The sequence below is a fragment of the Podarcis muralis genome, chromosome 1 (genome assembly GCF_964188315.1).
Source record: "Podarcis muralis chromosome 1, rPodMur119.hap1.1, whole genome shotgun sequence".
Taxonomy (NCBI): domain Eukaryota; kingdom Metazoa; phylum Chordata; class Lepidosauria; order Squamata; family Lacertidae; genus Podarcis; species Podarcis muralis.
In genome coordinates this window covers 133,117,232-133,188,442 of record NC_135655.1, presented here as the reverse complement: position 1 = coordinate 133,188,442, position 71,211 = coordinate 133,117,232, and the positions used below count along the sequence as shown (strand labels likewise).

General features: G+C 44.1%; 2 protein-coding genes across 7 annotated transcripts; both read right to left on the bottom strand.

Moving 5' to 3' along the window:
- Positions 1–19,956: 19,956 nt before the first annotated feature.
- Positions 19,957–36,818, bottom strand: ASB1 (ankyrin repeat and SOCS box containing 1). Of its 2 annotated transcripts, XM_028704216.2 has the most exons (5): positions 36,644–36,818; positions 33,720–33,861; positions 32,420–32,722; positions 22,807–23,192; positions 19,957–20,237 (listed from the first exon to the last, which is right to left on the bottom strand). In XM_028704216.2, the coding sequence occupies exons 1-5, from the start codon at positions 36,801–36,803 to the stop codon at positions 20,104–20,106; spliced, it is 1,125 nt and encodes a 374-aa protein (XP_028560049.2). In that variant the 5' UTR covers positions 36,804–36,818; the 3' UTR covers positions 19,957–20,103. The 2 variants fall into 2 exon arrangements, with proteins under 2 accessions (XP_028560049.2, XP_077775277.1); XM_077919151.1 differs by lacking the exon at positions 32,420–32,722.
- Positions 36,819–40,641: 3,823 nt separating this feature from the next.
- Positions 40,642–60,127, bottom strand: TRAF3IP1 (TRAF3 interacting protein 1). 5 transcript variants are annotated; one of them, XM_028704175.2, is made up of 17 exons: positions 59,834–60,126; positions 58,247–58,315; positions 57,945–58,106; positions 56,711–56,827; positions 56,119–56,601; positions 55,103–55,180; positions 53,563–53,638; positions 52,081–52,182; positions 51,293–51,367; positions 50,644–50,664; positions 50,163–50,256; positions 48,193–48,276; positions 47,165–47,282; positions 46,487–46,523; positions 45,924–45,997; positions 44,826–45,049; positions 40,642–43,092 (listed from the first exon to the last, which is right to left on the bottom strand). In XM_028704175.2, the coding sequence occupies exons 1-17, from the start codon at positions 59,954–59,956 to the stop codon at positions 42,933–42,935; spliced, it is 2,097 nt and encodes a 698-aa protein (XP_028560008.2). In that variant the 5' UTR covers positions 59,957–60,126; the 3' UTR covers positions 40,642–42,932. The 5 variants fall into 5 exon arrangements, with proteins under 5 accessions (XP_028560008.2, XP_077775255.1, XP_028560025.2 ...); XM_077919129.1 differs by lacking the exon at positions 59,834–60,126 and adding an exon at positions 59,683–59,701; XM_028704192.2 differs by lacking the exon at positions 50,644–50,664 and having other exon boundaries at positions 59,834–60,127.
- Between the last annotated feature and the right edge of the window lie 11,084 nt (positions 60,128–71,211).

Below are 71,211 nucleotides of genomic sequence, written 5' to 3'. Positions count from 1 at the left end.
CAAAACAAAGCCCAGGATTCAAACGTCAATGAAAACTGCTGCTCCCACCTCGGGAACTCTTGTGCCAAGTTTGACAATGATATATTGAGAGTTGGCTAAATCTATGCCAAAAAATGGGCAAAGTCACACCAGAGTCATGGTTTGGTCTGCCATCTTGAATCAAAATGGTTCCCCACCCCAGGAATCATCATGTTGAGTTTTGCAACATACTGAGAAGTGGTTGAATCCATGCCAAACGAGCAAGTGAAGTCATGCTGCCAATGTCAGGTTTTGGTCCATTGTCTTGATTCAAAGTGACACCCGGCACCCAAATGTCAACACACACCCTCAACCCCAACTTGGGAACCCTCATACTGAGTTTGGCAATGATATCTCAAGAGGCAGACAATCCTTTGCCCAAAATCAACATAATTCCACCAAAGTGATGTTTCAGTCAGCCCTCTTGTTTCAAACATCAACAAAGACCGCCTCTCTCAAAATGGGAACCCAAGTTTTGTGATGGTGATATCTCAAGAGGTGACTAAACCTATAGAAAACAAACAGACAAACCATTTCCCCAAATATGCAGTAGACGCTAATTAAGCCATTCATCACGGTAATGGTAAAAACCATAAGCCAATGAAACAATGGGATGGTTGGCAGGTGGAAAGAGAGAGCTGGGACAGGCTGGGGAGCTAGACTGAGGGATATGGCAGGGCAGAGGTCCCCTGCTGCTTCCTCAAGCAGTGCCTGAGCAGTTGGGGTTAAAATGTATCCAAGTATATTCTGTGACTGATCTCCTTCCCAGATGGAACTGTCTTTCAGGACCAACATAAATAAATCTCATGATTAACTCAATAATTCTGTTGACATAAATGCTGGCAGCTTTTCCTAACAGTCAAATAAACTTAAGTAAGTTCTTCAAATAAACCAGTACAACCAGTACATATTTATGAAGGGGACCCTCTCATAATTTGGTTTCCCCCCCTTACATAGATATCATACCACTGTTGAAATGAAAGTGAAGACCAATTACTATTCAGGTTAAAAGGAAGGACATTTCCCCGCTCAGTGCAGCTCAAAGATGGAGATGTTCAGGGCTGCCAAAGGGCTTTTCTGGACAGTCTACAATCCACACTGTATGTGGATTGTGCACCCCACCTACTCCACTCGCAAGAGAGGGCACATATTTGCATAGAATTTGCATAAGCATTGTACCAGTGCTTTTTTTTCTAAACAAATGTTTAGGGGCGCTCTCATTTTCCTATTCATATTGAAATACTGCCCCTCAACGAGGCCAAACTTAGATTCACAAAATGTTTAAGGGTATGTGTATCCCTGCGTCCCCCCAGGAAAAAAGCACTGCATTATACTATATACTGTACACATTTCTGCCCTCTATTGTGGGAGGCTAAAATAAATTCAGTGGCCACACATAAGTAATAAGTAATAATAAATAATAATAAATTTTTATTTATACCCCACCCTCCCCAGCCAGGGCTGGGCTCAGGGCAGCTAACACCAAATATAAATTACAATAAAACGTAAGGGGGGGGACACAGTTAATTAAAACACAGCTTAAAATGCAGCCTCATTTTAGTAGTAGACCATAATGGGAGGAAACATCAGATATTCACCCAAGCCAGCTATCCATGCTGGTCCTACATGGGCCAGCAAAAAAGCCAAGGGAAAATTTATATACCAAATCCCATATAAGGGGTCAGAGTGAGTCCAAGCTGAAGGCCAGGTGGAACAGCTCCATCTTGCAGGCCCTGCAGAAAGATGTCAAATCCCGCTCACCCTCTTTTGGGGCGGCAGATGCTCCCCCAAGGCCCCAGGGAGGGAATGGCAGCATCGTCTTCCTATCTTGATATGGGGCATAAGCCCCCCCTGCCAACAGGAGCAGGATCCTAGCCTGCACCCAGGATCGACAAATGGGGTGCAGGCTCAGCCATGGATGGGCGAGGAAGCCGAGTCAACAGAATGAGGAGGCTTCCATTGGGTCTTCTCCCTGGCCCTTTCAACAGCCCACACCTGGGGGCCCACCTGCTTCTCCTTTGTGGGGTTCCCCACCCCCACCCTTGGTTCAAGCTGCTGGTCGTGCCTTGGCTGGATGGGAGGAAGCGTTGGGGTATCCTGTTAATGGGAGTCGCCATGTCCTCACACCCAGCCAGGGGCCAGGGCCAATGACTCCCCCTCAGACGGCGGTCCCTGTGGGGGTCACCCTATTTGATGTAAGTCTTAGGACCCCCTGCCTGGATTTACCTATGCATCACTTCCGGCAGTTGGGCTGGAAGTGTTTAATTGCCCCCTGCCCAAGCCAAACCTCGTTCATATGTATTCAATAAAGTTGTGACCTGCTTTGATCCAAACCAATCTCAGTGGTCTTTTAATGCTCTGGGGTTGGGGACTGGGGAGCACGATGCCTGGACCTGCAAGTCTGAATGACAGAAAGCTTTCCCCATTAATGTATTTACATATTAGAAAAGGCTTAACCTGTTGAATTTATGGCTCCTGCACAGCTGTAAAAGGCACGATGCCAACCCTAAACCATGCAAAAACCTCAAGTTTCATGAGTTGTAAACCAGTTAGGGTACTGTAGGCATTTTATCTATTGATCTTAGACTAGTAATACTACATTCAGTGCAAGATCAAGTGTGCTGTCAGATTAAAATAAAAATTCAAGATTTACAGCAGCCTTGCTCAGATGCTCATGTCAAAAAGCATGCAGTGTGTTTATTTATTGTGGATATTTATTAATTTTTCATCACAGGTCAAACCATCACCTTTTTTTGACATGAGAGAAGAAAATCCTTCTCTGGCACAAGGAATAAATTTGTATACGCACTTTGATCCCTTTCTGCATTCTTTTTTAAAAGTTTGTTTTAGCCACATCCTTTTCACTGAACCACTTGGCTAAAGATGCTTTAAATTATGGAGTGCTTGGTCTGCCCTGCCTCCCTCCCTTCCGCTCCCCTCTCACCTGCCTGCAAGGCCTCAAGCTAGTCAGATAGCTTTATTTTGAAAACAGAAGAATGGCACAAATGAAAAGATTTTTAATTTGATTTATTCAGATATACTGTAAAGCTTCTAACATGTCTTACAAAAAACAGCAAGATAAGCAAATGGATGTTATACAACATTTTAGAAGCAATACTCAGCATGTCTCACTGGTCAAATTTTCAAACAATGGGCCAATTTTCCAAAAATTGATAAAAAGTAACCATTTCTGCACTAGGAGCTAAAAAAATTATGCTCCCCAAATTTATTTTGCAAATAAAAAATTGTAGTATTTGGAGCAAAGCTTCACTTTACACAAACATGGGACTTAATAGTGTTGCTTTCTGACATGCTGAAATCTTGTTGTAATCCTTAAAAGCAGCCCTAAAAGGTAGACCTGTATTCCTCTGTTGGGTAATCCCTAGGAGAAGGAGAATTCTAATATGTTCATAATAAAACCCCCAGAACAAAACAAGTACAGTGGTGCCTCGGTTTACGAACTTAATCCATTCCTGAAGTCCGTTCTTAAATCAAATCCGTTCTTAAACCAAGGGGCGCTTTCCCTAATGAGGCCTCGCGCTGCCGGTGCCCTTCCACCGTTTGGCTTCCATTCATAGAGAGGTAAAGTTCGCAAACCAGAACACTACGTGTGTGTGTGTGTGTGTGTGTGTGTGTGTGGAGTTTGTAAACCGAATAGTTCGTTAACAGGGTCCGAGGTACCACTGTAATACATATTCTGTCCAATAGTGGATAGTGGTTGTCATAGTAGATATTGTATCTTGTTAAACCTTGTAGATCTTAATGCAATCAATATCTGGTACTGTTTACTTTCCTCTCTTTGACATGATAAAATGAGACTCTGAATAGCTATTATCTTTTCTGAACAGGAGATTCCAAAGGGCCACCATGGATTGCTGCCTGCCACTTGTGGCACAGTTTGTGACTGAGAGATTGGGGAGATGGGACAAAGAGGCCCTTGCTCAAGTTTGGGGCCCGTCCCCCCTGTGCCCCAGCAGGTACCATCTAGGTCATACTTTGAGAACTCTGGTTCCATGGAATCCAACTTGCAGCCCTGTTCTGTTTCTACATGCTTTCTAAAGTCATCATTTATGCAAAGAAGCAAAGATAGAATACAGCCCAGTGCCACGCAGCAGGACACAATGTTGTTGTTGTTTTTTAGCAGACTAGGCAGCCGTTTCCAGCTTCCTTCTCTGGATTGCTTAGACCTCCTTCTGGCTTCCAGATGTACAATACCAGCCCCCCCCTTCTTTCTACTATTTTCAACACAGGCTTTGATCTTCCTCATCTGTGACAGTAGCTGTGGGGGGTGAGGCAACAAAATGACTCCTAGGTGCTGTGAAGTAAAGTGGCTGGTTTTCAGCCACGCATAACCAGAGCCCAACTTCATCTGCAATGAATCCAGAAGCCCCGGCTTACAAAGGTTGTTGTTTTTTCCCACCTTTTCAATATTTGCAGCAGTTGCTAAGGACCTTCCAGACAATCACATCATAGTCATCGTCATCATTTGCATCATGATCCTATAATTGCACAGATTTGTTACATGGAAATCAGATGTCTGCTTGTTAAACTATTCTTCCAATGTGAATTCATTGCATTTTGCCAGCATTCAACTTGCACTCCTTTTGGCTCCCGGAAATATGCACTGTTGTTTTTTTCAGCTTGTGGTTTGGTTCAACATAGACAGCATCTTAAAAAGCAGAGACATCACCTTACCAACAAAGGTCCGTATAGTTAAAGCTATGGTTTTCCCAGTAGTGATGTATGGAAGTGAGAACTGGACCGTAAAGAAGGCTGATCGCCAAAGAATTGATGCTTTTGAATTATGGTGCTGGAGGAGACTCTTGAGAGTCCCATGGACGGCAAAAAGATAAAACCTCTCCATTCTGAAGGAAATCAGCCCTGAGTGCTCATTGGAAGGACAGATTGTGAAGCTGAGGCTCCAATACTTTGGCCACCTCATGAGAAGAAAAGATTCCCTGGAAAAGACCCTGGTGTTGGGAAAGATGGAGGGCACAAGGAGAAGGGGACGACAGAGGACGAGATGGTTGGACAGTGTTCTCAAAGCTACAAACATGAGTATGACCAAACTGCGGGAGGCAGTGGAAGACAGGAATGCCTGGCGTGCTCTGGTCCATGGGGTCACAAAGAGTTGGACACGACTAAACGATGAAACAACAACAACATAGTTAAATGGCCTATGGTTTGCTAGGAATGACCCAGTGCACAGCACTGCTCACATTGCACTTGCCCCCTCCTCCCTGCACCAGGAGGAAACAAACCAGATGCTGGCTTAGCCTGAAGTGAGATTTCTCTTCAAACAAACCAGGAGGACAAGCCAAGCATAAAACAGGGTGTTTGTAGTATTTTGTTTCTGAGCAGAAAACTCACCCAGCCCTCTAACTATCCTCATCTCTACTGCCTGCTCTCTGTTGGGCACTTTCCTGGGCACAGGCACCAGCTCTATGGGGCCCTAGTCCCTTCGCCCCCTAATAAAATATTTAGGGAGACTGGGACTCCACAATATTTTCTGCAAGTTGTTACTGCCCTTCCTCCCTTGGGCAGCCAACACACGCCCCCCCCCATGCAGGGTGGGGTGGGGGATGGAAGGGGAGACCTGCGCCCAGTGGTGGGTAGTGGAGGAAGGCGCATTCTGCAGAAGTGCGGGAAGGAGAGAGAATTGGTATTCAATATGACCTTAACAGAACTGGGCCCAAACTAACAAAATGTATTTCTATAGGGACAAGTGTAAGGTTCTGCGCTTAGGCAGGAAGAACCAGCTGCACCAATATAGGATAGGGGATACCGGGCTTGTGAAAAGGATCTAGGGCAGGGGTCAGCAAAAATAACATGAGACAACAGTGTGGTGCAGCAGCAAAAAAAGCTAATGCTATTTTCACCTGCATTGACAGAAGTATAGAGTCCCAATTAAGAGAAGTAATAGCACCGCTCTATTCTGCCTTGGTCAGACCACACCTGAAATACTGTGTCCAATTCTGGGCACTACGATTTAAGAAGGATGTTGACAAGCTGGAACGTGTGCAGAGGAGGGCAACCTAGATGATCAAGGGTTTGGGAAATGGTTGAAGTATCTGGGTATGTTTGGCCTGGAAAAGAGGAGACTGAGGGGAGATACAATAGCCATCTCCAAATATCTAAAGGGTAAGATGATGCAAGCTTATGTTCTCCTGCACAGGGGAGTAGGAACTGAACCAATGGATTCAAGTTAAAAGAAAGGAGAGTCCAACTAAACTTCAGGAATAACGTGCTGACAGCAAGTGTTGTTTGACAGTGGAAAAGACTCCCTTGGGAAGTTGTGGACTCTGCTTCATTGGAAGTTTTTAAGCAAGGGCTGGATGGCCCTCTGTCTTGGACGCATCAGCTGAGATTCCTGCACTGCGGGGGGTTGGACTTGAGGACTCTTGGAGTCCCTCCCAACTCTACAATTCTGTGATTCTATGATTCATACTACAGTCCAGCAGTTTATGCATATTCTTTTAGTTATGAAGTGCACTTTGGTTGATCATGAAGATGGCTGTTGTCTTCGGATACCTTGATATTGTCGTGGTTCAGGCTTCATGAGAGGGAGCTGCTGTGTCGCGTAGAAACTGGCCTGAGAATGAATGCATGAATATTAATAAAATTAATATGGGAAAGAAACACCGTGAGGACAAACTTGCAATAAAAACAAACTAACCCTGAGCCAATGTTTGCATTGTTCCACCTTCTCCCCTTGGGGGCAGGGAGGCTGTCCCCCCATGTGCTGCCAAGAAACAGAGCAGCCGTAAAATTGCTGATATTCTTTTCAGTTCCCCTCTCAAATAGGCGGCTTTCGCCCCTGCTTCCCTCTCACAAAGCAGGAAATGTTTCAGGTTAAATTAGCGTGGAAGCCTGGAATAGGGATCATTCTCTTTGCTGGGCTGTGAAGGGAGAGAGGAGGGGGAAGCCTTCAGGCAGGATTTGGGAAGGACATCCCTTGCCAGCCCTTTCCACAAAGACAGGCACATTTTCCCATCCCATATTCTGCTTTAGTGCTTATGAGATTTATCCACAGCCTTGTTATGCCAATTCAGGAGAAGCAAACTAACTGGTTTAGTTGTATGTGAGTACAACATGACGTTTTTCAGATGTCTGCTTTGCAGAATATCACACTTGATTGTTGTCATTATTTAACTGTAATTTCACAATGCATTGTTTAGAGAACCTGTAGGGAAGTTTTTTGAGGTGTTTATTTTACCCAGGCTGGTGGGGGCCTCCTACTGCCACTTCATTCTACTTAATCCCTTAGCAGCTTTCTTCTTATGCTTTCCTAGCTGAACTTTTCAATTGAGGGAGAAGTTAGCAGTCAGCAGTAGTTAGACTTAGCTGAATGCAGCTTCTGGGAGCTCTGGACCAAGAGCTTGCAAAAAGGACTTGCAAACTGGGGAGTTTAGCAGGGGAATTTAGCAGCACAAAGGGCTGCCTCAATGGTGTGCATAGGACCGTGGGAGTTTCTTAAGGGTGAAATACTGAAGGCCCAAAGCATACAATTCCAACAAGAAAGAAAAATGGGGGCATCTAAGGAAACCGATGTGGCTGCAGATAAGCTGAGATTTAAGAAGGGCATGTATATGAAATGGAAGAAAGGGGAAATCACAAAGGAGAAGTACACACAGGTAACCAATAATTGCAGGGGGGAAGTCAAGCTGGCTAAAGCCCAGAATGAGTTTTGTCTTGCAAGAGAGATTAAGAATAACAATAAAGGTTTCTTTGGCTATGTTTGAAGCAAGAGAAAGGTCAAGCAATTGCTACTGGGTGACAAAGAGAAGGCGAAATTGCTCAACACCTACTTTGCCTGTCTTCACCTAAAAGGAAAACAATGCCCAAATGGATGATAACATAATAAATGATATAAGGAGGGAGCTGCAGCCCAATATATGAAAAGGGGTGGTAAGGGAACACCTAGTTACTTTAAATGAATTCCTATCTCCAAGGCAGTGGCGTAGCGTGGGTTGTCAGCACCCGGGGCAAGGCAAGTAATTTGCGCCCCCTAACCCGTGGATTTGCGCCCCCTAACCCGTGGATTTGCGCCCCCTAACCTGTGGATTTGCCCTAACCCCAGATGTTGCGCCCGGTGCGGCCGGCCCCCCCTGCACCCCCCACGCTACGCCACTGCTCCAGGGCCTGATAAGCTACACCAAAGGGTACAAAAGGATCTTGTGGATGTAATCTCAGAGCCTCTGTCTATAATCTTTGAGAATTATCGGAGAACAGGGAAGGTCCCTGCAGACTGACGGTGGGCAAATGTTGTCCCCATCTTTAAAAAAAAGGGGGACCCAGGTAACTACTGACCGGTGAGCTTGACCTCAATATCAGGAAAGGTCCCAGAACAGATAATTCATCGGTCAGTCAGTGAGCACTTAGGAAAGGATGCTGTGATTACCAAGATCCAGCCTGGGTTTCTCAAAAACAGGCCATGTCAGAAGAATCTCATTTCTTTTTCTGATGGAGCTACAAGTTTGGTAAATCAGGGAAATGCTGCGGACATAGTGTGTCTTGACTTCAGTAAGGTATTTGACAAAGTCCCCCATGATACTCCTGTGAGGAAGCTGGTAAAATATGGGTTTATCAAGGCTGACTGACTGAAACCAAATAGTACTCACTAATGACAAGTGAGGCGCTGCAATGATCTTTCCTGAGCCCGTTGTTCTTCAACATTTTCATAAACGACTTAGATGAAGGAATTGAGGGGATGCTCATCAGGTTTGCAGATGACACCAAATTGGGAGGGGGAGCCAATGCTGCAGAAGACAGAATTGGAATTCAAAATGACTATAACAGATTGTAGAATTGGGTGCAAGCTAACAAAATGAATTTCAATAGGGACAAATGTGCGGTTCTGCACTTAGGCAGGAAGAACCAGATGCACAAATATAGGACTGGGGACGGCTGTCTTACTAGCAGTACATGTGAAAAGGATCTAGGGAGTCTTAGTGGACCACAAGCTTAACATGAGTCAACAGTGTGATGCAGCAACAAAATAAGCTAAGGTAATACTATTCTAGGGACACTGGTGGTGTTGTGGGTTAAACCACTGTGCCGCTTGGGCTTGCCGATCTGAAGGTCGGCGGTTTGAATCCCCGCGACGGGGTGAGCTCCCGTTGTTCGGTCCCAGCTCCTGCCAACCTAGCAGTTCGAAAGCACACAGTGCAAATAGGAAGGTACACAATGTTTCTGTACGCTGCTCTGGTTTCGCCAGAAGCGGCTTAGTCATGCTGGCCACATGACCCTGAAAAACTGTCTGCGGAAGCGGACAAACGCCGGCTCCCTCAGCGTGTAAAGCGAGATGAGCGCCGCAATCCAGAGACGGACTTAATTGTCAGGGGTCCCTTTACCTTTTAATACTATTCTAGGCTGCATGAACAGAAGTATAGTGTTCAGATCAAGGGAAGTAATAGTCCCATTCTATTCTGCCTTGGTCAGACCACATCTGGAATACTGTACCCAATTCTGGGCACCGCATTTATGAAGAATGTTGACAAGCTGAAACGTGTGCAGAGGAAGGTTACCAAGGTGATCAAGGGTCTGGAAACCAAGCTTTATGAGGAATGGTTTTCTTTACACAGAGGAGTTGCCATATTGGGAAAAAATTCATTTTGCTTAAAGGGGTAGAGCAAAGGGGGATGTGTGTGGTTTGAGGGAAGGGCCAGGAGATCAACTGATGGTCTTTGCACAAGGACCCCCAGAAAGCTGGAGGAAGACCTATGTGGGATAATAGCAGCCGGGATAGTGGTGGTTAAGACTGGGGAAGTGGTGTGGAGATGAAAGAGTTAAACCACCCTTTTCTCAGCATTGCTCCCCTGCTCTAATTTAGAGGTCCCACAGCTGCTTTTATGTTAAATCTAAAACAACAGGAGGTTTGCTGAGTGGCCTCCTGCGTCTTCTTGCTTCCTTTGGCCATCAGAGCCATATAGTATTTAGAAAACAAATCTAAAGTCTCTTCCACCCTGTCAACATTTTGTCCACATGCTGCATTTAAATGTTCCATTCAGCAACCAAGCCGAGCACCAAACCTGTTTAGTTTTTTTGTTCTTTTAGCTGGAGAAAAAGGCTGGTGGGTGAGTAAAGGACACACTCTCTTAAGCAAAGGGCAGCTGGGGAACAGTTACAGCAACCTGGGATAAGCAAATGCATTATAAAACACCCAATTCTCTAGTTAGTATAAAGGCCTATAAAACTCCAGCCCTGCTGCTGCACATGATGTGGAGAGAGACCAGTGCTATTAAAAAACGAAAACACCTCTCCTCTTAGGCGGTTCAATTTGGCCCCCTTATCAGCACCATTTGAACTTTCCAAGACCTAACACCTCTATAAAAGAACAATTGCAGTTGCATTACAGAGATTAATTATCTGAAAAGGAAAGGACAGAGCTTTCCAAATTTTGTGTGTTGGTGACACACTTTTTAGATGTGCATCATTTCATGACACAGTAATTCAGTTTTACTAGCAAACTGGCAGAGGACGAGATGGTTGGACAGTGTTCTCGAAGCTACAAACATGAGTTTGACCAAACTGCAGGAGGCAGTGGAAGACAGGAGTGCCTGGCGTGCTCTGGTCCAGGGGGTCACGAAGAGTCGGACACAACTAAACAACTAAAAAGGTAAAGGTAAATGTACCCCTGCCCGTACGGGCCAGTCTTGCCAGACTCTAGGGTTGTGCGCTCATCTCACTCTAGAGGCTCGCGTGGCCAGCGTGACAAGCTGCATCTGGCGAGCCAGCGCAGCACATGGAATGCCGTTTACCTTCCCGCTGGTAAGTGGTCCCTATTTATCTACTTGCACTTAGGGGTGCTTTCGAACTGCTAGGTTGGCAGGCGCTGGGACCGAACAACGGGAGCGCACCCCGTCGCGGGGATTCGAACCGCCGACCATGCGATCGGCAAGTCCTAGGCGCTGAGGTTTTACCCACAGCGCCACCCGCGTCCCTACAACTAAACAACAACAAAGCAAACCGGAGGTTAAACTAACTCCTTTTGAGCCCTGGGAGGAGCATTTCTGTGACACACCTGCACACTGCAGCCGACAGAACATACAAAGCTCTGGGAAATAACAGAATCCAAAAGATCTGCACCCAAGAGAAGGGAAAGCTGTGGTGGCTTGGCATGGGCCAGGGAAGGCAAGAGGAGAGAGAGGGCACCAGGGCAGAAGCAGCTAGAGACATATAAGTTCTGGTAAGATATTAATTTTAACAATTACCTTTTTATAGGGAGTTTTTTTAAATAGCAAATTTCCCAACTGCCCAAATTCTCCATCAGACACTCCACACTAAGAAGCAAACCAAATGAACACAAAGCATGCTTTGCTCCATGCTATTGTCCTGTATCAGTGGCCGTTTTCTCCACAGGGGCCAGTTGTTCTCATCTATTATACAAAAACTGTCAGGACACTCCCATGGCCCTCGCACCAGTGTAAATGTCAATTCAGTAACACTTGCACCAGTGTGAGCGCCCCAATGCATCCTGGAAGTTTTTTCCCTCTTCCTGCTGCCTCATCCAACTTATGCTGCCTAACCTGGTGCCTCTCAAAGCAGGAGGCTTCCACAGTTTTCGCCAAGATGAGATGGGCTTCCAAGCACAGCTCCGCTAGCCTTTCACTGCACGCCACAATCCGCAGGGCCTGCAGTCCAGACTTCCAATGCTGACTGGTGTTAGCCGACAGAGGAAGCAGAACAACTCAGGACACCGTGTGGTACTTTTATTTAGGTGTTTGTGGGCTCAGGGGTGAGGGGCATACATATGGCAAAAAACCCCCGAAAGAAAGCAGGATAACCCCTCCCCAACCCCTGTTCCTGACTCAAAGCATCCTTGCACAGTGTCAGACACAGACCTTCTAACCAGCAAGGAACTCAAAAAAACTGTATCTAGCAGCTAAAACAGTTCTCATCTGCCCTTGTCTTCCTTGCTCAGCCCGTCAGCAGAATTTAGCCTTGGTTGGCTCAGCTAAGTAGTTCACTGCTAGGTAAAGGTAAAGGTACCCCTGATGGTTAGGTCCAGTCGCGGATGACTCTGGGGTTGCAGCGCTCATCTCGCTCTATAGGCCCAGGGAGCTGGCGTTTGTCCACAACAGCTTCCAGGTCATGTGGCCAGCATGACTAAGCCACTTCTGGCGAACCAGAGCAGCACATGGAAACGCCGTTTACCTTCCCGCCGGAGCGGTACCTATTTATCTACTTGCACTTTGACGTGCTTTCGAACTGCCAGGTTGGCAGGAGCAGGGACCAAACAACGGGAGCTCACCCCATCGCGGGGATTCGAACTGCTGACCTTCCAATTGGCAAGCCCTAGGCTCTGTGGTTTGCACCACAGAGCCACCTGCATCCCAATTCACTGCTAGCAAGACTGAATTATCTCTCTTGTGTAAAATTTATTTAAACAAATAAACTGGGTGTATTTCTATTTTCCTCAGGGTGGGGAGCTTCACTGCAAGGTGGAAGCCAGGCCCCTTTTCGCCTTGCCTTCAGGAGCTGCCTAAAAGGCCAGGTCCTATGGCAGGAAGACCAACCCAGACACAGAGGACTAAGTGGGGCAAGGAGTCTCTTCCAATAGCAGAGGGAGATCCTAGGTTCTTCCAAACTGTTCAGAAGCCTTTCTTGTCCCATGTTATCCAAATCTGCATTGTGGCTGCTCTACACAGGTGGTGACAAAAAGGGCCTTGGCAAGGGTGGCCCCATGTCAGCACGGAGTCCCATCAGCACATCTACTTCCAACATGCATGGTAATTTTTCAGTGGTTGGGGTCTCTGACAGGAGGCACTTCAGCATTATAGATCTCTCTTAGCTGTTGATGGTGAAAACTGTTTTCATAAAGGTGGATTCAGGGGAGGAGATGATGTGGAAACGGCCAAAAGTGATGAAGAAAAAATAGAAAACAGAGTTTTAGTAATGCATAATGAGGAGTGTAGTATTGAAGCAAATTGACAGAATAGAGAGCAAGCCCTGCTTCAAATGAGATTTGAAATGAAAGAATCTTGCATATTATGCATATACAAATAACGAGGCAAAATTCACTTCCAGAAATTAAAACATTTTTTAAAATCATTGCACGTAATTGCTGGAAACAAGTGAAATCAAAAGCATTAACAGTGCAACTAAATTTACTCTCTCACTGAAAAATCAGTGAGAAATTAAAAGATGTGAAACTTTCAGGAGATAAATTGAACTAACAGAAGTAAAACCTCAAGAAGTAAAAACTGTGAAACCTATGAAGACTTTGTCGCCTCGTCTTCCTCACTATGTCCAGCCATGTGCATGAAACATCACATGAACGATGGACGGACCGAAAGAGAGGCTTCATGAAGCTATCTGGATTTCCAGGTAGAATGAGACTGAGTTCTCCAAACATCAGCGGAAGTTGCTAGAAGGGTTGAGAACCCCAAGCGCTTCTCATGCTCCTCTTATATCTCGGTCTTCTGAGATATCCCCACTACCAGAAGCCTGTGCTGTGACTCAAGCTAAAATGAGGAGAGGTCAGCTGGATCCCTCAGACCACTAGTACTGGAGGCAGAGGGAGAAGCCTCATGGATTGGACCATGCCTGACCCACAGATTGAGCCCATCAGATCAGGATCTCTTGAGACAGAAACTCCTGATTTGGGACTTCCGGCATTTGTACTCTCAAAGCCTCGTTATCCTGCTGAATAACTACCTCCCTCCATGCCAGGCTGGGCTTTTTTTCAGCTGGAACTCACCAGAACTCAGTTTCAGCACCTCTCAGGTGGGCACCCTTGCCATTCTAAGAGAACGTGAGCTCCTGCACCCCAGGCACCCCATCCCAACTGGCCCATCAAGTTCTTGCTTCCAAGGAAGAGGTTGTGTCACAGCTAAAAACATCTTGTATACTAATAAGTATTGGCACCTGGGCCAATTTGTGTTTGGCAGTCTAGTAAGATAATGTTTGCGGTGGCATTTATGCTTGTGGTATATTCATACAGTGGAACAGACTCCCTTGGGATTATTATTATTATTTATTTTATTTATACCCCTGGTTTTCCCAGCCACTCTCGACACCTCCCAACAGAATATTAAAAACACAATACAGCATTAAACATTAAAAACTTCCCTAAACAGGACTGCCTTTAGATGTTTTCTAAAAGTCAGATAGTTGTTTATTTCCTTGACATTTGATGGGAGGGCATTCCACAGGGCGGGCGCCACTACCGAGAAGGCCCTCTGTCTTCTTCCCTGTAACCTCAATTCTTGCAGGGAGGGAACTGCCAGAAGGCCCTCGGAGCTGGACCTCAATGTCTGGGCTGAACGATGGGGGTGGAGACACTCCTTCAGGTATACTGGGCCTTTGAGGCCGTTTAGGGCTTCAGAGGTCAGCACCAACACTTTCAAGTGTGCTTGGAAACTTACTAGGAGGTGGTGGACTCTCCTTCTATGGAGGTATTTAAGCAGAGGTTGGGTGGCCATCTGTCATGGCTGCTTGCGTTCAGGTTCCTGCATTGCAGGGGGTGGACTAGATGACCCTTGGGTCCCTTCCATCTCTACAGTTCTATGATTCCATGTTGTAAGCCGCCTTAAGCATGGTTTGAACTGTGGAAAGGCGGCATACAAATCAAATGATGCATGTAAAAAGAGACTTGAGATGTGGGTGGAGCATAGGTTGCGACGACACGCCCACTCTGGCAACTTTTGCTCAGGGTTCAGATTAACTTTTTCATGCACACAAATGTGAGTCAGTAACTGTATAGTACAACGTAAAATAATTGTTTCTTTTTGGAATACTTGCAATTAGATATAGATTACTCATTCAATTTACTTGAGTTTTATTTTTATGTGGTGGTAATCTGGCAACAAGGGGACGCGGGTGGCGCTGTGGGTAAAAGCCTCAGCGCCTAGGACTTGCCGATCGAAAGGTCGGCGGTTCGAATCCCCGCGGCGGGGTGCGCTCCCGTCGTTCGGTCCCAGCACCTGCCAACCTAGCAGTTCGAAAGCACGTCAAAGTGCAAGTAGATAGAGACCGCTCACTAGCGGGAAGGTAAACGGCGTTTCCGTGTGCGGCTCTGGCTCGCCAGATGCAGCTTCGTCACGCTGGCCACGTGACCCGGAAGTGTCTGCGGACAGCGCTGGCTCCCGGCCTCTTGAGTGAGATGGGCGCACAACCCTAGAGTCTGTCAAGACTGGCCCGTACGGGCAGGGGTACCTTTACCTTTACCTTTAATCTGGCAACAAGTAACACAAAAGAAGATTGCCCGTTCTTTTCCCGTGAACTGGAAAAATGGCAACTTAGCTGACATTATCCAACTCATACAAGTAGGCTGTTGGTATGAGAAGGGTTCCCTCCGCGTCATTTATTTGAGCCCATTGACCATCAGTGTTTTGTCAGAACTGATCCTCAGTGAGAAAATAATTTAGGCGTGCATTGAAGTTGTACTGAAATGGTTAGCTAGTTGTGGGAATGTGGCCACTGTTGCTTCAGGAAAATCTTTATTTGATGCGCATGAAATTGAGCATCAGTGCTAGGAGAGGCTTTCAGAAGGCTTCCAATTTACTCCATCTGATGAGGAAGAGCTGTCAGTAACGTCTCAGGGCAGCACTCACAAGACTTCCACTAATTGCCTTTGAAATGTAGCCTTACCTTTCACCTGGAATTCTAATTTATGGTCTGTATGGCATTAACAAAGAAAATAAAAGATTTCCACCCTGGAAAAGGTGACAATTGACTGTCTGTTTCTGGGGGCTTTTCTCCGCTAAAATAATTCCTCATTCTGTTGTAATGCAATAGTAACTTGCCAGACCTTCTAATGACTAGTGCTGTTTATTCCAAAAACAGTATGGCTTTTCCATTTATAATTCAAAAACCAGAGGGCACAACTTTCCTACAGTGCAATCACACTGCTTGATGTTGAGCCAGGTTCACAGGATGAAAATAAAAGCAACTGGGTCCCAAAGGAAACCAGTGGGGGGAGGGGGGAGGCTCTGCAAGCCGGCCAAAACCCATGAAAAGTTAAGTGGTGATGGTCACGGAGCAATAAGCTCCACTGCTCCAAGAATCTCAAACTGAAATAAGTTTCTGGCCCTCATGGTTCCCAAGATCTCTGGTAAAATGCTGTGGCAAAAGATTTTTGATGGTTGGAAACAAAGAGGCACATGCAGAAAAGCCCAGGTCCAACAAAAACAAGGCCTGGATGACATGCATAGTTAAAATAAGACTAGAGCTCAGCATTCACACACCCCTTGATAATGAATAAAGGGCATGTTATAACCTTTCTAGGGACGCGGGTGGCGCTGTGGGTAAAACCTCAGCGCCTAGGACTTGCCGATCGTCAGGTCGGCGGTTCGAATCCCCGCGGCGGGGTGCGCTCCCGTTGCTCGGTCCCAGCGCCTGCCAACCTAGCAGTTCGAAAGCACCCTCGGGTGCAAGTAGATAAATAGGGACCGCTTACTAGCGGGAAGGTAAACGGCGTTCCGTGTGCTGCGCTGGCTCGCCAGATGCAGCTTGTCACGCTAGCCACGTGACCCGGAAGTGTCTGCGGACAGCGCTGGCTCCCAGCCTATAGAGTGAGATGAGCGCACAACCCTAGAGTCTGTCAAGACTGGCCCGTACGGGCAGGGGTACCTTTACCTTTTACTATAACCTTTCTATTCTTTCAACAACCCTTTAGAATAAGCCAGTATTGGGGGGTTTGTTGTTGTTGTTTTGCAAAGTTTATTATTATTATTTCATTTTATAATGTACGAAAACAGAGATAACAATTTCAAGAAGAAGTTGCCTCCCCTCACCCATGACTTCCGCCCAAGCAATACACAGGACAACATAGTTATTGGGTCAAATCAGGCCACAACTTTATTGATGACAGATGTAATGGTCTTTGGAAAGGCACTGGGTACAGACGGCCCCATGACCTCCAGCCTGCCTGTTAGGGGTCAACCTGAGGCCAAGGGTTGCCGCCCTGAGGAGCACGATGGCCCCCGCTTGGGATTCTGGACAGAAGCAACTACTTCTGGATCCCCTTAGGACTGGAGAGGCAGAGGCTACAGTCTCCCCTCCACCAAAGACCAGGTCCAGCAATGATCAACAGTGAGATCCCACAAGCAACCAAGGGAGGAGCTGGGCGCCAGCAGTGCTCCTGAGGTGGACTGAAGTGGAGATGAGTGTCCAGTCCAAGCTGCCCCAGGGATGGAGCCAGCGGAGAGGCTTGCCTGCCATTGGCCAGTCAGCCAGCAGCCTTTGATCCACTTCCCAGACCAGAACAAAGCCCAATTGTGCTGGGCCTGGGGGAAATCCCCATCCCTTGCCAGCTCATGGTGTGGAGAGAGGCCCTGCCATGCAGGGCTGCCTGACCAGTTAAGGTAAGCATAATCATAGAATCATAGAATAGAATCATAGAATCATAGAGTTGGAAGAGACCACAAGGGCCATCGAGTCCAACCCCCTGCCAAGCAGGAAACACCATCAGAGCACTCCTGACATATGGTTGTCAAGCCTCTGCTTAAAGACCTCCAAAGAAGGAGACTCCACCACACTCCTTGGCAGCAAATTCCACTGTCGAACAGCTCTTACTGTCAGGAAGTTCTTCCTAATGTTTAGGTGGAATCTTCTTTCTTGTAGTTTGGATCCATTGCTCCGTGTCCGCTTCTCTGGAGCAGCAGAAAACAACCTTTCCCCCTCCTCTATGTGACATCCTTTTATATATTTATAATGATAAATATATTTTTTATATATTTATAAAGATATATTTTATATATTTATAATGATAAAGACAAAAATGGAAACCAAAACTATAAAATAGGCATGCAGAATGAATGGTTGTACATGACTTAAAATAAAGTCCAAGTAGAGACTATCAGATCATCAAGTATAATTCCAGATTTGCCCGGCTTTTGATGAGGGTTGACTTGAAAATGAAGGTTTTGCTGTATATGTCATAAAGTAATGCCAAATCATATTAAAACTGTCTGGAGGTTCTAGTCTTTGTTGAAATCTCAAATTATACATTATTTTCTCCATCACAGCTATATTCCCGAGTGAGCGGTACCAAGCGTTCAGTGTAAGATTTTGGGCTGTTTTGCATTGAGTTGCACTTCCAGTTTGTGCTGCCTGTATCATATAGAAGACTAATTCTATTGGTATCATAAAAAATGTCCAGTAATATTAATTTTGGACAACAAACAATAGTTTCCTTAGTAGTATTTCATTCCCAGTTTTCTAGGGACAGTCCTGGAATTACAGAAGTCATCCCGGTTTCTGAATTGACCCTGGAATGTCCCGCTTTTCCCTTTTCCTCGCCTCCATGTCTCAGAGAACAATTAAAAGTGGGGGAGGGGGTGGTAGCTGCAAAAAACAGAGTCCTGTTTATACCGAAAATAAGATCGTTGCACCAAGTGAAGGAAAAGGTGAATCTAGCAAGCAAAGCCCTTTCTATAATTTTGAAGGAAAAGTTCACCAATCCACTTTAAATTCTTTAATTGCAATGCTTTCACAATCAGCCATTTTTAGGAAACGCAGAGAGCCTTGATTTCTTTATTGTAAGTTGAGCCTTCCACTGTCTACTCACAAGTAAGTCCCGCTATATTCAATGGCGCTGAAACCCAGGTACCTGGGTCAAGACTGGGCAGCCTCACACTGCAATCCAAAGCGTGTCTACTCAGAACTAAGTCCCACTGAGTTCAATAGGATTTACTGTCTGGTATGTTCCTGATCATTCTCATGGTTACTACTGTTACTACTACTACTACTACTACTACTACTACTACTATTATTACTACTAACAACAACCATTTCCCACCTTTTTCCCTGTCAGGGACTCAAGGCAGCTTACAGCTACAGGTTTATTTCACTGTTGTACATGATCCCTTTCCTCACACATTTTTTCTTTGCAACAATTCTGCAAGGTAGGTTCAGTGGAGAGGCTGTAATTGGCTCCAAGTGACCCATGTAGATGTGTCTATGACATCTATGTGTGCGGGAGATCAAACACGGGAGAAGCTTTCTGTCATGGATGCTTTGGCTGAGATTCCTTCCAACTCTTCTATGGTTCCTGCACCCTGTGCGTCCACTCTGTGCATCCTCAAAATCTGCTCCCAAGGCTTGGAGTCCTGCTGTAGGAGGAACTCTGCTTGCACTACATTGGATACAACCAATATTTTAAATATTTTTACAGCACATAGAAAAACGCAGGTGCTTTGTGAATAATAAATACGAATAGCATTAGTAGCCAAAGGTACATATTTTGGACATCAGAAAACGCTGCATTCGCCTTACCTTGAAGATTTTTTAAAGCTAACATGATTTCTTAAACACATACACACAAGATAAAATGCTTCAGAACTGTGGTTACCTCATGCTACTGATGGACAAGATTTTTAGTATACTTTACACTGTGCTGAAAAGAAACTGGAATAAATTCCACAACAGCTAATCATCAAGACAGCGAGAATAATTTACTGGTGATTATTTGAATAGCGTGAAAAAATCAGATGAGTGCATTTTAAAACATATATGTAATTGGGAAGGCACGACTGGGAATATGTAGGTTGTTGGAGTTGGCCGTATGGCGAGGGATGAGGTAAGTCTTGGAACCAAAACCATGTAGATTGCGACCCTGAACTACTTTCTGCTGCCTATGGCTGCAGAACTCATCCTGAGCCCTCAGAAGAGCAGGACTGCTCACCTGGCCTCCCTCTGGCTGAGTTGCTGCCTCATCTCAGGATGGAGAAGGGTCTGCTTGGTCTTTGGCAGCTCGGAGGCACAGCCTTGCCACACTGCCTGCTAAATAAATACCTTGAGCTGTTTTTGGAATAACAGCACATGCTTTAAATAAACACATCCACACCACTAAAAACAAATACTATCTGCACTAAAGCTATAGGACCACGTCCTGTCTTTTTCATGATACGTGAAGCACTGTAACACATCAGATCAAATTCACCAGGAAGCAGCTTTGCTAAAACCCAAATTATATAGAATAATTGACAGAAATAATATCATGAAAATAATTTTATGGCATTAAACAAACACAAACAGTTCTTCCTGTTTTCAATTGCTCACTCTTAAAAAAGCAAAATCCTCATTAAAGGGGGGGCAATGAAGGAAGGGAAATTGTCCTCCAAAACATTCAAGGAGACCTCACTGCTGTTTATGGAGTAAAAAATTTATGATTTGGTCTGGCACTGGAAGAGCATGGATCAGGTGCAGACGACGTTTCCCGAGTGTCCTTCGTACTGCCACGCGGCACAAAGACATCAGACTCCTAGGGCAGCCTGTGATGCAACACACGAGAAAGAGACAAGGAGAGAAAAAGAAACAACTGAATACCACAGCAGACCCACAACTCCTAGTCCCACAAACACCCATGCCTAGTTAATACCTTTAGGCTGCATGCAGAAGTGAGAGGTGGACCCAGCTCCAAGCAGAACTTAGGGCTCCTCACTTTCGCCCAGGGAAAACCCACTCTGCAGTGCTGAACTGGAGAGAACGTCAATCGGGCTTTCCACAAATTGGTGTTTGCTCCTATTCAGCACTAAAGAGTGGGGTTTCCCAGAAAGTGGAGTAGCAAACGCTCAGTCCCCTGCTTTCTAGGCACGGGACAAGTGGAAGTGTGGAAAAGCCATAAGCAGGGAGAGTAAGAACTAAGCAGCGACTCTGCAGGAAGGAGCTGGTTGGATATCACTGCTGCTCACAAATCTGCACTAGCTGCCAATTTGTTACCAGGCCATATTCAAGGTGGTACTATTAGTATATAAAAAGTCCTCAGTAGCTTAGGTTCAAGTTTACTTGAAGGATTGCCTTACTTTGTATGTGCTACACAACTGCTATGATCTGAAGAACTGGCACTTTTACACAGACCGTATTTTTTGCCCTATAGGACGCACTTTTTCCCCTCCAAAAATGAAGGGGAAATCTGGGTGCGTCCTATGGGGCGAATGCAGGCTTTCGCTGAAGCTTGGAGAGCGAGAGGGGTCGGTGTGCACCGACCCCTCTCGCTCTCCAGGCTTCAGGAACACATCCGCAGCCTAGGCAGCCCTGTGGGAGGTCCCACAGGGATGTCTAGGCTGCGGATAGCAGCTTGCTGCCCAGCGGGCGGGGCGCCCTGAAGCAGAGCGCCCCTCGCGCCAGGCAGACACCCGTAGCGTGGGGAGCCCTGCAGGAGTTCCCCGCAGGGCTCCCCACGCTGCGGATAGCAGCCTGCCGCCCGGTGGGCGGAGCGCCCTGAAGCAGAGCGCCCCACGCGCCGGACAGACATCCGCAGCGTGGGGAGCCCTGCAGGAGTTCCCCGCAGGGCTACCCACACTGTGGATAGCAGCCTGCCGCCCAGCGGGCGGGTCGCCCTGAAGCAGAGCGCCCCTCACGCCAGGCAGACACCCGCAGCGTGGGGAGCCCTGCAGGAGTTCCCCGCAGGGCTCCCCACGCTGCGGATAGCAGCCTGCCACCCGGCGGCCGGGTCGCCCTGAAGCAGAGCACCCCTCGCGCCGGGCAGACATCCGCAGCGTGGGGAGCCCTGCAGGAGTTCCCCGCAGGGCTCCCCACGCTGCGGATAACAGCCTGCCGCCCGGCGGGCAGGACGCCCTGAAGCAGAGCTCCCCTCGCGCCAGGCAGACACACTGAGCCTCTTGAGCTTGCCGATCAGAAGGTTGGCAGTTTGAATCCGCACAATGGGGTGAGCTCCTGTTGCTCTGTCCCACCTCCTGCCAACCTAGCAGCTCAAAAGCACACCAGTGCAAGTAGATAAATAGGTATCGCTGTGGTGGGAAGGTAAACGGTGTTTCTGTGTGCTCTGGTTTCCGTCAAGGTGTCCCATTGCACCAGAAGCGGTTTAGTCCTGCTGGCCACATGACACGGAAAGCTGTCTGTTCCCAGGCCCAACTCAAAGGGCTGGTTCTTACTTGTAAAGACTAAAACAGGTTTTATTGTAGTTGTATCTGTACTGCCTATCAAATTTAATATTATATGGTTTTATTATTATGTGGTATTCTGCACTCTTCTACTTTTAGTAGAAGAGCAGGGTATAAACAGATGATTTATGATGATTATTTAATCCTTATTATCTCAGGGAACATCGCCTCCTGCATGACTTCCATGCGCAGAGCTTTTTTTCAGCCGGAACTCACCAGAACTCAGTTCTGGCCCCTCTCAGGTGGGCACCATGGCCATTCTAAGAGGATGAGGGAGGTGTTCACGGTGAGTTCCGGCACTTCTTTTAATAGAAAAAAAGCACTGTCCATGCCACACCCACCTCTGCAGCACTGATGAGCTCCTCCGCTGAATTCCATCTTATGAGGAGCCTGGATTTGTTTGTTTGTTTACAGTAAACAAACTTTATACACCAACTGACCATAGTAAAACCTCTAGAACCTTGTTCACAAGGAGTAGGGCTTCCTTGTAGGGACACCAGTACTGTGGGTCACAACAAGATTCCTACAGCCTCCTCCCTGCTAACAAAAATATTTCTGTCTGAGTTGGCCTTTGAAAATGAATTAATTGTTCTGGCTCTAATGTGGATTGTAGCTGTGTTTCTTTTTTGTTTTTACTGTTTTAGTTAAATTATTTTATTTTATGGGTGTTTTATTAGCTTTTTGTGTGTGTGCTGCTTTTGAAATTCATATGGAAAATTCTATATAAATTACTATAATTATTTAAATGAAAATCATATTCAGATACTATTAAATTTCCATGTTATGTATTAAAAACATTTCCCCATTTTCATCAGTTAAAAAAATCCCCAATGAAAATTTAAACCAGCTGACAACCCTAATAGAGGTACTTTCAGTTCACTACGCATTCCTTTTGAAGGGACAGAATATGAATGCCAAAATAACTTTTCCCACTCACTCCTGGCTTCTTTGAACACCTGCAAGGCTTCTGGGTTCACTTTGATCCTTCCTGTAGCTCCTTCTCCCAGAGTCTCCCATTTCACCAGATTCAAGTTGGCACCAAAGTCAATCAAGAGGTTGACAAAAGCCACGTCACACCCATGTCTCAAGACTGCATCCATGACACACACCGCAGAGCCCCTGGAGAAGCCCTGGATGTTGACGGGGCCGCAGGAGTTAAAATCTGGGTTGGCTCCCGCTTGCAGAATCAGCCGGAAGCACGGCAGGTTGTGATAGGCTGCGCTAATGTACAACGGGCAGACCACCAGGGAGGTGAGCGGCCGGGAAGATGGGCTGGGGGTCCCCGAGATCAAATGGTGATTTACATCCACATCAGCGCCATACCTGAGGAAAGAAAATGAAATTCATTGGGAAAGACCATGGCAACCCTGCTTTCATTAAGCTCTTTTGTGGCGGCGAGATGGTGGCTAGGCAAGCTGCAAAATCCTGCCCTGTTGGACTTTATGTGCCTTGGACCAGGAGGGATAGGAATAAAACCTTGTGAAGTCGAACAGGAGATGGTCGTCCTCCACCAGATTATGTACAGTGGTGCCCCGCAAGACGAATGCCTCGCAAGACGAAAAACCCGCTAGAAGAAAGGGTTTTCCGTTTTTCGAGCTGCTTCGCAAGACAAATTTCCCTATGGGCTTGCTTCGCAAGACAAAAAAAAATCTGGGTTTGAATTTCTGTGTGCTGGGTGGCTGGGGGAACAGTTGGGGAGGGGTTTGCAAGAATCTGGAAGCTTGTGTGGTTTTTTTTCTGCATTTTTATGATTCTCTGTGGCCATTGGGCCACTCTGCTGTTTTTTTAAAAAAAATCTGGATTTGAATTTCTGTGTGCTGGGTGACTGGGGGAACAGTTGGGGAGGGGTTTGCAAGAATCTGGAAGCTTGTGTGGTTTTTTTCCTGCATTTTTATGATTTTCTGTGGCCATTGGGCCACTCTGCTGTTTTTTTTAAAAAAAATCTGGATTTGAATTTCTGTGTGCTGGGTGACTGGGGGAACAGTTGGGGAGGGGTTTGCAAGAATCTGGAAGCTTGTGTGGTTTTTTTCCTGCATTTTTATGATTTTCTGTGGCCATTGGGCCACTCTGCTGTTTTTTTAAAAAAAATCTGGATTTGAATTTCTGTGTGCTGGGTGACTGGGGGAACAGTTGGGGAGGGGTTTGCAACAGTTGGGGAGGGGCTGGGGGAACAGTTGGGGAGGGGTTTGCAACAGTTGGGGAGGGGCTGGGGGAGCTTTTCATGCAATGCTTCAAGGTGACTGATTGCACCACCATCACCCTGCGGGAATTCTGGAAGGACCACTTTGACATCGTCACCTGCTTGAAGATGATCACCACGGCCTGGAACGGGATCAGCCAGAGAAATTTGAATTGCGCTTGGCGCAGCCTGTGGCCGGACTGTGTGGCACCAAGTGACTCTGATGCACCAGAGTCAACAGTGGTGCAGGGCATTGTTACCTTGGGGAGGACCAAGGGCCTGGAGGTCACAGAGGAGGACGTCAGCGAGCTGGTGGAGGAGCACGACGACGAGCTGACCACCCAGGAGCTGGTCGAACTGCAGGCAGAGGCTGCGTAGGAGCAGGCTGGAAGAGGAAACGGCTGTCCTCCAAAGAACTGAGGGACATTTGCCAGAAGTGGAAGGATGTGCAGGCTTTTGCACAGTGGCACCACCCTGACAAGGACCTGACACGTGACCTTGCGAACACTTTTGATACGAGGGTCATGTCGTCTTTCAGGGAGGTGCTGAAAAGGCGGATGAAGCAGCAGACTATGGACAGGTTCTTGAGCAAGAAGCAAAGAGTGGAAGAGGAGCCTTCTTCGAGTGGTCCCCCAGAGTCTTAGAAAATGTACTGTACACTTTGTTGATTTTTAAATGTTTTTCTGTCATGTTTAGAAACTTAATTTATTGTTCCTTCAATTTTTGAAATGCTCTTTACAGTATGTGTGACTTTAAAGAGCACTTAATAAACTCTTGTTGTACCAAATTTGGCTTTGTTTGGACTTTTTTTTGACCATAGGAACGCATTAATTGATTTTCAATGCATTCCTATGGGAAACCGTGCTTCGCAAGATGAAAAATTCGCTAGACGAAAAAACTCGCGGAATGAATTAATTTCGTCTTGCGAGGCACCACTGTACCTCTAGAGTTAGGTGAGAGCCAGTGGGGTGCAGTCATTTCAGTGTCAGCCTTGGTCCTGGGGAGTCAAGGTTCAAATCCCCACTTGGATATGAAGCTTACTGGTTCAGCTTCACCTACCTCACTGGGTTGCTGCGGGGATTAAAGGAGGAGGAGGAAAACCAAGAACGCCACCTTGAGATCCTTGGAGAAAAAGGTAGGATATAAATGCAATAAATACATAACAGGTGCAATCCTCAGACAACAGATAAAGACAATACCAACAAGAAAGAAAAGCATGAGGCATTAAAGAAACTGGTGTGGCTGCATAAGGAGCTTGGAGAAGAAATGGAGGAAAGGGGAAATCACAAAGGAGGAGTATACACAAGCAGCACAGTTGCCCAGGGAAGGTCAGGTGGGTCAAAGCTCAAAATGAGCTCAGGCTTGCAAGAGAGGTTACAAATAATAATAAAAGGTTTCTTTGGCTTTGTCCGAAGTAAGATGAGAGTCAAGCAAGTGGGAGGACCTCTGCATGGAGGATACAGGGAAATGCTACTGGGTGGCAGAGTGAAGGCCTACTTTGCCTCTGTCTTCACCCAAAAGGAAAGCAATGCCCAGCCTGGTGATAACAGAATAAATGATGTAAGGAGGGAGCTGCAGCCCAAGATAGGAAAAGAGGTAGTAAGGGAACACCCAGCTACTTTAAATGAACTTAAGGGCCTGAGGAGCTTCACTGAAGGGTACTAAAGGAGTTTGAGGATGTACTCTCAGAGCTTCTGTCTATAATCTTTGAGAATTATTGGAGAACAGGTGAGGTCCCTGCAGACTGCAGGTGGGCACATGCTGTCCCCATCTTCAAAAGGGGGGAGGGAGAGAAGGTCCAGGTAGCTACCAACCAGTGAGCTTGACATCAATACCTGGAAAGGTCCTAGAAAAGATAATTAAACATTTAGTATGTTAGCACTCAGAAATGCATGCTGTGGTTACAAAGACCCAGCATGGGTTTCTCAAAAATAAGTTATGCCAGACAAATCTCTTTTTTTTAAACAATAGAGTTAGAAGCTTGGTGGGTCAGGGGAATGCTGTGGACATAGTGTGTCTTGATTTCAGTAAGGCTTTTGACAAAGTTCTTCATGATATTCTTGTGAAGAAGTTGGTAAAATGTGGGTTGAATAAGGTAACTGTTAGGTGAACTGGCTGACTGACTGATTCCAAGGAGCGCTCCTTAAAGGTTCCTCATCATCCTGGGAAAATGTGACAAGTGGGGTGCGCAGGGTTCTGCTCTGGGCCTGTTGTTGTTCAATGTCTTTATAAACGACTTGGATGAAGGAATTGTGGGGGTGTTCATCAACTTTGCAGATGACACTAAACTGAGAGGGGTAGCCAGAAGACAGAATCAGAATTCAAAGTGACCTTAACAGATTGGATAACTGGGCCCAAGCTAAAAAAAAAATGAATTTCAATAGGGACAAACAACAGGTTCTACATTTAGAACCAGCTGTACCAATATACGATGGGGGACACCCAGTCAATAATACATATGAAAAGGAGGTCTTAGCAGAACACAAGCTTAACATGAGTTAGCGTGATGCAGCAGGTTACATCAACAATAGCATAGATCCTGATCAAGGGAAGTAATAGTCTTATTTTACTCTGCCTTGGTCAGAACACACATGGAATGCCGTATCCAGTTCTGGTTACCCCAATTTAAGGAGAATATTGACCAGCTGGAACATGTGCAGAGGAGGGTGATCAAGGTGCTCAAGGCTCCGCCAACCAAATCTGATGAGGAACTGTTGAAGGAACTGGGTATGTCTAGCCTGCAAAAAAGGAGACTGAGGAGATATGACAGCCGTCTTCAAATATCTCAAGGTCTGTCACATGGAGGATGAGCAAGCTTATTTTCTTCTGCACAGGAGAGTAGGAACTGAACCAGTGGATTCAAGTTACTGAAACATCAGGAAGAACTTTCAGTCAGTAAGAGCTGTTTGGCAGTGGAACGGACTCCCACGAGAGGTGGTGGACTCTCCTTCCTTGGAGATCTCCTTCCTTCCTCTCCTTCCTTGGAGATTTTTAAGCAGAGGTTGGATGGCCATCTGTCATGGATGCCTTAGCAAAGATTCCTGCATTGCAGGGGTTGGACTGGATGACCCTTAGGGTCCCTTCCTACTCTACAGTTCTACGATTCTCTGACTATACAGTGGTGCCTCGCAAGACGAAATTAATCCGTTCCGCGAGTCTCTTCGTCTTGCGTTTTTTTCGTCTTGCGAAGCACGGCTATTAGCGGCTTAGCGGCTATTAACGGCTTAGCGGCTATTAACGGATTAGCGGCTTTAAGAAAAAGGAAACAAACCCGCCAGAACTCGCAAGACGTTTCGTCTTGCAAAGCAAGCCCATAGGGAAATTTGTCTTGCGAAGCACCTCAAAAAACAGAAACCCCTTTCGTCTAGCGGGTTTTTCGTCTTGCGAGGCATTCGTCTTGCGGGGCACCACTGTAACTGCATCATCAAATGCTGCTCTCGGTTGCTATCCTGGCTCCCTGTTCAGGCTGGGTTTTTCTTCAGCTGTCTGGCCACCTTGCCCTCTTTGCCTCTCCCTGCACTGACGATTCCTGTCTCTCCCTCTTCAGTTTCAGAAGCTACAAATTCACATGAGCATCAGGGTGAGGCAAAGAGGCTTTGTTAAATCTCTCTCTAAAGGTAGTGCCAATTAAATCTGCTTTTCACCGCATGTGGTTACAGACAAGAATATATATCTGCCAAGTAGCCAGCTTGCTAGTTGCTAGGATAGCTTTCACATGGCAAGATGGAAACAGAGAGTGTTTAGCAATATTCAGAATGCAAACTATGAAAGCCAAGACTCCAGAGATGTGCTGGTGCGAAAGAATTGTGCCGCCCTCTGTGGGAAAACTAGGGGAAAGCCCGGACTGAGCTCTCTCCGGCTAAAATGAAAAATCACATATGCTATCCTGACTGTTTTGGGATGCAAAGGTTGTCTAAAATGTGGCCCAATAGAGGAGAGGGATGAGGGGACACAGATTCCTTAAAAGAGCCAGTCCTATTGGACTGCAGAAGCACAGAACCAGAAGTTACTAAAGGTATTCCAGCCGATCTCCTGCCTCAATTAAGTACAGTTCTCCCAATGCATGGATCACCCCCTCAGTGCAGGCCACAGTATGCCATATCCATAACTTAAGGGAGATTTCGGAAGAATTTAGGTTAAGTGTTGACAAAATCCTTCAGCATTTATTACTGATGAGATCATGAGGTCTGAGATTCTGCCCTGTAATGTATTTTGAATCCTTCCTGGGCAACCCAGTCAGATGGGCAGGGTATAAATAATAATAATATTATTATTATTATTCCTTCCCACTCCCAAAAATAGGTGTGGGCCAGGGGTCAACCTAAAACAAATTCACAGTCATGCAGTGTCTCAGTATTTGGGAAAGAGGCTGCATTAAAAGGCATATTACACCTTTCCTGGCCTTGTTGGAAATGAGTGCAGGGGTCAAGCTGATGCTGTTTTGAAATGGAAAAGACTCTCCTCCCTGCAAGAGAGGGGAGTGGTTGTGGCTGGGAGCTGGACTCCACCTCAAGCAGGGGGTGTTTGCCCCCTGCCTCCCACTCACCTGGCTGGCGCCCACGCCCACGGCCAAGCACCCAACCAGGTTGCTGTGGTGCCAGCCTCCCGGCCTCGCGGGAGGCCATGGCACGACCCTCGGTGACATCAGGGGAGAGCTTATAGTTGGATTAGCATCAACAGGCTCCACCTACTGGTGAATAACCCCCCCCCCCCCGTTTTAGACTCACCCCTCTCCGAGTGGGTGGAGTCAGCTGACGTAATCCAATGCCTAAGCCAATACCTTTTCACTTGCTGTAATCAATAAAGTTGTGGCCTTTTCTTGCCCATTAACCTTATATCACGTGTCCTTGTGTTTCATTCCACTATGCGGGGATCGGGTCCTCGAACCACAAATTGGTGGCTGCAATGCGCACACTAACTTTACCTTCTGATATCTGATTATTGACCACAACCATAGAATTCCCACAAGGGACACATTGCTAAGTCAATAAAAAAGGCAAAGCACATGAGCAGCTCAGCTTTCAGCAGAGGGAGCTGGAAAAGGCCTTGGCTAGATTCTCTGGGCTGGACTCACACGTCTTCCCTAACTAGAAGTGAGCAATGGCTAAGAGACTGGGCTGTGAGACGGCTGGTGCAATTCTTACTACAGCCATGAACTCACAAGACGGTTTTAGGTAAGCCTCTGCCTTTTGCCTTCAGTCCCCCTACCTCCTATATGCAAATAATAATAACAACACTAGAGGACTGTTTTAGATAATGCATATTAAGTACTTTGAATATTAGAGGTACTCTATTAATATAAAGTAGTAGTACTACTGTGCTGATCTTCCTCCTCTATCCCACACCAACTCAAGGGGGAGAGAGGGGGGAATTGGGGGTGCCACTGAGGTAGCCCCATTTTTGGTCGCTTACCACTTGTCCTGCCTCTTTGGCCCTTTAATGTGACTGTTCCAGTGCTGTCAACTCACACAAACACCAACAGCATTTCCGAACTTGTTGCCTTCTAGAGATCTCCTCATATGACTTTCACTATTGACAGACACAAAGATGCACACACCTTCAGGAAACCAACCTTTTGTGATAATAACGGTTGGCAGAGTAGAAAAGCATGGACAGCAGCAGCAAACAGAGAAGGAGGGAAATGGCAGCTCGTCAAATAAATGGCCAAGTATTCGTTTTCTGTTTATTGCTAGATAGATCTCAAAGAGCTGAGCAGGATTTCAAAGCTATCACTGAGAGCAACATGTTTGTTTGAAATGTAAATCCTGCAGACTAGTTGCGCTTGCCAAGGCAAAAGTCACCAGAAGCAGAGCAGTTGTGTTTGGCTCTGCTGTAACCAGGAAGGGGATTCCACTCTAAGCAGAGTCTCCAAATGTCCCTATGGAGTAATTATATGACTTAGGAATAACTTTCCCTTCCCATCCAAACAGTCTAAGAATGAGGTTCTGCTTTCCTAATTATATATTTCCATTCTACCTCCACTCCCTGGTTAATAAGGGTGATATTATTCTGTGCCAGGTTTGTGGGGGAAAGTCCTGGTTATGTCTGTATGTAGAACTTACTAGTCATTGCGGAGCTGGAAAATACCACTTTGAAGAACACAGACAATTCCCTGTGAAGTCAGTCAGCACTATCTGCAGGCTCAGAGACTAGTCAGGCCACATAAAATCATGGGGTGGCACATGGTCTGCATACAGTTTTTGTTTTCTGATTTGGCCTTTCAGGAGAGGGAATTCTCCAGAACCCTTTCACATGATGAGGAAAGAGCCTCCGACTCATGAAAAGGCTGTTCTACCTGATAGAATCCTAGAGCTGTGGAGTTGGAAGGGACCCCAGTCATCAAGTCCAACCCCATGCAATGCTGGAATCTTAGCTAAAGCATCCATGGCCTCTCATGCCAGAGTGTTGCCCATGGAAAGGCTGACAAGTGAAACTTAATCTGTAAGATGTTTTCTGATTCTGTAAGAGTGTTTGAAAGGATAAGAACTGCTGTAGAACTTGTCAGTTTGAGCAACACTTGCCCAAGTAATTGCAAAACAGTGGTAGTGGCTATTTGCTTTCTGCTCATCCTGGTTTTTCAGCTCCAACTGTTTTTGTTTTGCAATTTAATTTTGAAAATATCCAAGAATGGCCTCCTGAATCTTGCTGTGAACCTTCTTTCTCACCACCCCAAATAAAAAATGGTGTCCCTGCTTCTGAATGGCTGTCAGGAGACAAATCCGATGTGAACCTGGAAAGTTGTATTGCAGTCTAGTTGAGGGATGGGAAGCAGAAGCAATTAAATGTATTCACTTCTCAGACCTTCTAATATTTCTTTTCCCACACAGACACATGAAAAGCCATCTCAGATAAACCATGTACTCTGTGAATTGAAAATGGGGACACAGGTGTACTTTCAGTGTAGCTGCATGCATTGCTAAACTAGGGCAAGTGTCAGATGGATGGTTTATCATGGTCCCAGGTCAAAAATGTTGGAGAGATGTTGTAACATAGGACAGTCCCTTCCCCCCCAAAAGTAAATTTGCTTAGGTCATAATTTTTAGGGTCAAGCTAGACTGGATGTGGAATTTTGTTTGCTTGCTTTAGCAGCTGGGCATATGTATGTATCTGTATTTTACTGGACGAGTGCATTTTCTGTAGTATGAGTGGCATAACTGATATTTTAAGCTTTCCACAAAGCAATTTAAACTGATTAATAGCTGTATTTCAACTTGACAATCTGGTATTAGCATAGTCATCATGATAGAGAAATTATTTAATGAGAAGATATTGGCCAGGGTCAGTTAATTTTAAACTTGAAAGCTTTCCAAAGTCTACATTTAATATTGCTGGCCAAGAGTCCTTGCAGCAGAAGTATAAATCTGCACACCATCACCTTACACCAAAAGGGCTCTTGCTTCATAAATTCATATAGATCATGGAGATGCAAGAAACCTTGGATGTGGTTCTGACATGTGGGTCTGCCACCATCACATGTGGTTTGGCTCACAGAACTGAATGGCTCAGCTGCCTCCACTGCGACATGACACTTCAAACATCAGCTTTTCAGGTCTGTATACAGAAAATTTTATGTGTACACCTAACTAAGTAAAGTGGTGCTCAATTAATGAGTGTTTAAGAATGTGTATCTATCTTATCTATTGTAGGCATTTATCTCCCACCCTTCAACAAGTTTATCGGAAGGCACACCTATTAGAGACTTGGGATTGGTGGTATGAGTGGCTCTTGAGTACACACTAGGTGGCAATCCCAGGGGTTATTTTTTTGTTTGTTTGTTTGGCTCTGGACGTATTTGCCCTAGAATGCCAACTCTTTATCTGCCTTCAGACCCCAGGTTAAGGCACTGTGTTATTGGTGAAGGCTGTAATCTGTCTGGTTCCCATACCTGGGATTGTTTCTGGCTTTGTTGCTTCTCTCTTTGAATTTTACTGGCTACAATTTCATTGTAGTGGTGAGACATATTTTTAACCATTTTTGATGTTTTTATGAGTCATTCATTACCAGCTGCCTTGAGGGTGGAGAGGTGGGGTCAAAATGGGACTTCTCAGAATGGTCAGGAAGGGAAGAATAAAAGTGTGCCGCCTTGAGCACGTTTTTGTCAGAATGGTAACACATTAAATTTTGCAGAGAAGAAAAAGAAGAAGTGTAGATATTTGAAAGGATTCTGAATTTCTCCTACCCTAAAAATGGAATTCTCAAGTCTTTCCATTTTCTGAGGACCCTCCCCCAACTCTGCCTATCTTCTTTCACTGACAATTGCTGCCTGTTGGAATTGGACAACTCAGAAACATTTCCGTAGCAAACATACCCTATTTGGCTGACCGGCAATTGGCTCCTGGGCAAAGATGAAGCAAAATCACTCTGCACTCACCTGATCAGCTCTCTCAGGATGTCCGTGCTGCCTACCCGGGCAGCATGATACACTGGGGTGCTGCGGTGGTGACGGCTCCCATTGGGGTCAGCTCCGGCTTGCAGAAGGATCTGTGCGCATTCCAGATGCCCATTCACAACAGCTACATACAGGGCAGTTTGCCCTTTCACGTCCACAAGATCAATCTCTGCCCCTTTCTGAATCAGGAAATCCACACAGTTTCCATGTCCTGCCGTGGCAGCAATCCGCAGCGGTGTACAAGGCAGCCAACCACAACACCACACGGATTTCTCATTGATGCGGCTGAAGAAAGCAAAAGCAGCACAACTAAGTAATCCATGAGCGTGCCTGGATCTTGCCTTGCTTCCCCCTGTGAGCATGCACTGTTCTCTTTCTGGATTCTTTCCCTGGATGTCCTATGTTATCCATAACAACAATTTTCTGACAGCGTGGGAACAAAATCACGTCTAAATAAGATATATAAGGCACAATCACATGCAGCCTTTGCTAACCTGCCACTCTTCAGTTGTTTTGGATTACGATTCCAATCAGCCCTGTCCAGTATCCATTTGATGCAAACAGTCTGTCACTGACTGCACACATGCATGCCCAAACCTATATGCAACCCCAGCTTAGATACATACACCCAGAATTACATATGCCTGAATAATTCTTACAGGAAGGCTGCCCATAATCTGAACTCTACAAAATGGACAGTACAGATCTGATAGATGGAATAAATGTGCAGATGGAACCTGGAACATACAGAGCCCAGGAGGAGGATCAGCAGGAGATCCCTATCTTCATACATCCCTTTGAACCCTCAGTGCTCCTCACTGACTATTTGCATGAGGCTAAAATGTAAAGGTAAAGGTAAAGGTACCCCTGCCCGTACGGGCCAGTCTTGCCAGACTCTAGGGTTGTGCGCCCATCTCACTCAAGAGGCCGGGGGCCAGCGCTGTCCGAAGACACTTCCGGGTCACGTGGCCAGCGTGACATCGCTGCTCTGGCGAGCCGGAGCCGCACACGGAAACGCCGTTTACCTTCCCGCTAGTAAGCGGTCCCTATTTATCTACTTGCACTTTGGGCATGCTTTCGAACTGCTAGGTTGGCAGGCGCTGGGACCGAGCAACGGGAGCTCACCCCGCCGCGGGGATTCGAACCGCCGACCTTTCAATCGGCAAGCCCTAGGCGCTGAGGTTTTTACCCACAGCGCCACCTGCTAAAATGTACTCAGGGCTAAAGTGTTTGATTTATCACCTGAGAATCCATGCTCCATTTCAGTAAAATTGAGAGCTACCTTTGGAAGCTCTCTTCCTCCAACAGGTTTTTAATGGTTTGCAAGTCTCCCACATAAGCGGCATCATGCAGTCGGGTGTCCTCACAGTGCTCGATGGGGCGGTCACAGAATTGTTCCTTCAGCCACTCCTTCAGATTGCGACCTGTGCTGGAGAGATTGTTGCTGCTTTAGGTCATAAAACTCAGCAGGAGCTCAGCCCTGACCAGGAGGTTCTGCTATGGTCACTGGAGTAACCCACTGCGGATGAGAAAGAAGCAGGGCCACAAGAGAGGCCTTAACCACAGTTACCTTTTGCTCAGGTCTGTGCTTTCAAGCTCCATATCCAACCGCTCTTTCTTTCGCCCCAAAACATTCTCTGTAAAAACCCACTCTTTAAAGCTGAAGCGCAACCAATGGCAATCCAGGTTTTCTGTGAATTGCTGTTTGCTCTGATTCAGCGGTAAAAACACAGAGCTTTAAAGCACAGACCATGCCTGGAAAGCGCAGAGGAGAGGTAAGTGTGGAGAAGCCCTGCATCAGAGAGGGTCAGGTTGGGCCTGAGATATTTTCAACCTCTTTGAGACCCTGTACAGACTGGTTGTTGCTTTTTCCAGATATTTGAAGGTCATGTGGCAGGACTATTTTGCCCTCAAGTATAAGATGTTCTTTCATAGGTTTTATAGGTTGGGAAGAAAATAGCTAAAACGTCAGCAAAACCTATTTGACAAGAGACCATTGTGGGACATAGCACTATCCTACTGTCTCCAAACGTCCGAATAATTATTGTTTACAATCATCCAATATGTTCTGAAAACAAATGCCTTTGCATGCAGCGAATAGGTGTTCGAGCCACTTACCATCACATTTAAAAATATCAAAGATTTGTAAAGTTGCCTAACGTGTTTCATAATATGGCTCCTCCATTACACCCAGCCAAATAGGCATGAGGCAAAATGTCCCTAGATATATTCTGAGCAGTCTCCTTTGCTCAAGGACTCCTTGAGATGTGACCTAGCACAATGCAGACAACAGATACTTGTAACATACAAAGTGCTTTGTGATGTTTAGAGTTGTTACCTAGCTTGGAGCTTCAGAACAAAAGTAAATGAACACAATCATCTGGCACTCCTTCCCTACAGGATCAAGATACAAATAAACAGGTTCAACAAAACCAATTTTCAGTTGAATTATATTAGCAACTACCTAGAGAAAACAGGGAAACTAACATAATTAGACATCAGCAATCGAGTCCTAATTCTCTCACTGAGATTGTAAACCTATGTTTGGAGTGTTTTCCTCCAGGTTGGGGCTTCAAACTCATACAGACTGCAATACAATGACTTATCTATCACCACATCATCTAGAAAACAACATGAAAAGTTAGTTTAGTAACTTATGTATAAGAACCTGTGATGAAATCTGTTATTAACATTTTCTGGGAATCCCAGGAAGTAAAGCAAACATGAATTAAGAATAATTGCTTGCTGCATTAAAAGCCACAATCTCCAAACCCATTTGCTAGAATGACTGAGAACAACTGTGCGGCCTGGGAATCCATTAGCAGACAATTACATTTCTTCCCCAAACAAGTCACTGTGATCTGATTAGGTGAAATTAAATTATAATTGCATGTGTAAGATTCAGAGATATTTGCCTGTTAAATATTCTGAAGGTATTCTGTAACATATCCTACTAATAATACAATGTTCTCTCTCTCTTTCTCTCTCTCGTGTGTGTGTGTGTGTGTGTGTGTGTGTTTGCTGATGTTATAGAGTGGCTGGTGCCTTTTTCAAAAAAGGAAAATATCTGTAGATGTTCAAGACAGTAAAGTGCTTTAAATTTGCTCATGAAAGTTCATCTCCGCAAAGCCCCAGATATACACAGAAAAGCCTGTTTGAAGCATTTCCACACACAAACGCTCATCACACATTCCTTGCTTCCTGTATTTGGGTGGCTGCTATCACTGGGGTGAGGAAGCAGATTCTGTACTCACACTACTATGAATATACTAAGAGTAAAGAACTGTGCTTAGTTAAATTTGTATCTTTTCTTTCCACCACACTGAACACTATTGCAATGAGGGTAAAACCCAAGGAGGAGTGGCAAGGGCTTCTGTATTGCTGGTATATACATTCAGCACTCAGTGTTTGTAGAAAATCAAAGCAGCACCAATGGGCGTAGCCCGGATTTTTGTTAGCGGGGAACAGAATTTTTATTAATTTTGATTGATGGGGGGGGGAGCCTGCCCTCCTGGCTACGCCCATGGCACCACCATTATCCCTATTTTACCGAAACAAATAGCAGGGGAGACGGAGCAACCTTTTCCCCAGATTCATCTGGCAGCTGAGCTAAGAATACAGGTCACTTGATGTCCCAGCCCCCAAAAGTGACCACAGTCCCCAGCAGAGTGTTTCCAAAAACGAAAAAGCACAAGCTCTTTTTTTGAAAGCACTGGCTTTTGCATACAACCTGCTTACTTTTATCAAATGCTGTCCAGTAGATCATGGTGAGGATAAAAAAGCTAACTAGTTATATTAGCAAGGCTATTTCCCACGATCAGTGAATAACTACTAAAAATCACATGCAAGCAATCCCTCCCTCGCTGAGCCTCAAAAGAGAAGCGTGAGGGACCAGAAGTAACAGGTTGTCAATAGGAGCAAGATGCGCGCTGGATGCATCTCGACTGCGCAGGGAGCCGCTTAAGTCTCTTGAGGATCCTGGTAAATTTAAGCAGAAACCTGTTTGGTTTAGTTTGTCCAGCCTTTTCCAAGTCCGCTCTGATACTCGGGTGGACAATTCAGTATCGGGATAAATACGCACCACTTCCTGGAAAGAATCCTGAATGTCAGCAGCTGACACGAAGGAATGAACCCATACACACAAACGCACAGACACGCGTTTGACTCTTTTTGGCGTGTCAGATCCCCCTGGGAGGAAGACGTTACCTGCCTGGCCCCGCGCGGGCCCCGGAGGAGCCCCTGGGGCTCCGGGGCTTCCCTCGGCCTCTCCCGCCGGCCTCGCCTCGGCCATCAGCCCCGCAGGGAGCGCGGCCTGGCCGGCCTCTCCGGCTGCCTCCTCCCGGCGCCGCCTTCGCTCTCGCCCCATTGGCCGAAAGGCCACCACGCCGGGGCTTCCCGCTTCGCCTTAAGGTGGCTCGCCGAAGTTAAGGTGGTTCGCCGAAGTCCTTCCCCTCTGGGTTTCGCGTGGGGTGGGAGCATGAAAGGCGAAAGCGTTTGGGGGGCTCGATAGGTTTCCGTTTTTAAACGATGCCCGAGAGGAGACGGGATCGAGGCCGGTGAAGTTGCAAGAACTCGGCCTTTTGGCGGGGCTGCGCCTGCCCTGCGGAACTCCCTGCCTCGTGACACCAGGCAGGCGCCCTCGCTGCGCTCCTTCCTGAGGCGCCTGCTTCAAAACACATTCCTGTTTAGACAGGCTTGCCCAGATGATTAGAAAGCTGGTGTGAATGTCAATCTATTTTAGCTCCTGTGCTTGCTTGTCAATTCCTGACAATTTTATTGTTTTATCTTTTTTGGGGGGGAAACCGCTTTGAAGTTTTCTTTTGTTTTACAATCAAGCAGTGTATAACTTTTATGAAACAAACATTAATAACGTGAATACAGAATCGTTTCTCTTTCAGAACACTAGAAAGCCAGTGAGATTGACGGGCAGTGGATTCAGGGCAGAGGTGCCAGCTGCCAGGAACCCTGCGTGCCCCAGCACCCACAGATTTGCCCGTGAAGGGGCTGGGCACCCACAGATTTTGGTGCCAGGGCCACTCACACTTCATGGCACCCCAGGCGCCCACAGTCGCAGGGCAAAGGACAGGTAAAAAGAAACTACTTCTTCCACACAGTCCATATGCATGGAATTCACTCGCACCTGATGTGGTGATGACTACACAGTTAAATGGTTCTAAAGGGGATTTGACAAATTTGTGAAGGTGAAGCCGTGTGTGTGTGTGTCTGTCTGTCTGTCTCTGTCTGTCAAACAACAGGGTTAACAAACCTGACGGCCCTTTAGGTACCGTATTTTTTTGCTCTAGAAGACTCACTTTTTCCCTCCTAAAAAGTAAGGGGAAATGTGTGGGCGTGTTATGGAGCGAATGCAGGCTGCGCAGCTATCCCAGAAGCCAGAACAGCAAGAGGGATTGCTGCTTTCACTGCACAGGGATCCCTCTTGCTGTTCTGGCTTCTGAGATTCAGAATATTTTTTTTCTTGTATTCCTCCTCCAAAAACTAGGTGTGTCTTGTGGTCTGGTGCGTCTTATAGAGCGAAAATACGGTATTTGAAGGTGGCGAATCCAAGACTCTGGAACTCCTACCCTAGAGAAGCAAGACTGGCTCCCTCTTTGCTGTCCTTCTGCCAGCAGATGAATATATTGTTTTTACTGTATTGTATTTTTATTATCAAACACTGCTGTGTAATCTGATGGATGAAAAGGAGTCTGTAATTTTTAAGAAAAAAAGTGGGAACTTTGGTTATACTTTCCTGCACAGTAGGAAATCTGTATACATATGGGTTCTTATTACCTCAAGCCATGCTTTCAAAATATTATAAAATAAATGTGTTGTAAGTTGTTTGGAGAGCTGTGTGTAATAAATAATAAATTATGATAAACTTCCAACAACTAAAATGCTGTGTAAAAAATAAACCAGACAAATGGAAGAGAAATCTGCATGTTTTTGTAGCACTGCAAGATTTATATTAGATTTTTTTAAAAAAATAGACTAACAATTCTATAAGCGTGTCTTAAGTTTTTGTTACCTGTTGTTTTGTACAAAATACACAGAACTTTAGAGAAAGTAAACACAGCATTATCCACAGCTTCTTGTCAATGTTTGCTTTCACTGTGGTTGCCGGTCCTTTCCACAAGCCCATCAACAACATCTGGAAAATCTAGAGGGCTGTTTTAGACGGGGAACAGGCATTGTTCAGGTGTGGCAGACGGCCTGCCTGCTTTTTTCTGTCTCTGTGTGTTTGTGTAAGAGAATGCTTGCTTTGCTTTTACTTTTCTCTTCGCTTCAGAACAGCTGTTGAGCTTTTGTGTGAAAGAAAAGTTGGGCATAAAAAGTGGTGGGATGATTCCATTTCAAATTTAGACCAGGCTCAGTTATGCCCCCTGAAAAACCAACCAGTTTGAACAAAGAGAAAGAGCAGAGATGGATACAACACAGAAGCTCACACCAAAAGGCTAACACAACAGTGTTTCCCAAACTTCCTTCTCACTAGATACAAATCTTGTTTTAAACGGCCACTTTCCTCCTCTCAACCTCACCTCATTCATTCTAGCGGTCAAACTGCTTCTGGTTTAAAATGGTAATTCCCCCTTTAGTTGCTTAAAACCTGCTGCGTCGAATGTGATGCGACATTACAGATCCTCCAGTGAGGGCTGTGCGATGACCACCTCAAGTTTTTCCATAAATAGGAATAAATATATCCCAGCTTTCCTCCAAGGAGCTCAAAGTGGCACATATGGTTCTCCTCTTTCCGTTTTCTCCTGCAAGGTATATGGTAGGTTGAGAGACAGTGACTGCCCCAGGTCACGTAATGAACTTCACGGCTCAGCGGGGATTTGAACCCGGGTCTATCAGGTCTCAGGCCAACATTCTGACCACTACACCACACTTGCCATGTGTGCTTGGTTGCAGGACACGAGGTGCTCATGAGTTTATTTGGCTTGTAAATGTGTCCATGGGCCCAAATAGCTTGGTAATGCCTGGTTGGAGGTGTGAGCGATGTTGAGAAGACCTCACACCATTCACACAGAGTGTGAGAGAGGGTAGGATCATGCCCCCTGGACACCCCCAAAAAAACGCTGCATGTGTGTGGTGTCATTGAAGCCCCTCATTTATAAATGCAGGAAGCTGACTGGCCAGCATTTGGTTTAGATGGAGGAGTGCCCCCCAGGAACTGGAGTCTGGGCCTTGCCCTCCAGGCCAGGTGGAAAAGACCTTGCATCAGGGAGCAAGTGCCCCAGCAGTCACCACGCAACAAAACGACACCACCACAAACTGGCTTATAAGTATAAAACCAAATTCACTAGAATAATAACTAGAATATAGACTTGTAACCATTCAAGGGTAGCACGCTTCATCAGTCCGAAAAGCCAGTCATACAAAACGGTTTGCTCAGGATAAAGAAAGTATTCACAGGCACAGCGTGCAGCGAAACCTGTAATATATCCTGAGAACAGGTCTCCTTTTGCCCACTTGCTTTGTGTTTCCAACTCAAGACCTATTGAAGAACATCTCATCCAGTTCAATCTTTGAAAAAGAGCTTTGAAAAACTTTTTCATATTCTCCAGTGTGCTACCCTTGCCATTGTGGCAGCACGGGGTTGCCGATCTGTGATTGGACTTATGCTACTTGTTGAACGGTTCATTTATCCAGTCTGTACAGTGGTACCTCGGGTTACATACGCTTCAGGTTACAGACTCCGCTAACCCAGAAATAGTACCTCGGGTTAAGAACTTTGTTTCAGGATGAGAACAGAAATTGTGCTCCGGCGGCACAGCGGCAGCAGGAGGCCCCAGTAGCTAAAGTGGTGCTTCAGTTTAAGAACAGTTTCAGGTTAGGAACAGACCTCCAGGACGAATTACGTTCTTAACCCGAGGTACCACTGTATAACGTTTATTGCACATGTAACTTATTGCGATACAGTTGTACATTTATCCACTCCATGTTTACAGTATCTCCAGGCTTTGTTTTGCACATGGCACCTTAGTATGTTTGTTGCTTGAATGGTTACAAGTCTATCTGTATTCTAGTTATTATTCCAGTAAATTTGGTTTTATACTTATAAGCCAGTTTGTGGTGTTGTTGTTTTGTTGCGTTATTATTATTGTCACCACATTTGATACTTTGTGTATATACTTTGTTTCTATAAACAGTCTTCTTTCTCATTTTATTGGCTTTCAAAAATAACTACAATCCAAACACCACTATTCATAGAAAAAATATGTCATTTAATTATTATATATAAAAAGAAAATAAATTTATAATACAAATTATATTTTAGGCTGTACATTTTTACTCACATACAGAAAATGCTGGATTCTTCTAACACAAACAGTTTTAACCATATATACAGATCCACACTTAAATGTGATGGGATTTTTTCAATGCTGAATTCAGTCCTATATACAATTACATGCATTTTGAAAAGACTGCAGCTGAAAACAGTTCAACACTTCTGCTGATGCTTTTTAAGACATTTCCCCCAAATTAACTTCTAATATCCGTTTCCAAATAAGACAATCATACCATACACTAAGGCTCTGTAGTTACTTTGAAATATATGCAAAAACATTTGTTGTAGTAATTTTGGGATGGCTTCTTTATAAAGGCAGCGGGAACCATTCAGTCAAAAACTCTACTAGACAGCAAACAAATCATATACACTCCTCAATAAGGGCTTAGACTGTTATCCTAAGCTGTGTTATTTATTAGAAGTAAATGTCATTACTTCCAAATGTTTTGATCAGGGTGTCAGACTGATAAAGTGCACACAATTTATTAAATAGCTTGCTAAACTATTGCAACACAGCATTTTTCTCCAAGCCTTAAACATTTCTGAGACTTCTCAGTCAATAAGCACAAGGTTTCAAACCATATCCCACATTACGTTTCTCCTGTGCAACATCCAGTAAGCCATACTTAACCCAGAAGAAATATAATTTTACGAGAAAATGGAGAGATGGTAGATATGCAAATGAAGAGACCATGAGATTTCTCAAATCCAATCCACCGAGGGTGGGGGGGTGGGGAATGGAAACTTGAATCACATTCACTTAAATAATGGTGTAGCTTCAAAAGATTCAGATTATATGTAGTCTGTGCTTATATGACACAGGGACATCAATAAGCAATGGTCCACAAGCACACACAGCATGGTGTGTCCTTACCCACTTTTGCCAAGCATGACAAGTCTCAGGTGTCCTTCCAAGCTTGAAGTAAAGTGGGATGGGAAATCCATGCAGTTGTGCTGTTTCTAAGGCACTCTAAGCACTCTGCAAGTGCAATGCAACGTGAACAAGTCCCAACCCTTGACGCTGGGAAATCATTACCATGAAGCAGCTGGGCTACACTTCAGAAAGACTCAAAATGTCCAGAAGATCTGCACAAACACACTATCCCTTTCCTGAACTAAGAAATCAGAAGGAGGGATAGGCTTATATGTATTGTGTTTGCTTCCAAGGTGCTTGGGACACCCCAGAAGCAGAGGACAGCAGCAGGGATTCTTTTGTCCCAAGTGTTGGGAGAAGAGCTGGGATTTGTTGCTTCAATATGCCTTGAAGGAGTTCCTAGCGCCCTGGAAATGCAATGCAACAGTTAAGTTTCAGGCCTATTCCAGAGCTGCATTCTTTTTGACTTTGCAATGAGAGGCACTTAAGAACATCTCCACAACTCAGTATGACATCAGGCAGTACTCCGTTAGGCAAGGCAAGAAGCCACAAATATGGTTGATTACCAAGACCATCCAAGATTTATGGGGTCTCCAAGTGCAAGTATTGCAGGTACTCTTAAAAAAAAATTGGAACCCCCCCAAAAAAACCCTCCATGCAAAAATGCATACACCCCCTGCTCAAATTCTCTCAGAATGATTTAAAGTAAAAACATACATGACTGGCCATTTAGTTGGAGAAAAAGTACTTAACGACGTAAATAAAGGCAAGTATAATTAACATGTTCAGATAAACTTATTTTGTTATCTTTTTTACTTGTATGACTTAAGGAAATACAAATAAACCCAATTTTGCTTCTTGATCTGCATGAATTTTTAAATAATTCTTCTTAAAGGGTTTGCCAACAAAAGGTCATATTTCAAGCTACTCCAACAGTAAATTCAAGCTACACCCAAAATTTCATACAATATATTTATATATTGCTCAAAATGCCACACATATACCAGACATGAAGGGTACAAAACCTGATCAGAGTATATTGTTATTAAATAATCCAGGAAAGTGAGCTCTGCTGACAATAGAAAACCTATCACAATATAGGTTAAATATAGCGAATGTTTTGCATTGACTGTTTTTTAAAGCTTTTTACAAACATTGAATAAATGGCAAATTTCACCTACACAATATAAATCTCCCGAGGCCATACACCATCACGTGAATAAGTTTATTTGAAACTGTATTTGCTGCTGTATGCAACAGATTTCTTTCAACACAAAGATTTATTTCTTCTATTTAGAAGAAAATCCATTCCAGCTCGCATGTTCCATTGTTCACCTCCTTGAGTTGATGTTATGAACCATCTTCTGAATTTTTTCATCATTCTTTAAAACATTGGCCATTTTAGCACAAATCTTATCTTGTTCGTCTTTGATCAACTGATCCAGCTCTGCAAGTTCTACTTTCAATGGTTCCACAACACTGTCTGTAATACTGTTGAGACAAAACACGGAACTTACACAAAAATTCTTGTGAAATCCATTATGGTTAGACAAACACATCTGAAGCAAAGAGAGCAAATGTAAGGGGAGAAACTAAAAGTACATACTACAAACAAACAAACAAACAAACAAACAAACAAACACTCTAATGTTTGCCTATACAGTGGTACCTCAGGTTACATACACTTCAAGTTACAGACTCCGCTAACCCAGAAATAGTGCTTCAGGTTAAGAACTTTGCTTCAGGATGAGAACAGAAATCGTGCTCCGGCGGCGCTGCAGCAGCAGGAGGCCCCATTAGCTAAAGTGGTGCTTTAGGTTAAGAACAGTTTCAGGTTAAGAACAGACCTCTGGAACGAATTAAGTACTTAACCCGAGGTACCACTGTAGTGGGTAGGGGAAGAGGAAGTCAAGCAGTAGGTTGGAATGAGCTCTGAGAGTTCTACACTCAAATCCCAGTTCAGAGGGGGGAAACCCTCAATTGCTTTTAGGCAAGCATCTTACTCTGTTGCAGATACTAATCATAAAGATAGTGTTTTTATATAACTTAGCAGGGGTGAGAAACAGCCGCATAACTTTCTTTGTACTAACAAAAAAAATTCCTTCCAGTAGCACCTTAAAGACCAACTAAGTTAGTTCTTGGTATGAGCTTTCGTGTGCATGCACACTTCTTCAGATACCTGAAGAAGTGTGCATGCACACGAAAGCTCATACCAAGAACTAACTTAGTTGGTCTTTAAGGTGCTACTGGAAGGAATTTTTTTTCTTTTGACTATGGCAGACCAACACGGCTACCTATCTGTATCTCATACTAAAGCAGGGAATGTGGCAAAGAGAGGGCCTTCTTGGTGGTGGCCCCTTCCCTGTATTTGGAAACCTCTCCTTAAAGAGATGTGCCTAACACCTGTTTTAATGTCTTTTCAGCACCAGGCAGTGTCCTTCTTATGCTCCCAGGCCTGTTAACAATTTAATGTTATTTCAGCATCTCCAATTTTAGTTTCTAATCTGCTGGAAATAAGTTTTAGGGGTTTTCATTTTTATACGATTGTGCCAGAGCAGATAACTTGTCCTTTATTGTTGATTGAGTGCAATCACCCAATTCTGAATTGTTGGCATTTTGTATGTTCCAATGTTTATATTGTATGTTACTTAAGAGGATCACTGCGTGAGATGACTTGGCAAATATATATAATCAAACAAATGTCCTCTTCGTGTACAGGACAGGTGGAAGGAACTTCCTCACAATTCCCAGTGGAGGCAGCAGCTAGGAAGCTCCTTGGTTGGTTTGAGCAGAGGGCAGGCAGTGCTGCTGTACTCCTTAAACCTCCCTGCCCAACCTCCTTGGAGCTAGAGCTTGGCTGACTGCTCAGCTGGGTGCCAGTCAACACGTAAGTGGTGGGAAGCCTTGTGTTAGGCTGCTGAGTTGCTCACTTGCCTTTAGCTTAATACGGTGACATGACCCCAGAGGCAACAGCACCTGCGCATTTGCTTCTACTACCATGACAATAGACTTAGCTCACACCGTTTAAGTTTGTGGGATTGTTCTAACTCCGCCCATTATATTTTACTGCAGTAGAAGTCTTCACTGCTGGGATACACCTTTCTTGCCCCACCTTCTCCCTCAGCTTGGCCCTCCCAGACCTGATTAGCATCACAAAACTCTATGCATGTTGTTTTGGATTAACCAATTGCGCAGCAACCGTGCAATTTCTCAAATAGTCTCACCTTTGTTCTTTCTGTAGGGCCTCTTCAAGTTGTTTATTTTCATTCTGCCACATCTGGAGTTCATTCTTCATGGCATCCACATCTTCCTGAATATAGTCCATGATTTTCCCAAGGGGGAGAGCGCTCCGACAAAGGGCCTGAATGGATCCACGGAACTTCTCTATTTCCTTTGCTACTAGATCTTTCTCTTTTCTCCTTGCTGCTTCTGACAAAAGTGGTTTTTCCTAATTGTTAAAAACACACACACACAAATAGTGAAGGAATGGGATTGTTGTTTAAGGGGTGAATTAAATATATGGGATAGATTTGAAAACCAAAAGATAAAAATAGAAAATAGGTGTGTTCTGAGGCACATCAATGAAACCAATACTAATTAATAATTAAAGATCACTCACCTTAGCCCAATTCTGCCATTGGAAAATAGTGCAATGGTCAAGAATGGTTGTTTGGCTATCAAACAGTAGCAACCAACAGGAGCTGCTGATCAGGCTTCTCAATGCTGCACATTGTTGCCGGTTACCAGGAGGGAGGGACAAGGCAGTAGGGAGCTTAGCAGTGGCACAGCAACAGAGCCAATCTGACACCCCTGCTGCTGTGCCAAGCTCTCTGCGGCCTCGTCTCTCCCCTTCTCTGCAACACAGCAGCAACATGCGATGCTGGGAAAAGAGACCCGCAGTGCAGCCCAGCTCACACTGCCATTAACCCAACACCGCTGAGGGGGTTTCTTATGATCTTCTTATCGCAGGCTCAACAAGTCTGTTGTTAGGAAGCACAGGATAATGGGCAGATTCTTCCAAGAGCATTGCAGATGCACACATGACTTGTGCTAGAGGTTTGCTGGAGTGATGAGGGAAGTAAAGTGCTCCTGGTTTTATTGACAGCCTTTAACATACGTGCTTCATAAAGCGTGACGTGTCTGCTAGGTGTTTTTATTTTATAAGAGGTTACTAAAAATGTTCCTTCTTTGGAAATCTGTTGACATTAGTTTAACTTTGAGGGATACAGAGCAATGCAACGTTGAAAAAGAGGTTGGAATGAAAACACTGAAGAATAAGCAACTAAGAACACTCAATTCTTTGAGGTTTATTGCATGATTACCTTCTCAGCAGATTTTGGCAACTGGGACAATTCATAATCTTTCTTTGTTTCCAATATTCTTTTGACAAGCCCACCTGTTGAAGATAAAAATTATAGTTCTTAACTGCAAAAGACCTCTCTAAAAAGGCCAGAAAAAGTGCTTACAGTGGCTCAGTTTTGGTTCATACATCCAACTAGTTTCTTCTGTATAGCACATTGAAGTGAAACATACTTTCTGAAACTCATATAATGTACTTACGGCCACTGAGGTATAATAAAAGTCAACAAGAGATGGAATCATATTTTTAATTGGATTACAATCATTGGATCTATCGAAGACCTGACAAGTGTCAAAATCATTGTACTTGTGCCAAGTTTCATTAAGAACAAGGAACAAAAAGGATGGAAAGGGATTCTGAAGTTATCCCAAGTCAAAGCAAGTAGTTGCCAAGAAAGCATGAATTGGACTGCATACGCATTGAATCTTGAAAGGAAGAACAAGGATATAGGAAGTGACAAGTTATGAGGGACTTAATCACAAACAAGCAAGTAAAGAAAAACCTTAAGAAAATAAAAAGACTTGCCATGCTTCTCATCTTCTTCCAACTCTACTGTTGCCTCCTGAACAATAGAAATCAAAGGGAAGTTAATAAATTAAAACTAGGCAAGTAAGGAGACAATAATACTTGAGAGCTGACCGTTCATATTCTCTCTGTTCTAAGAATAGCGACTGCCTCCCCGCCACCTTACCACCAAAAAACACCCACTGATCTGCCAACTTGAGAACTGTATTTTACAATTCTATCATCCGTCCCTGTAAAATAAAAAGGGAGCTCAATTGTACAACTTGGAGCATGGACCAATCAAGATGACATGTGGTTTGACTATCAATGGGATTTGCGCCAGACCCTCGTAATATAAAACACAGAGGGGGAGGGGGTTCCACAGCAGCCATTCTAAGGTAATCAGGGGCACCTCGTACTCTGGCAAAATTATGAAATGGAAGCAAGGGCTTTAGGCTTCTAGGCTGCCTGTAACTGTTAATTCACTGTTCCTCTCCTTAATCATACACTATGACAACACAAACTTCCTAATGGGGCTGAAGGGTGCTTCCAGTTTAGACTCACTTCCATCCATCATGCTTCAATATCAAGCATAAAGCATACCACTGGAACTCTATTCAGAAAGAGACAAAAGGAAGCAGCAGACAACACAAAGTTAATGCTTGGTTCACATCTGTATGAGAAAATGTATTAACCGACCGTTGCCATTTCTGCCATTTCAGGCAGATGCAGTGCTGCCTCCACAACAAACTGATCATCATCTTCTTCCTCCTCTTTGTCTATAATGACATTTGTCACTATTTTGGCACTGCCATTTCTAAAAGAAAGGAAGAACAGGACTATACTTCAGGCATGGTGTTACAAGTGATCATTCAAGGCAGAAAATACTGTAGAATCCTTTCTTTAAAAGAAAAAGGTGTATTCTAAAGGTGTCTAAAGATAAAAAGGTTTTGGGAATTTTCAAGCTATTTACCCCCATAAAGATGGCAAGTTGGGTGAGGGGTGGAACTGAAATGTACACAACATTTACTTTTAGTTGGATCCACACCGAAAACTATGGGACCAGTAGGTAACGTTTAACTTAAGTCTCATTTATTCTAATGTGACTAAAGCGTAACTCAAAACTGGATCCAACCTGTACATACTTTAAGAACACAAGATGTATTATTTTTAACTTACCAGATCAGAAATTTGTACAGTTTAGTATTACAATTTTTAAAGTTCCACTGATTTATGAGCAGAGCAGTTGTGTGTGGTTGTAAAATAATCTGTGGCACAAGAACTGCAAAACCCAAAGCCCTGCTCATCTGATGCTAGTCAGGGCAGAAAGCTGGGGAAGGTGGGGGACACACAGAGAAAAGTCTACATTATCTTATGGCCACTTCCCAAAAAATGTGGAAAAATATGAAAATGAAATATTGTAAACAAAATAAAGGTTTTCTTCTCTGAGCTTAGAAACACTTATGCTTCTCAACATTCTAATGCAGAAACAGGAGAGACTCAAGAGTATGCCATCATCATGGATGCTGTAGGACTGCAGTCTAATTTGCTGTAACTATCACATTTCTGCATTTATGAATATACCACATCAATCGGAAAAATTGTGTCGAGGACAATTTTCTAGTCTTCTAAAGGCCTAGAAAGTTTAACACACACTTGACTTCACATTTGATAATAAAACAAACTATAGAACAATACTTCAGCAGAAATATAAAATATTTCCTGACCTCTCTGGTGCTAAAACCTCTGCACTTTCTTGGCGTTTTATCCGGGGCGGAGCTGGCCTTGCACTGCTGGGTCGTGGAAGTCTTCTGTAAAGGGAGGTAAAGAGCATTTGCTTTCTTAACACAAATTAGTGTGTGAAACCACTTATTTTGAGCAATTTGCAAAAACCTTATCAAGCACTGGCGTGCCTTCATTAATAAAGAATATACAATGCAATTAAAGAATTGTTTAATTCTTAATTCATTGTATTCTAATCAGAACACAAGGAGATTCAAAGCCAGACCCACCCTTCCCCCCAAAATCCAGCCAAAGTACAGTACAGTACCCTGATTTCAATGCCAAACAGTAAAACACATATTTCACTTCTACTGAAATCAACGGAATTGAAATATATTTCATTTTGATTGAACAATGCTGATTGGCTGTACAATGCTGTACATAAATGACTGAAGGGATATAACAAATTAACCCGAGGCCGATCTTTTCCTGCTGAATGCAACTTGCATAATTTAATAAGCTTAATATTAATAATGCAAATCAACATTTCCCCCAAGTAGTAGTGTTGGCCATGAAATTGGACGGCTTCTAAAGAGGATGAAACAGACTTAGGGAGGATAAAGCAATCAATGGAGAAATCAATAGCTACAAGGTCCAATGGGTATGTTCTAGGCCCACGTGCAGAGAAGGAAGAGTAAGTCTCTGAAGGACAGTTGCCCTTGTGCCCTGATTTGGACGCAGGCTCTCCCGTTCACTACAACAAAGGACGCCATGCCAGAAGGTACTGCTATATTGGGGAAGACGACCTTTTAAATTGGATTACATCTAAAGAGATAAGAGCTCAAATGTTTCTAATCTGAAATTTATGTATTACAGTTAATTTTACTCTTTGTTGTTTCTATTCAGGCATAATAATGCATATTAGAATAAGTGCCACAAACTTTAAAGATAAAACAGTAGAAAACAACACTTAGGAGTAAGTCGTATTTCAGCAACATTGTGGTCCTGTGCAGGTGTTACATGGATTCCTTGAAAACCATTGTTTGTTAAATTAGGAGTTTTGGAGACATACATTCCCACTCCAGAGCAAATTTCCATTGTTGTGTGCTATTGGTCCTATTGACACTTTATAAACATATACACATGACACTAACCACAGTTTACTCCTAAATTGGTTTTCTTGTAACTACAATCTAAAATTCGGAAGAATTCAAACCATGGGTTCAAATTGTGGTTTATGATTAACAACAACCAAGGTTAGCAACGCTAAAGGGCTCTTGGGATCCCTTCCAACTCTACAGTTCTATTATTCTCAGGCTAGCATTTGTGCACTTGCAATTCTAAACCATGTTTAACGCCAACAAGGGCAGGGGGGAAATTATTCTGGGGGAAAGGAAGCCGGGAACTCTTAGCTACCTCTTAATTAGCAAATCACAGTTTACTGAGTAATACAGTCATACCTCGAGTTGAATGTGCTTCGGGTTCAGCGCGTCTGAGTTGCGCTCCATGGCAACCCGGAAGTAACGGAGCACATTACTTCCGAGTTTCGCTGCTCGCGCATGCGCTCAAAATGACATCACGCACATGCACGGAAGCGGCGAAATGCGACCCGCTCGTGCGCAGACGCGCCTTGCGTTCCATTCGGGATGCAAACAGGGCTCCGGAACGGATCCCATTCGCATCCCGAGGTACCACTGTATTACAGTTTGATCAGAGCTTTTACAATTTCATAGGCTTTGATGAATTTCCTGATTATGGTCAATTTACTATCTAATGTGTCATCAAGCCATTGTCAGTTTAAATTCATGGGGTTACAATCCAAACCATAAGCAAGATTACACACCACTGACTTAAATTAATGAATTAATAATGTTCAAATCTTTCTAACTGAAATAAGTAGCATTTAAGTGCATAACTTAAACTGGATTGTACCCCAAATTTTTAGTCTTTAATAAAAGGGAAGATGCAGACATACCTTTGGGTGACTTGAGGAGGAAGCTCATTAGTAATTTCACTATTTTCAGAAACAACAATTTTTTCAGGGGCAGCAGTGTTCAAAACATCTCCTTCTATGAAACAAAACAGTCTGTCATTTTGAAAACTGTATAAATACCAAGTGCTGGCAACATATATAAATTTAATAAATAATAATAATTTCTTTTCTAATACTGAAATAAGCAGAACTTCCCCTCCCAGCACACACAGATGCCATTATTATGCTGCAGAGATAAATTCAGTATTGCATATGAAACAAAGGCCAATTGGCAATCTATTTCTCCTTTACTGCTTATGTGACATTTATTGTATTCCAATGTAAAAACAAATTAACATTAGATTAATAGCCATATACCAATATGAAAAAGCTGTCTCTTTCCAAGCTCTACTTCACCATAGTTAAAATTCTCTTGATTTTTTTAAAAAAATGATTATGTGTTAAAATTCAGCATAATTTTTACCTGCATCACTGGATGAGTCACCTGCAACATAAATACATACTAATTATTCCTCATGCTTAGGAACAATTAAAAATTGGATTAGACACTCCACTGTTTGTATGCAGGACAGCAACACAAAACACTCTTCTTGATTACTGGATTGTTGCCGTACGTCTACTAGAAAGGTAGGCTCACATTCTGTGAGGTCAGGGTGTACGATTCAGGGAGTGGAGCAGGAAAATGCAAACACACATCAAACACAACATGTTTCCCTCAGTTTGTCCTGGGATGCCATATTTTCACCCTAGGGAAAAAACAGCAAAATTGCTCCAGGCAGCAAGCTATTAATTAGTAATAGCTGCTTTCGACCTTATCAGTCTCTATTTCTTCTTCAGAGAAAAAAAACTATGTTGAAAAGAGTCTATTCTTTACAACAACTATGGCAGGGGAATCAAAAATTCCAAATCTATTGTGATAATTATGTCTGGTGAGCTAATACTTTAACTATCAGTCTCTTCAAGTTACACCCTGGAAGGCATTGACATGGAAGAGAATGTTTAAAAAAGAGGTTAAAACAAAACATGAAGCTCTACAGTGCAAAGAAACAATGGCTCTAAAAACAGATAACCTTCCAAAGAGAGCACAGGAAAGTGCCTACTGTTTTGCTTACCTCTCTGTTTTACTGCAATTTCTGGCTCAGCTTTTCCATGTAAAACAGTTGCCGGTTTTTCATCTGCAAGTGTAGCTGCAATGATATTAGTTCCCATTAATATTCCTAGCATAAAAGTTTGTGGTAGGAAGCCATGAGACAATACAGGTTTTCACCCTCCATCCTCTTAAAAACTCTCCTAAACATATTTGCCAAAAGTTCTGGAAACCCAAAAACTACAGTTCCAGTTTCTAGGCTGATAGTTCAGGACAGAACACCCTTCCCAATTCCCTCTCATCAGAGGCAGGAGAAGAAAATTTACTGGGATATTCAGGAAAGGAGCTGGCAAATTTTCCATTTAGCAATCATGTCTGTGCTACGGAAGGCAGTAGCATTTGGGGAGTCCCCAATGATTTGCCACTTACCAGGTTGGCGAACTCCTGCCCTAAACGTATTAGCAATCCTTGCCATTAAAGATTGGTAATAATACTTATCATGTAGCACTTTCCAACATTGCAGGGCACGTCAGTATTATCATCCTATACTGAAGATAAGTGACTGAATCTGAATGAGACTCACCCAGTGAGATCTAAATAGACACATGGTTTGCAATAGGGACTTTTTGATTTGTAGCACAGTGTCTTAGTGACTAAAGTACATCAGCTCTCTTGGATTCAAAAGCACTTCATCAACACACTGTATGTTGATTTGATACGTGGTAAAACAAAAGCTGTAATTATAGCACTTATAAAAAATTGACATCTAGTTAGTGCTCAAAGACGAAGCAAGTGAGCTTTCCCTTTTCTTACCTGGCTCTTGTGCTGTAATAACTGGCTCAATTTTCTGTTTTAACATGTTAGCTGTTCTTTCAATTGCACCACTAGATACACTTTTACTAGTTTCTTTTCGCCCTGACATGAGAGAATTCACAGAGAAATGTGTACTATATGCTATCAGGATCATTTAGACATGTTTAGATTTGGCAGAGTTATGCAGACACTTCATCAAGATCTTCACCACAATGTTACCTAGCCGATTTATCAAATGGCTGTGCTACTACTTCTTCAAACTATCAAACCTGTACACTGACAGATATCTCCTGCTACAACATCAGCAGCTCGTACTATAACCTTAGAAACACTATAATATGCAGAGACCTGATAAAGACACAGGGGGAAACCATAGTTTCCTGCTATGTGAATGAGTCGGCTCCCTACTCCCCTATCCTTCTCTTTCACATACCAGAAAGAAGATTGCAAATTTCCACTTCTTACTTTAAAGTACATGTCCCTGTGATGCATGACCTTTTCTGTTCATGTAGATTTCCCTTGCAATTAAGAACCTTGATCTTCCAGGGTCATAAATCACATGGCAAGCCTCCCATGTAGCAGTTCCTTGCTGTGGAGGTTACAGCTGAACTCAAGAACAGCTGACAAGAGCAGCATAAGGACTGGGATGGGGCTAAGAGAAAGGCCTTGCATCTCCTTTGCACTCATGTTGTCCATGCAACTCATACAGGTGTGAAAATGAAATTGTACGCAGGCTGCTTAAGTAGTGTGGGCCATGGCTGCAAGTTCTGTGAAGTTTATTGTTGTTGTGGATCATTAACTCCTCGTAATTATTAGACTGTTATGTTTATGCAATTGTTCTAATTATGTTATATACATGTTAACTGAACAGTTTTGTGTTTTAAAATATGTGAGATCTCACACCCCTTTCTTATATGTTTAAGTACTTTACCTCAAGGGGTCCTACTGACCCCAAATGACTTCTCTGTAACGTAAAGGTACTTTACTTTTATAGCTTTTTATTTTATAGTACTTTATAATTCCAGCTTTCTTAGGGTACACTTGATCCCAAAACCAGACTGATACAGTTACAGTCATACCTTGGAATTCGAACAGCTTAGTTGCCAAATGTTTTGGTTCCCAAACGATAAAAAACCGGAAGTGATTGTTCTAGTTTTCAAATGTTCTTTTGGAAGCTGAACTTCCTGCAGCCAATCGGAAGCCATGCCTTGGAAGTTGAACATTTTGGAAGTCAAACAGACTTCCGGAACAGATTCTGTTCAACTTCCAAGGTACATCTGTATTCATGTTACAAAGAATTGTAGTTAGTTAAAAACTGAAAGCAGAAGCTTCCAGCTCCTCCGGCACACAAAAGAGAAGCACTTGTTCATGTAGTGGGAAACCGTGGCTTCCTTTGTGCCTTACGTGGACCGTAGATTATGAAGTGCCACAAATTCAGGAATTCTCAGGAAAGAATGAAACAAAAAGACTTGTTTTGGCTACCTTCACCAACAGGTTTGGCTCGTTGTCTTGGTCCCTTTGTTGAATGTTGCCTTGATAATCTTGCTGCGTTTTCACTCTTGAAAAGATATACAAAGCACGCAATTTAAAAAGGCACAACTCACAATTTTTCAGTCTGCTGAAGTTTTCCACACTTTCAGAGTAAGCAAGATTCACCACTAGTGCTGAAGGAGCCTGGTGCCTTTATCTTTTGTGGCAATCCATTTTGCTACTATTTTTGGGAGGAAGCGGGGTTGGGGTGTGTGGATTCCATAAATTCCCCAACCCCATTAATTTGAGCACTGGTGTAAACACTGTGGTCAGAGCAGCTGCTCCTCCCTATTGGTAAAGAAGGAGGTGATGATAAAGAGATGGCATGTTTTATATTTATACACACACACTTTTCTTAAAGAAGAAGAAGATAAATAGGAGAAGCTCCCAGAAGGAGTGATATAGCGGGAAAGGAGCACAAGGCATCTGTATTTGTAACAGTTCTGTTTTGGCAGATACCGCTTGTTATTTGGCATTGAAATTTCCTCTCTTACGTAACTATTAAAACTTTTGTCTTTACCTCTGGTCACCTCAGTAAAAGTGTAAGTATGGGAATTTCTCTAGAACCCATTTCCTACCCATCTCTTCAGCTATGCACCAAACAATGAACTGGAGTGACATTTCCCTTGTGACATTTCATCTCCACTACAAATTTCATTCAAGCCCAGAAGCCCATAAACTTGAGGTGAAGATGCATCACGAATATGAAAAAACATTGGGAGCATTTTTCAGAAGTAAAATGCTAACATTTAACAAAAAAATGGAACAAGCACCAGGTTTACTTAACCAATAACGCAATTCTAAAAAGGTTACGTTATGATTTCTTTGTAATATGTTTTTCTCTGACCACAGCATGAATCATTAAAATCAGGAAGACTATTAGAAATAGGAATAGTTAAACAAGCTCCCTTTTCCCTTGAGTGGACACCTCACCCCCATCAAGGGTTTCTGACTGTAAAGCATCTTCCTTTGGATTCATTCACATGCCAAACCATCAACTGTGTCACCCAGCAGTAGCCACTGCATCAGGCTGCGGCAGAGGGGAGACGGCAAGCAGGACCCCTTCGTTTACTCTGGCCAGAGACCAGTTTCTCTTCACTCTGTCTCTCACTGAACAGGTCCCATCTCAGCTGAACGTTCTAAGAACTCTGTAAATAAGAACTGGTGCCTGAGCTTGGTTTTTTCCCTTCTTCTCCCTTTTTGCTTTGGTACTGTGCCATTTAGTTGCAGGTCTAAGAGCAGGCATGGTCTTTTTTACTGATCAGTAGTTTGCTCTGGGAGCCTTTTTGACAGAGGAGTGGGGTATAAATGCTGTATACAGATAAATAAAACAAGGTTTGTTCATGCAATGTCAAACCAAATATGTTAATAAAATAAGTAAGTTTTTAAATGGCTTTAATATTTTGAAATCACAAGCTGATTTTCACTTGTACTGAGTACAGAAATGAAACATTTGAACTGCTTTGCAAAATGTGTATACTTGATTACTTACTTCTTTATCTGGCTCAGCTTTATCTTTTACAGATCGTTCCAACGGTTTTTTAGTTACATTCTCCTCTGATCCTGTAAGCTACAGAAAAATATTTATACTGAACTTTTGCAATGGTTAGTAGGAGCTGGTTTGCAAATTATGCTAAGCCAAATGAAAACATAAGGATTCTTAGGAGACTGAGTGTGCTACTCTCCTCCCTTGGTCCTCCTGCTGCTGCGAGCTAGACCATGGTTTGGCTTTAGCCCAGGGGTGGGGATCCTTTTTTCATTCTGAAGGTCACATTCTCCCATGAGCAACCTTTGGGGCTACATGCCACTGGTGGGTAGGGCCAGATGAAAAAGTGGGTGGAGCATCTAAGATGGGTTCAGGACTGTTTCACACATTACTTCACTGGACATAGGTATTAGGCTATTCTTGTAAAAAGCATTTGGGAACACGGATTTCATTCCTCAGACACAGTTAACACACCTATTCTCATATACATTTTATACACTTTTTCCACAGTCAGGGTGGGCACCCTATTAACCAAGAGACTATATACTGTAATACTCCCTTAATCAGTTCAGCAACTGAAGCATGCCCCTAGATTTTGCGGTGGTTTATTTCTGAAAATCCATCTCTAGCTTTGCTAATATGAAGGCAACCACGTTTTTCCTGAGCTCTGTCTTACAAGGGAGCCACACGTTCTGATTAGTGCTACAGACAAACTTATATACATAGCTTTTGCGTTTTCAAAGAGAAAGCAGCCACTGCTTATTTTTCTCTCAGTAGCCTTTTGGTTTAACTAGCCACCCTCAAACCAGGTTACATTTGTATTCATTTGCTCTTCCCAGTGCAGGATTTTGATACCCACCCTACCCCCGAGGTATTCATAACAAGCAGGCCTGATTCCACACAGAAGTCTCATGTGCAAAACCGAAAGAAAAACACAAAGAGATTGTTCAACAGATCTGCTACTTATAGTTCTCGTCAACGGCTACTTCATGCCTTTTTTAAATAAAAAAAAATCCATTTACCTTTTTATCTGCCTTGTCCTTTCCTTGTTCACGTGACTGCTCCGTCTCTTTCACTCGTTCCCTTCGTTTATCTTTTTCTCGCTCTTTCCCCTTTTCTCTGATCTTCTCATGTTCCTTGTCCTTGGCCCTCTCTTTGTCTTTTTCTCTTAATCTGTCTTTTTCTCTTCCACCCTCGTGTTGTTTCCTTTCTTTGTCCCTTTCTTTATCGTGCTCCTCTTTTTCTTCTTCCCCATCTCCTTTTTCTTTGTCTCTGATTTTATCTGACTCTCTTCCCTGTTTGCTTGACCTGTTCTTATTTCTCTCTCTTTCATGTTTCTCACCTTCTTTAAAATTGTCTTTATCAAGATTTTTGTGCCGGTTCTCATAATCCTTATGTTTGTCACTTTCTCTTTCTTTTCGCCTGCTCCCTTCCTCTTTTATCTCTTCTTTGGGTTTTTGGTCTTGAATTGAGTTTCGGTCTTTTATTTCTGAGTCACCTCTTCCCTATATAAGAAAATGTAAAAATATTAAATTGTAACACAGTCTTCTCTCTAGTTGCTCAGGCAACAAGAATTATTTATACTCCCCTTAACCCAAAAGTTGTTCACAGCACCTCTTTATGGGATCTTTGATCTTCTGTTCTGTTTTGGGTTTTAGAAGATGATATCCCTCCTTTCATATCAGCTTTCTCCCCTGCAAGGACTCTTTGAACAGCTTCATCACTGGATAGCTACAAAGAGATAACCTGTTAAACTGAGCATAATCTTGGCAATAGTCATTTCTATCCTATACACAATGCTGATTTCTTTCTGTCTTAAAAGAAAAATATGTATACAATCTTAGTTATCATTCCTTTCAATTTTGAACAATTCCTTTTAGGGAAACAACCCTAATTATGCTTATTAAGGAGCATGTTCCACTGAATTCAGTGCAGTTAGGTGGACATCCAGCTTCTAAGTTTTGCCAGTGGAGAGGCTCTTAAACCAGAGTCTAAACCTGTACCCATTTACCTGGAAATAAACCCCATTAAGCACTAGAGCTGGGCGATACGTGGCTTTCAACATTGTGATATATCAGCAGCTAAATGTATCTCAGCTGCTTCTTTCTCCCCACTTTAGAGGAAGAAGTAGCCAGAATACATTGCCCAGCCCTACTAAGCTCCAACATCGCACTGGCTCACACGAGCTGGAGGGGCATCAGAGCTTCATTGAACTGCTCAATTTGGGGGTGGGGAACCTCCTGCCCACCAGCTAAGCTAGCCCCTGATACCATGGCTGGCAGCTGGGCTGCAGAGGGAGGGACAGAGTGGGCGAGCACCAGGCCTGATTGAAGTGTGCAATACTGGCTGCCAACAGGGCAAGCAGGGATTCGCAATAGATTGCCTGATGGGAAATTCTGAAATTGCTCTCGCGATTTTAACTTTAAACCAGTTTCAGGCAATGTATCAATACCTATTAAGCACAAGAGACTTCCTTTTGAGTAGAAGTGCATACCATTGTACTGTAAGTTAACTATACAGTGAATTCTTAATGAGTGCCTGATCTTCAGTAACAGGAGACTCGTTATGAGACCTGTTACTAGCCAACTCTTGTATACAAATGCCTGGTTGCTATGTATCTACAGTACTGCAAAGGGCACTGGGAGGATAAACTTCAAGAGGGAAGCACTGAGTTGTTGGTGGTGGTGAGAGAGGCATGTAGCTTTTCCACGGCAACTGTCCCCAAGGTGCCTTTCCCTTGTGACTCCCCAACCTCGCTTTCCCCCCAGCTCAAGTTCAGTATGGTGTTTGCAGGGAAACTTTGTGTAAGATTTAAGTCCACGGATAAAGCTCCATGTAGAGATCCTACCTTATTAAGACAGCATTTGGCAATTGCCTGGAGTAGTTCATTGGTTCTTTCAGGTTCATGCCCAGCAACAATACGTGCAGGCTTCACTGCCAAAGGTTCCCCCGTCACCATGATGACAACATCAATTGCTTTCTGAAGGAAGCCGATTTTTGCATCTTTATCCTGGTAGGGCAACACAGTTAAATAAAATTATCCAGATTTCAGCATAAACTGTGATCTTCCTGGCATATAATCAGATTAGTGTGCTGCATGTGTATTATACTCTCATTTTAAAAGTTTAAACAATTAAAGGCTTTGCATACCTTAACATTATCCGATTTCATCTCTGCTTCTGTGTACAGTCCTTTCATGAAACCAGTTGATCTAATTACCTTTATAAAAGAAAAGAATGTGTTTTGATTCTGGATTTGGCAGGCAGTTTGATTTATGATGTCTGATTTTCTATAGGGGTTCTAATGTTTACAGATTTTATGACTTTTCAATGACACTTCACATATATTAGAATTCTATTAGGAGTGTGGGGTTGTGCCAAAGCATACACAATTGTTACTAGAGCACAGATAATGGTAGAGATGATCATGACAGTCCATGACAGCCTCTGGAGAAATTCTGCTCTATGGTATTCTTAAATTTTGTTTATAACAAAACAACTCTTCGGTTACAACTGTTATCTGTACAGAGATTAAGCATTCTTTTAGCAACTAATATTATAAGTACATGGATACGTATCTGTGCAAGTGGGATGGGTAGGTGAAAGGAACTTGGATTCTTGTGAGACTCTGGATGGGCTTGAATTTTCGGTTCAGATAATACTATGATTGATAACTTCCAAAACAATGAGTAACTTTTCAGTGCTAATTAGTTTTGAAGACAGTTCTCTTCATTACCATTTCAAATGCAACTTGCAGTTAAGGCACTGACATAGTAAATTGGATGAGTAAAACAAAAGCACGAGTAAACCAGTTTTTAATAAGCTACAAGACCAGGAAGGTATTGCTCAAATGTCAGGGCAGAAGCCACCAGTAGATCATGGGAATATTATGGGTCACTTGCTATGTAATCGTTGGCTGGTAATATGTAAGAGCTCCAAAATTCTCTGTGTGATACGTCATATGACTCTAACTATGGCAACGAAGGGCAGGTGCAGCTTCTACCTGCATGGTGTTCTAGAGATGCCATTTTTGAAGTCTTCCTCAATTGAGAATTATAGAACAGTCTCAAATAAGTTGTCAGCATTTACAGTCTTAGGAAACTATTTGAGAACCAGCACCAAGGGTAGGGAGATCTAACACAGAAAAATTAAGTCTGAATCAAAGGCTATACAATTTTGAGGTTTTATAATACTGCGCCTCTTTTTATTGGCTTGGAACCTGTGGTCTGCTAAAAGGGGTAGCTGCACAGAAACTAGACAGGGAGTGGGCGACCTTGCAGAATTCTACAACTGGGAAGGGTGATGGGGGCCGGGGGCGCGTGGCTGGGGGGATGGTGAACTGATGGGCTTGAGGGACTTGGGAGCAGTTCACCTACGAAGCTGCTTTACCCGGCACGTGCCCACTGGGACCCCTCCCCTGCTGCAGGCGGCGCATGGATACCCGCCCGGCAGAGCCTGCCTCTGGAACTCCCTGCCTCATGAGACAGCCTTGGCTGCGCTCTTTCCGCCGCCTGCCAAGAACTAGACAAGGCCGCGCGCCCAAGGGATGCCCAGGACCGCGGAGGCGAATTCTTCTTATCTGTTAACCTTCGAGAATTCCTCTTTTGTAAACCGCTTGGAGCCCCATCCCTTCCCTCCCCGCCCGTCGCCTGGCAACCGGGGAGCGCAAGCCGCGCGGCGCGTCCTTTCGGCGGCTCCCCCCTCCCGCTCCGCGCCCCCCTTGGAAGCCCGGGCTGACCTCCCCGATCACGTCGTGCAGGTATCGGAAGGGGGGCTTGCTGAGAAGGCGCTCCGTGAGGGGCGGCTTCCGGATCACGCGCCCCAGCAGCTCCTGCGTGCGGCGGACCATGGAGCCCTGCATGGCCCCCGCAGCCCCGGCCAGGCCAGGCGCCCAGCCAGGAGGCCCCGGCACGCCGCTCCCGGCCCACCCGCGCTCGCTCGCTCCTTCCGCCGGGCGCGCGCCCTCCGGCCTCTCCTCGCCGTTGCTACCCGACTCCGCGGCCCTAGCAACAGAAGGCCGCTCCGGGGCGGGGCCTGCTTGCCCCGCCCCTCCGCATCCGGCGCCCGCATTGGGCGGCGCGGGAAGGTGACGTCGGGAGGCCCCGGGAGCCCGGCCGGAAGGCGGAGGAATCTGTGCCCCGCCGGACCGCTTCCCCCGGAGGCCCTGAGCCGCTGACTTTGAGTTCCTGTCAAGGAAAAGGGCGGCAGATAAAAATATAAAACAAAACATGGAATGTGTTTTTTGCTAGTGTAGTTTTTATTGTAGTTATTTATATTACTATTTATTATATACAGCTCTTCCTCTGGAGGCCTCGGGGCAATTCGCAGCCTATAAAGTCTATCCATATTCAATTCTTCTTCTTTTAAAAATTGTTTTCTTCCTCTGTTTTGAGCTTGTTCTTCTCTGTAAGCTCCCTCGAGCTTGTCAGGGAAGCCCGCTTGCCCCCTCACTGCGCAGGAGCCGCTGTCACCTGGCCCCGCTCCCCGGAGGGCGATCTCCCTTCCTCCCAGATGGGCTGCTGGCTGGTTCTTAGCCTGGCCGTGGACGTTGTCCTTGCCCTGTTCGTCGCTGGCCAGGAGTTTTTCTGCTTGGCAAACTGGCTCTGGCTGAGAGTGTATGTCAATGGCGACTCCAGGAGGCCGCTTCCCCTTTTCTTGTTCCCGCTGGAGCCTTCTTTGGCTTGCCACGCCTGCCGGCTCTCTTCCGGCCACCGCTGCCAATGACCGATCTTAAATACTTGGGGTCGGTGAGATTCGGCAATTGTGGCACCTTGCGCCTGCTGGACCTCCTGAGCGGAGCGGGTTGTGTCTTGCTCCTCGTGAAGTAGGGTGAAATGTGAGGAGTGTTGCAAGCCGGTGCAGAGGCAGAAGGTCTGGCCGAGGTGGTAGAGCACGGCTTCTCTGTCTGGGGCTTCTTCTTAACCCAGTAGAACACCATTATCATACGCCTCTTGGATGGGCTGGACATGCTGAAGAAGGTGCTGGAGGCCCAAAGACCAGGGTGACTTCCAAGCGGAGGACGCAGCAGGCAGTTCCCTATCAATGGTGCCAAATGTTAGCTCCAGTCCTGTTCAATCGATCCAGCAATTCTGAACGTTGAATAAGGGATTAATTCCTCAGGCAGTACGAAAAGACTTCCTGTGGCTTTTTAATAGCAGGGAGGTCCCAACTACTGCCACTGTTGACAGCCTGTTGCCCCTTTTAACTCTGCTTGAGTGGGTTATGTCACAATGGTTCCTTCATCAGGTGTTTGTGAGCACGAAAATGCTGTTGGGAGTTTCAGCAGTGAAGGCTCAGGCATAACACACTGTTTGAAAGTCTGAACATTTCCTCTTTTTTTATTTAACAAAATGTATATACCACTTTTATAATTTATATACAAATTATTCGGAGAGTAAGTTAAAAATATACTATAGTTGATTCACTTCTAGGCTAGTTTACATACTTTATTCCTTCTTACACTTCTTTTTTTTTCTTCCAATATTCCTTTTTAATCTTTTGAAAAGCAGTCAATGACCCACCACCCTAGACTTAGAGGAACGTAATTAAGCCATTCATAATTTGTGTGCCTAATGAAGTACTTCTGTTGGGACTAGCAAAGTTGGGTTTTGTTCAGCTACATCAGCAGGAATTGGACATTCCCTCCGAGACTTGGGTCTCTCTCTCTTTTTTTTAATTTCTTTTTATTAAGTTTCATATACATAGCCAAAAAGAAAAAAAAAGAAAAAACCAACACCTAATTAGTCGTTGCATAAACAGAATTCCAGGAATAAAATAATAATAATAAAATAAACAATTTCCATTTCAATTATTGATCCTCTCCTTTGTTTCTTTATATCTTTCATAATCTAAGTCTCTCTTCATCCCCCTACCGACCTCCATCCCTCCTGCTTTCAGGCTTCTTGATATCTATGGTTTACCTCTCCTGCAGCTTATACTTGTAACTAGCTTATATATCGTGAGATTTACATCAAACCCGCTATAGTCTTTAGGTTTCTATAGTTTCCTTCTATGTAGATCATAAATTTGTTCCAGTCGTTCATAAACTTTGCATTCAATTGATGGGGTGTTTTGACTCTTCCAATTTTGAGCAATTAGCAATCTGGCAGCGGTCGTAGCATATTGAAATAAAACTTTATCCTCTTTCTTGATCTCATCTCCTACAATTCCTAGTAGGAATGCTTCCGGACGTTTAGGAAATGTATATTTAAATATTTTTTTTAACTCATTATAGATAAGTTCCCAGTATTTCTTCATTTCTTCACATGTCCACCACATGTGAAAGAAATTACCCTCCTTTATCTTACATTTCCAACAGTTCTTATTTCCTGTTTTGTACATTTTCCCCAGCTTTGCTGGGGTGATGTACCACCTATACATCATTTTTTCTAAGTTCTCCCTAAGCGCTACACATGCTGTAAATTTCATTCCGCTAATCCATAATTTTGACCATTTATCATACTCAATATTATAACCCAGATCCATTGCCCATCTTGTCATTACCCCTTTTATTTCTTCATCTTTTGTGTCCCATTCTAGTAGTATGTTATACATTTTAGATAATAATTTATGTTTACCTTCGATTATCTCTATCTGGAACTTCGATTTTTTTTCATTCATACCTATTTTTTTATCCATTGTCCATATAGCGTTTATTTGATGATATTGTAGCCAGCCAGATAACTTGTCTTTCAGATCTTCATACGTTTTCATCTTCCATCCACTTTCTGATCTTATCAATACATCTTCGTATGTCAACCTTTCTCCCTCCATATTAGTCTTTTTTATTATTAGTATGTCCATTGGGGATAGCCACCAAGGTGTTTTCCATTCTAAAAGTTTTTTATTTCTCTCCCACACTTCTAACGGGGCCCCCTGATAATGTGATTTGAAAAACCCTTATGTATCTTTTCTTTATTTTGCCATAAGTAGGAGGGGAGGTAGACAAGGAGGGGAGGTATGAGGAAGTCAGTGAACTATGTTACTGAAAAATAGGTATTGTGAAACTTATGTGTTTTTAAACCTTTTTGCTTTTTGCTTTTTTGATTCTTTTTATTGTATTAAATTTGAAAACTTTAATAAATATCTTTTTTTTTAAAAAAAAGAACACCATTATCATACGCCTCTTAGATGGGTTGGACATGCTGAAGAAGGTGCTGGAGGCCCAAAGACCAGGGTGACTTCAAAGCGGAGGACGCAGCAGGCAGTTCCCTATTAATGGTGCCAAATCCAAGCAAATGTTAGCTCCAGTCCTGTTAAATTGATCCAGCAATTCTGAACGTTAAATAAGGGGTTAATTCCTCAGGCAGTATGAAAAGACTTCCTGTGGCTTTTTAATAGCAGGGAGGTCCCAACTACTGCCACTGTTGACAGCCTGTTGCCCCTTTTAACTCTGCTTGAATGGGTTATGTCACAATGGTTCCTTCATCAGGTGTTTGTGAGCACGAAAATGCTGTTGGGAGTTTCAGCAATGAAGGCTCAGGCATAATACACTGTTTGAAAGTCTGAACATTTCCCCTTTTTTTATTTAACAAAATTTATATACCACTTTTATAATTTATATACAAATTATTAGGAGAGTAAGTTAAAAATATACTGTAGTTTATTCACTTCTAGGCGAGTTTACATACTTTATTCCTTCTTACACTTCTATCCCACCTTTCCTCCACAGAGCATACACACTTCAGCCTCCACCTTCTCCATTTTATCCGGACAGCAATATTGTGAGCTAGGGCCATAGCTCAGTGGTAGAACAACTGCTTAGCATGCAGAAGGCATCAGGTTCAGTCCCCAGCATCTCCTGGTGGGACTGGGAGAGATCGTGCCTGAAATCTTGGAGGGCTGCTGCCAATCAGCGCAAACCAAGTATCTTCAGCCTTTGAAGACCCAGGACCTACTTTTAATCATACATGCATTTGGGGACCCATTTCTTAATCTTTTCCCATATATTTGTAGGGTGGTAGTTCTCTGGTTGCAACCCACCTTGGATTGGGCTGCAGTATGTTAGTGGGTGCCAACCCACCAGCTGAAGACCAGTGGTGTAGACAATACTGAACTGAATGGACCGCTTTCTTTTTTTTGCTTTAAATTTTTATTGAATTTTCCCATAAAATCTCTAGTCATTTCATTTTACACATCACATATTCTATTTTGTTGAACTTCCCACAACTCCCCTGAGAATCATCCAAAGTTATTCTCTTATCTACACATTCCTTATTTCAAGTATCGCTTATAAATACAAAGGTTTTTATCCTCATTTACCATCTTGCAATCTTCCTTAAATTTCACAAAGCTTCTTTAAAACACACTAGCGTTATATTCTCCTCACATACAGTTTTCAAATACTCTCTAAATTTTCCCCAGTCCTCCAAAAACTTATGATCTCTTTGAAGTCTGATTTTTCCAGTTAGTTTGTCCAGTTCCGCATAGTCTGTTAGTTTGCTTCTCCATTCGTCCAGGGTCGGTACTTGTTCTTGTTTCCACCTTTGAGCTATCAATGTTCTTGCTGCTGTAATTGCATACTGGAAGAGTTTAAAGTCCCTTCTTTTTATTTCCTTTCTGGTTATCCCTAACAAGAAGGTCTCTGGCTTCCTGAATGGACCGGTTTCATGTGTTATTCTGTGTTGGGCTGAGAGAAAGAGAGCAACTGGCCCAAGGTCACCCAGTGGACTTCATGGCTGAGTTGGGATTTGAACCCTGCTTTGGCAGGTCCTAGTCTAACAGATGCAAAATATCTGGAGCATTGGGAAATTTCCCAAGAGTGTCTTCCTACATACATCCCTTCCTCATCCCCTTTAAAAATGAAATAAAATTCTTTAGCATACTGAGTTTTCAGAATGAAATTTAAAATGTGGTACGCCAGCCTAGTTAACTTGGGGGGGGGGAGGGTTCTGGTCATTGTGCCAAGTGGGGCCCATGGACATTTGCCCCAGATTCCTGCCCTGATGGCTCCACTGCCTGAGAGGACCGTCAGATCCTGGAGCTGGCCTGGCCCCACAAGAACCCTTAAAGTTCCCTCCAGCTCGTCAGGGAAGCCCGCTTGCCCCCTCACTGCGCAGGCGCCGCTGTGACCTGGCCCCGTTCCCCACCCCGTCGCAATCCCGCAGTGGGCTGCAGCCCCCGTGCAAGGCGGGCTCCTGCGCAGGCCTCTCCCTTCTTCCAAGATGGGCTGCTGGCTGGTTCTTGGCCTGGCCGTGGACGTTGTCGGGGCCCGCCAGGAGTTTTTCTGCTTGGCAAACTGGTAAGGCGGTTGGGCATTGGGTCAGCCTTAGTCTTTAAATGGAGGGCAGGTTGTAGCCTCCGCCTGCCCCTCCTTGGTTAAGGGTATCCCATTCAAGGGATCTGTGAGCAGTTGCTTCTTTGGGTGCCCAGGCGGGGCCTAGAGCCATAGCACACCTGAAACAGGGACACTTGGGGGGGAGGGGATACCTCTATTTGATGTGGGTCATAGGACACCCCCCCCCCCCCCGTTGGGTTTACCCAAGAATACACACCCAGCAGTCGGACTGGAATTCAAATGTTATGCCCAATGCCCTAAGGCAAAACCTTCACTTCTGTAATCAATCAAGTTGTGGCCTATTTGGCCCCCTCTTCACTTACACTCCTTGTCCTGCCTGGTTGTTCCCCTCTACCGGGGGTGAGGGGGTCACAGAGCCCTGGCATGCAAGGGCGTATTAAAAAATAACAATAGCCCTGCTGCCCCCTGAGAATTAGCCAACAGGTTAAATGGATCACACGTGTTTTGACCATATTGTGCATGCACCAGGACCTGCAATTCAGTGAAGTTTAGATTGCCTGAGAATCCTCAATTTCTAGCCCCAAGAGGAGCGCGGGGAGCATTTGTACAGCAAACCTACACACCGCGGCTGACACACAAATGTGTTGTGACACACAGTTTGAAAAGCAATTAGAGGCCACTTGCTTTGTTTCTTGGTCTGGCCTACAGTTGTGAGGGTCAAGGGAATGGGGGGTGTGTGTGTGTGTGTGTGGAGAGAGAGACATACCATACTTTTCCATGTAGAAGACTAGCTTTTTAACTGGAAAACAGTGTTCAAAATTGGGGCCTTTCTTATACTCAGATAGCGCAGAAGGGAGATGGGTGATATCAGTCTCTAGAGACGCAGCCGACGCTATAAATCTCATACAGTTTGATTTCATCCCCAAAAGTGCACTCTTCCAGTTTCCCAAGACAGAGGGATTCCAACCAAAGGAAGGAATCCCAATTCCAACCAGAACCCACATGGCTATTACCGTATTTTTTGCTCTTTAAGACTCACTTTTTCTCTCCTAAAAAGTAAGGGGAAATGTGTGTGCGTCTTATGGAGCGAATGCAGGCTGCGCAGCTATCCCAGAAGCCAGAACAGCAAGAGGGATCGCTGCTTTCGCTGCGCAGCGATCCCTCTTGCTGTTCTGGCTTCTGAGATTCAGAATATTTTTTTTCTTGTATTCCTCCTCCAAAAACTAGGTGCGTCTTATGGTCTGGTGCGTCTTATAGAGCGAAAAATATGGTATATTCTCCTAACAAGCAGAAAGCTGAATTCTTCAAAACTATAGAAGAGAAACTGTTTGATATTTGATGGCAAATTAATAATGATGGGTGACTTTAATGGTGTGGTGTCCCTAGATTTAGACTGATCTATAAAAAAAATCAGACTCTAAAGAAGGGAAACTACCTAATGCTTTCTTCAACATGGTGGCCAACATGGATCTAACAGATCTTTGGTGTCTGAGACACCCACTGGTCCGGGAATCCACTTTTTTCTCTCAAAGGCAACAATTCTTCAAGTAGAAAAGACTTGTTATGGGCTTTGAAAGACCTGACAACTAGAGTAAAAAAGGTTGAGATCCAACCAAGGACGTTATCAGATCACAATGGTGTTCTTATGACCATGGCAGGCTAAATGATGCGATACTACATCATATAGAAATTGTTAATAAGGGAATATGTTCCCTCCAAGAATTTTTCAACCTCAACCTTAATAAAGGAACAGATCTAAATATGGTTTGGGATGCCAGTAAGGCAGTAATGAGAGGCTTTTTAATCAAACAAAGTGCATGCATATACACCCACCCCCCCACCTCCACACTAGCCCAAAGATGGAAAGTGAGCGAGATCCCTAGTAAGGAAGACTGGCAACTTAAGATGATAGAATTTGCAAAATAATAATAATAACAATAATAAGAAGAATAATAATTTTTTATTTATACCCCGCCCTCCCCAGCCAAGGCCGGGCTCAGAGCGGCTTACAAGCAATAATAAAAACAAGATGAATGATTACAACTTAAAAACAAAAATAAAATACAACATTAAAATAATGGAACATTAAAATATTAAAATGTAGCCTCATCGCAGGAGGAGAAGGAAAAGAAAAAAGAAAGAGAGGGAGGGAGGGAATCAAATTGGCTCCAAGCCAAAGGCCAGGCGGAACAACTCTGCCTTACAGGCCCTGCGGAAAGAAATCAGATCCTGCAGGGCCCTGGTCTCATGGGCCGGGGCCAGTGTTGAAAAGGCCCTGGCTCTGGTTGAAGCCAATCTAACTTCCTTAGGGCCTGGGACCACTAGGGTGTTGCTATTTATGGACCTTTAGGCTCTCCGTGGGGCATACCAGGAGAGGCGGTCCCGTAGGTACGAGGGTCCTAGGCCGTGAAGGGCTTTAAAGGTCAAAAGCAGCACCTTAAATCTGACCCTGTACTCCACCGGGAGCCAGTGCAGCTTGAAAAGCACTGGGTGAATATGCTCCCATGGCAGAGACCCCGTGAGGAGCCTCGCTGCAGCATTCTGCACCCGCTGGAGTTTCTGGGACAGCTTCAAGGGCAGCAGGTTTAACATAGAATAAGAGGGCAAGAAGAATCTTTATTCAAAGAGGAGTGGAAAATTTTTACTGAATATTTAGAAAACAATTGTGTACAATTGAAAACGCTGGTAGTGTTTAGATAAATTCAACAGTATGGTAAATATTTGAAGGATGTCAAATGGAGAAATAATTAGATTTGCTATAGTAAAATATGCAGGAATGATGATAAGTAAAATGAACCATGAAAGGGGAAGGAGGGAAGTAAATTGTTACATCATATTATCTAAAATGTTTATTTTGAGATGTATAAACTGAAAAATTAATAAAAATTGTTTTTTAAAAAAATGCTAAATAATTTTATTTCATTTTTAACAGGGATGGGGAAGGGATTTATGTAGGAAGACACTCTCGGGGGATTTATGCCTTTACAAAATGAAAAACGTGCATTTGTGGGAGTTTTTTTAACAAACCAATTCAACATATTCCACAGGTGAGAGCAGTGCCAACTTGGCAGGAGTGTCCACTTCTTCTGCCCTGCATGCCGCTAGCATCCAAAGTCCATCAGGTGTCCATCTCCTCGTCCCACTTGGCGGCGTCAGGCAGCTTCATGTTTTGCCACATGAAATCAAGGAACATGGAGGCCTGCAGTAACCGGCCCAGCCTCTGGAAGTGCCGCGTATGGTAGGAGAGACTCCACAGCTGCTTTGATCCCTTCGTATTGCAAGAGGCTCTCTGCCGTCTCATGCTTGAGGAGGGTTTCCACCACTGCCTGAGCCTCGAGGTAGTTCTGCAAGTTTGTGTTCCACGTGATGGAAATCTTCAGCACATCCTCTGGAAGAAGGGGTTTGGGGAAGACATGTCAGGAAGGAGTGCAAGTTGCAGGCAGCGTGGCCACCTTGAACCAACACACCTCTCTTGCGAAGCGTGGCCAGGTCTGGGCACACATCTGACCTGCGCCTTGCTTCAAGGCAGGGAAGCAGATCCAACACCCCTCCCCACCCTAGTAGAAAAGCAGCCTGCGGTGTTGGTGGGAGGTTTTGAATCAGAAAAATGCCAGGAGGGCGCAGGGTCAAGCAACCTCTCCTCTCACCCGTCTTTCTTCTTAAACTCGCAACTTTCCCATGGCTGTTGTTGAAAAGAACAAAAAAAGACTTTGCGAAAGGGCACCTGCTGGGTAATTAAGTTCAGTACACACACAAACCTTTAGAGGTCGTCCCTGCAGCATACCAACTAACCTTTCTGGTCTTTCCGAAGCTTCAGGAGGTTCTTTTCCCAAGTCGTTATTAGTAATTATTAATGAACTCCATTTGCATGTAGGAACTCCTATGACTACAATTAATGATGGGAGAGGTCACTGAGTTTATTCCAGACTACATGGCTTGCAGGAATGGGTTTTTAATATTTATAAAAGTACAACAACAACAACAATATGCATTATAATCTTTGCTCTAGTATTACAGAGCTGGCGTAGCTAATTTTTCAGAATGAAATTTAAAATGTGGTACGCCAGCCTATTTAACTTGGGGGGGGGGGGGTTCTGGTCATTGTGCCAAGTGGGGCCCATGGACATTTACCCCAGATTCCTGCCCTGATGGCTCCACTGCCTGAGAGGACCGTCAGATCCTGGAGCTGGCCTGGCCCCACAAGAACCCTTAAAGGCAGAGCGTTGGTGGAGCCAAGTCAGCATTTTACCCTTCCCAGATAGACCTATTTCGTGAGCAGATCCCACTGTTGCTAACTTGCTCTCTCTGCCCAGTCAAGAATTCTTCAAATTTTGCTCACCGTTTGTACCACTTCCTGATGCTCTGTCCATTCATCAGTCCCCCACCCCACCCCAATGTGTTGCAACAACATGCTTCAACCCCTTAATAATTAACAGCACTTGTCCATCAGCATTGTCTCAAGGAAATAACACTGACTTTGCGATACTGCCGTACTTACCTGTTTCTTTGGGGGAACTTCTTTAATTTCAGTGTTTCCTTGTCAAGGTCAGAGACATGACAAGGGTACTTTGCGCAATGCATTACTTAGTGAGGGAGAAGAGAAAATACCTATTAGAAAATAGACTACCAGACATAGAAGAAGAATATGCAAATTGAAATTCAAATATTGAACTTGAAGAGATTAAAAAAGTGATTAAAAATATGAAGGATGGGAAATCGCCGGGACCAGACGGAATCTCAGTAACATCCTATAAAAAACTAGAGGAAATAATAACACCCAAATTACAATCAATCATGAATGAAATTCTATTTTTTTTAAAAGATATTTATTAAGATTTTCCAATTTAATACAATAAAAAAAGAATCAAAAAGAAAAAAGCAAAAAAGTTTAAAAACACACAAAGTTCACAATGCTTATTTTTCAGTAACATATTTCACTGACCTCCTCATACCTCCCCTTCTTGTATTCTTATTCAAATTATTAGTTCAGCAAATCCCTATCCGTAATTTTTAACCTATTTCTTTACCCCTTTCTCCCCCCCCCCCCATATCACTCTCAACATTACAGCTAAAAACCCCTTAGTTTCTATCCAACATCATTCAACATTCATTAATTTCCACAGGCCTCTGGTTAGGCATTCCTCTTGTTTCCACAGGCCTCTGGTTAGGCATTGTGAGAACAGGATGCTGGACTAGACAGGCCAATGTGGCCTCATCCAGCAGGCACTTCTTATGTCCTTACGTGGTTCAAGGGTAGAGATTGTGAGAAGGCATCTTCCAAAGCAATCCCACCCCACAAATAGCTTTGGAGCCTTCTTGCCTCTAGCCTAGCCCTCACCCCTTTTCCTGTTCCCGCTGGAGTCTTCTTTTGTTTTGTTTTTATAATACTTTTTATTGAATTTTCCCACAAACAAAATAAAACAGTCTTTACAATCATTCTTAATATCATTTTATTTACATTGTGTAAAATCACGCCTCGACTTCCTTCCTTCCCAGTTGCGGTTTTCTTAATAGACATCTTAATATACATCTTCTCTTCATTTCTATACATTTCTAGAGACAGCACAGCGCGGGGGTGGTGGTGCTTTCCATTTCGCGCCTGCCACTCCGTCCCGCTCTCGGGCCTTTAAAAAAAAACCCGAGAAAACAGGGGAGCAGCTGTGGCGCCGCTGGGTGCCCGTCCCCCAAGGATGATCCCCTTGAGGTTTGGAGGTGCGCAGTGCCCTTGCGCCACCCCCAGAGCCCCGTGCCGCTCGGAAAGCCTCAGAGACGTTTTTCCGCGCTTCTACGATGTCCGTGGTTAAACCCCTTAGTTTCTATCCAACATCATTCAACATTCATTAATTTCATGAATGAAATTCTAGATAAAGGAGAAATAC

Excerpts from the sequence above, each read along its gene's own strand:
- ASB1 (XM_028704216.2), bottom strand. The coding sequence starts at position 36,803 with ATGGGGCGAGAGCGAAGGCGGCGCCGGGAGGAGGCAGCCGGAGAGGCC. Across the intron at positions 33,862-36,643 it reads GCCCGCGCGGGGCCAGGCAG|GTCGCAATCTGAAGGAGTGG; the intron begins GTAACGTCTTCC and ends TCTCCAGCACAG. Across the intron at positions 20,238-22,806 it reads GGTGTTCAAAGAAGCCAGGA|GCTGCCCTAGGAGTCTGATG; the intron begins GTGAGTGGGAAA and ends GTTGCATCACAG.
- TRAF3IP1 (XM_028704175.2), bottom strand. The coding sequence starts at position 59,956 with ATGCAGGGCTCCATGGTCCGCCGCACGCAGGAGCTGCTGGGGCGCGTG. Across the intron at positions 58,316-59,833 it reads TGCACGACGTGATCGGGGAG|GTAATTAGATCAACTGGTTT; the intron begins GTCAGCCCGGGC and ends TCTTTTATAAAG. Across the intron at positions 46,524-47,164 it reads AAATGGCAGAAATGGCAACG|GAGGCAACAGTAGAGTTGGA; the intron begins GTCGGTTAATAC and ends TCTATTGTTCAG.